We start from the raw sequence: 72,089 nt of genomic DNA on the forward strand, positions 1-72,089 counted from the left end.
ACTTTTGGAGACTGGTGTTTTTAATACATAGTGGGAAACAGTACTAGTGATCTGACCCTAATTAGGCCAGCATGGCCATTAAAAATATGGTATATATAGTTCTTACTGACTGGTCGCTAGTAAGACTAAGAAGGACATATGGGGGACAGGGAAGGCTACACAAATGAGACAGAGAGACAAGGTATCACAGGGTCAGAAGGCGTTTTCCATTCAAAGGGGGGAAGGGCAGTCCAGATGCAGGAACTGTGTGTACAAAGGCATTTTAGTAAGAATTGTCCCATGTGCTGAGTGCATTTCATTGAGTTTGGCCTGGTCTAAGCTCAAAGTGGATGAGGTGTGGCTGGAGAGAAGCTCAATGGTTAGAGCACTTACCGCTTCTGCTGGGATCAGAGTTTGGTTCCCAGCATCCATGTACCAGGGCTTACAACTGCTAGTAACTCCAGCTTCAGGAGATCCAATATCTTGCTCTGGGCCTCCACAGGTCTGTGTATGTGTCTGTGTGTATGTATGTGCCTGAGTGTGTGTTTCTGTGTGTTTGTCTGTGTGTCTGTGTATGTGCCTGTGTGTGTCAGTGTGGGTGTCTGTGTCTGTTTGTGTGTGTCTCTGTGTGTCTGTCTGTGTGTATATGTGTCTATGTGTACATGTCTGTGTGTGTGTGTCTTGTGTGTCTGTGTGTGTATGTGTGTCTCTGTGTGTGTGTGTGTGTGTCTGTGTGTGTTTGTCTGTGTGTGTGTGTCTGTGTGTGTGTGTCTGTGTGTCTGTGGGTGTGTTTGACACATTGATCGTTTGACTGGTACTATATTATGTCAAGGAAAAACACTGCTTTCTTTTAACGTCCCAAGGCATCACAGAGACCAGGTTTCCAAAAATAAAACCTTGAGAAGTTACAGGGAATATTCTTCAATTTCAGAGAAGAACAAAAGGACTTATAGGTGGGAAGAGAGGCAGAGGGATCAGAAAATTCCCTTGTGAAGGAGAGCCTGTACTATAACACAATACCCTCGAGTTATACATGCTGAGATAGGTGTGTCCCTGAGACACTAAATGGAAGGATGTTCACAACGGTGGAAAGTGGCAGAGAGTTGCAGAGTTTTGGGTTTTACAGTTTATTGCCTAATGCAGGAATAAAAGCTACCCAGTGACACAGCTATTTTTGAAGGCTGAACTTATTCACAGGCAGTGCTGGTAAAATACCAGAAGCCATACATAATGTCTGACCCCAGCTGCCACCTCATACAGCAGATTTGTACATGGGAGCCTTAAAAAGATTGACTGGTCTACTGTCCTATGGCAGCAGGAGACCACTTTTATTTCCCATGTTGGGTTTACAATGTCCCTCACATTCCCTCCTTTTCAGACACACAAAAGGTTTTTGTAAAGTTTCTCTAGGCTGTGTTGTTGGTAGTAGCAGCAACCATGCCTCTTGCCTCGGGGAGTTAGAGGGTGTGATTTTTGACTAGTGTCTTCAGAACCTCTGGGTTTTTAAAATACAGCTGAGAATTTCTGAATGAGATATAGATGAAAATGTCCTAATTCAGATGATTTATTGGCCCAGTTTTGTCTGTGATCAGTCAGCTGTGGGTTGGAGTACTCTCTGAGAACCATCAGGTACAATACCCCCCCCCCCATGCTCTACCTCTGGTTCTCTTTGGGTATCCCCCACTTCGCACAGCACATCAGTGCATTCTATGATTTTCTCAGGGTGAAGCCTGCCCTACCACCCTAAAACTGTCTTCAAGTAACTGGGAGTGTCCCTAATTGTAGAAGCTTAGGGAACACGATGCTTACTAGGGGTTGGAGTATTCTTCCAAGTCGAAGGTCATGGGTTTGAATTCCCAGGCTGCTTGTACCATGGTCAACTCCCTATGCAAAATACCTGCCTTTACCCCTGGCTCCTTAAGGCTGTGAGAAGGTGCACACACAGAACATGGGTAATATCGCTAGAGGTCATGGCGGGTGCGAGGTGGAAGTCCGGCACTGCAGCCCAGGAGAGGGCGCGCCCTCAAACCACAGCATGTAGATAAGGGAGACACAATGCGGCGGCCCACAGGCATGGACGGTCCCGGAGCACACTTCGACCTCTGTCCTGCGGGCTCCGCTTCTGGACTGCGAGGTCGCGGCGAGCGCCCCGATTGGCGGCCAGGCCTTTGCCCCGCCCCGCCTGGCCGGCGCAGTTCCAGCTGGCTGTGCGCGGTAGCGTCAGAGCTCGATCGTAGAGGATGCGGCAGCCTCAGCTCCCGGAGAACAGCAGGCAGAGCTGCGGGCTGCACGCGCCCCTGCAGCCACCGGGCGTCCCGCGGAGGCTCCCGCGCCCTGCGGCGACTTCTGCGCCCGCGCTCCCCTTTGTCCGAGTCCCCAAGCGGCGGCGGCGGCGGCGGCGGCGGCGGGGTCGGAGCCCGCACCGTGGGCGACCTAGGCGGCGGCAGTCCGCGCCCTGGCGCCCCGGCGATGCCGGACCAGATCTCCGTGTCGGAATTCGTGGCCGAGACCCATGAGGACTACAAGGCGCCCACCGCCTCTAGCATGACCACGCGCACGGCCCAGTGCCGGAACACCGTGGCGGCCATCGAGGAGGTGAGCGGTAGCTTCGCCGGCGCGGGGCGGGAGGCTAGGGCCGCAGGGATCGCGCTGCGCCCTGGGGACCCGCTAGGCTTCCGCGCCTGGTGCCAGATACCCAGTGCCCTCCGCCTGCGCCTTCACCCGGGAAAAGTTTCTGGTCCCCCAAAGCCGGACGCAGCCGGACCAGCAGTGCCCGACACAGAAGCCCTTTGTTCCCTGCTCTAAGGAGAGGCTGCTTGGCCACCTTGGGGCTTTTTTGGGAACGCTCCTGTCTGTTCCCATTTCCCTCGCAGGGTTTCAGGTTCTTTGCTCCCATCCTCGGAGAGGTCAACTTCGGCTGCAGAATCCGTGGCGGATGCGAGCCGGGGACCCCTGCGAGATCCGCGGTCCCGGAGTGATGGGTCTCCCTGCGCGGACCTCTCTGACTTGTTCCAGAAGTAGCCTGGCGGGGGCAGCTATGCTTTCTGAGCCAACATGCAGAGCAGATCCAGGGGACCCCAAGCTGCTTAGGCAGGGGTGCCCATCCCATCTTGGGAGGCCTGGCAGTTCCCACTACATGCAGCAGAGGAGGACCGGCCCATTGAGGTCCAAAAGGTCTTTGGTGGCCACTTTTGGACTACCTGTGTGGTGCCTGTTGACAGTATGGTCAGCTCCTTTGCACGGTGCATGGTCATTGTATTGAGTGGCTAAGCAGCGAGTTCGCCAGATCCTGGGGAAGAGGGACTGCGAGAAGGAAGGAGTTTGGGTTGAAAATTGAAGCAGGCTTGGAAGAGGCTGTGTGAGTCCAGAGACCGCGGCTGTCCATAGCTTGGGAAAGCCTCACTTACATCATTTTCTTTACCTCCCCAACAGAATTTAGAGTTTCGTGTTTTCGCTCTGTGGGCTTTGTGCGTCCAGCCGGACTCACAATAGGTAGCTGGAGAACGGCACACACACGTGTAGCAGTAGTGAACCGATTACTACATTTCCTTTGCTCAGAATTTTAAGATGTGGTAGATATTTTAAAATACTTCTGCCGGAGGTTGGTATTCAGAGAGCTTTTAAATTAAGCTATGTCATTACATCCTTTCCCCTTGCTTGAACAAAGCATTCGCTATTAGGTTTCGCCTGGAAAAAAAAAAAGACTATTTTTCGTTCGTGTAAAATATTTGTCAGTGTAGACTTACACAGTCAGGACTAGACTCAATGAAAAATACTAGGTTCAGCGTCCTGCTCTTGGAAGTGAGCTAGGGTATCCGTTCTTCTCCTTCATTCCCCCCCCCCTTTCTTTTCTCTCACCTCTCTTCCAAAAGATCTTGTAAATCTTTTGTAGTGAGTTCAGTGAGAGCAGATTGCTTTAGTCCACTTTTCTCAGCCTGGCCTTTAGGTGTCACTGATGCCTTTAATGAGGCCGGTGGGGGATGAGGGGGATGAGAGCCCCTCCCCCATGAGGGCCCTTGAAAAGCACTAGGAAGATAGTCACAGTGTTTCTAAAATACATCATTAATGCTTATGAAAATGAATGCATACAAAAGGGTAGGATTCCCTCTGTGGAAAGAACACTTGAGTGTGATGTCCTTAAAAGAAAGCCCATGTTTATAAAGTTAGGATGCTTCTCTCATTGTATTGAATCAGTTAGGTATCAGTAATACTGGCAGATGTTGGAAAGCCTGGCAAATAGGAGTTGCAATTAAAGTAGGCATGGCCTCTCTCTGATTAATTTTAGTTTATTTTGGATGAACCCAAAGCTGCTTTTCCATGCAGTGCAGGAGATTACCCAAGAGCTCAGTTACTGGGTAGATTAAAGAGAGACTGGATTTGGTCATTCTGTTAAATTGCAGGCTGGCTTCACTCAGCCTCCTAAGTAGAAAATGGATTTGAGTTGGAAACAGGGAAAACCTGAAATCTTTGCAGGCTTATCTCATTTTAAGTAAAGCCAGCATCCACTCTAAGATAATAGTGTGTATGAACTAATTTGAAGTGTGAAAGGACTTAGCATGGATTACTTAAAATAATGCTTTCTTTCTCCTCCTACATTATTTAATGTTCACTTCCAATACAAAATGTGGTTCTCTCTTTAGTGTAGTAAGTAACACACCATGTTCACGATACTTGGACTTTAAGCAAATGTCTTTTTATGGTGAAATGAGACATTAGAGTAGATTTTGTGACGTACAAAATGTTATGAATTTCATAGAAATACGACTAAATAAACTAGTCCCTGGTCTTCTACTTAAATGAGTTATGGAATTAGTAAACTTATCTGATTAAGTTTGGCAAACCTGATTGCTCCCAATGGAGGATATGTCTAGCCGTTGTCATTTTTCTGACTGAAATAGGCTTTCTTGGCTTGCACACCTGTAGCTAGAATGTCAGTAGTTCGCCAGTGCGTGGCCTGTATTACAGGTATCAGACTGTTGTGTTTAATATCTATCCCTCATGTGCAGATGAGGAATTTGAGGCTAAGAGATTAGTTCAGGTTATAGACACAGCAAGTGGAGTTTGAACTTGGCTGGATGCTGCATTCACAAACTGCATGACTTTGTCTAATGCTTAGTGATGGTGCATTCTCAAAACTGCCCGTAGTTAGATCAGCCACCTCCAAGTCAGGCTCCATCACTTTCCAGTTGTATGAATTGGGATGAGACCCTCCCTGCCCACACACACTTTTACCGTTTTCAGTCCAGTTCACAATCTCGATAATCATGTCTATTTCTGAAGCTTCTGGTACAGTACCCAGTACACTTAATAAATGGTAGCTGCTTTACCAGATTTCACTGTAGTTAATATATAGATCTTGGAATGAGAATGGAGCAGGGGAGAAGGAAATGGATGAATGGATAAAGGTGTGTATATAAATGGAAATTGTCCCTTCCCCTAGATGTGCCTGTGTGTGTGTGTGTGTGTGTGTGTGTGTGTGTGTGTGTGTGTGTTGTCTCCTGTGCTGACTGAGCACAGAGGTTGATCTTGCAATGCTTTGCTGAGTAAGTTCCCCACTGCCTGTCTCTGCTTCCCCTGAATCCTGGGGATCCCCATGCAGGTTCACAAGCTTGTGTAGCAAGCACCAGACCTCCTAAGCTGCCTTCCCAGCCCCCATGCAATCTCTCTAAGGAGCTTATTGTCTTGGTAACAGGTGAGAGTGTAGCTGGTTTGAAACTTTTCACTTCCTGATGACTTTCTCTGGGTGACTTACTTTGCACAGTTTGCAAAGTGCAGAAGCGCAACTGGTATCAGCTTTGTGCTTTGGAAATAAGGGAGAAAATAAGTAGTTGTGGCATAAATCTGAAAACTGAGCTGCGCCACCCTCCACTTCCCAGCTTTGATTTTTGTATCTTAGTTTATTTAAGCCTCTGGTTACTTCAAAATACTCTGGAAATAGAGAAACATTGTATGCATTCTTGGGACACTCCTGCTGTTAGGGCTTCTTCATAGCTCCATTCATTCCTACCCTGCTTATTTGGCATTGATGTAGTTTTAAAAATAAAATTGACATTGACTCTTAAGTATTAAAATTTAACCTTTTCCTTCCATGGCCATGAGTCTCTTATTCTGTTGTCCTTGGTTACCTTGGAAATCGCTTTGCTGTTCTAACTGCAAAAGGAGAATGAACTTCTGGACTGTACAGACTCCCAGGGGGATGCTGTTCATGGGGCCAGGTTCTGCCCAGCATTTCCAGTGGGAACTGGCCTTGCATTTGATTCTGAGTTGTAGTCCTTTGTGACTTGTTTGTAAACCAGCTCCTTCAGAATCCCAGGCTAACAGATTTTGAACCTATGGTCAGAAGGATGCCCCCTTTTTCTCAGTGTATCCTTGGAAGGGAGTAGGTTAACAGGTCATCATTTTATGCTGCCCTGAAATCTGAATTGGTGTCTCTGGAACGTCTTGAATCAGTTAGGGTGGAATTGGTTTCCCTCCAGCTGAATTCAATTTCTCTTTTATGATTAGTAGTGCAGTTACTATGATACCACTCTTTGTGCATCCCAGCTCTTGCTGTGGTTCATTTGGGACCTGCTGCTGTGTGTTAGGTGAAGGGATTAGACATCTCTTCTCTTTGAAAGAATCTGTGGTTCCGTGGGGAGAAACCAATTCTCCAGGCAGATCAGTGACATGAGGTCATGTCTGCAAGTGCATCTATGGTGATGATATAGAGAACAGGAAGACTGGGACTGCTTACATGTGGTCAGAGCATCTATGGTGATGATATAGAGAACAGGAAGACCGGGACTGCTTACATGTGGTCAGGGATGTGGATCAAAGGGTCTTGAATGGAAGCCTGGTGTAAGAGGTTCCAAGGTGGTTTAATCCAGTCTTCCATATCTGTGTCCCTACCTTAGGGAAATATTTATCCACTCTTGGGCTGGTGATCAACTAGGCCTTTGGTGGAATTTTCCTATCCATCCAGGCTGTAGAAGGCTGCTTAGGCCAAGAATTTACAGAGGCCTTTCATGGTGGGGGACTGCGCTTTTGGCTTTTGGTCAGAGTTGTAGCCCAAGAATGAAGTCAGCTCTTTGCTAACATTACTATGTCTCAGATGCTTGGTGGCCACATGGGTTGGTGTCCACTCTGTTGCATGATGTTGATTCAGGACTTTATTCTACATACTTGTAGGAAGTCCTGTTGATGTGCACAGTTTTAGGCCCTTGCAACTGCAAAATGCTTCACCTGACAGCACCAGTCAGTGTGGTGTGGAACTTGCAGAGCCTCGGGTTCCATGGCAGAGCTGTGGAAATAGAGTGTGCATTTTAACAGCACTCTCACGAGTAGTGTGTGCACCAGGGTTTGAAAGTACTGTTGTAGGCTGCCCTGAGTCCTGGCTGTGTTTAGAGTTGTCTGGTGGGGGAGGGGGTGTCTGTGAACTGGAAGAACCTGGTTCTGCTCTCCTGAATTCTGGATTTGGGTGAGGTCTGGAGCTTTTATATTTGTAAAAGGCTCCTCCCTAGTTGATAATCACTGATAGACAGGTGATTATGTCATGTTGTGTGCCAGGTAGTGATAAGTCAAGGTTATGCATAACTTGGGGATAGGATGTGGTTTTGGTAGGGAGGAAACTGAAGTCAAGACAGGCATCTCTGCAGAGGTGACCTTTGAGCAGTCTGGAATGTCGAGGCTGCCTGCTTGCAAAGACGTAGGCATAGAGGATGTGATGGTTTGTATATCCTTGGACCAGGGAGTGGCACCATCTGAAGGTGTGGCCTTGTTGGAATAGGTGTGATCTGGTTGGAATGGGTGTGTCACTGTGGGTGTGGGTATAAGATCCTCACCCTAGTTGCCTGGAAGTCAGTCTTCCACTAGCAGCCTTTGGATGAAGACATAGAACTCTCAGCTCCTCCTGTGCCATGCCTGCCTGGATACTGCCATGCTTCCACCTTGATGATAATGGACTGAACCTCTGAACCTGTAAGCCAGCCCCAATTAAATGTTGTTTTTTATAAGACTTGCCTTGGTCATGGTGTCTGTTCACAGCAGTAAAACCCTAAGACAGAAGTTGGTACCAGGAGTGGGGTATTGCTGTGATAGGCCTGACCATGCTTTTATTTGAAAGAATGTGGATTTTGGGACTTTGGATTTGGAAAGCAGTGGGATGCTTTAAATGGGGCTTAATGGGTCATCTTAGTAGGAATATGGAAGACTTAGTTGCTGGGAGTAATTTGAACTGTGTTGACCTTGCCCAAGTGATTTCAAAGGAAAAGAATTTCAGAATGTGGCATAAAGACTGGTTTTGTGGTATTTTGGTGAAGAATGTGGCTACTTTTTGCCCTTGTCTGAAACGTTTGCCTGAGGCTAAGATGAAGAGACTTGGATTAATTGCATTGACAAAAGAAGTTTCAAAAAAGCCCAGCAGAGACTTTGTTCTCTGGTTAAGTCTTATGAAGAGAAGTTTGAACAAGCATAGCAAGCTTAGAAAGGAAAAATATAAAATATATGGTTTGAGTATTAAAGGAGTACCAGGAAGTGAAATGGAGCAAAATCTTGTGTTCTAGGAGATAAAGATTAAGGGAGTGGGACCTTGGGGCAAGATCCTACCCAGCTAAATTAGATCCAGGAATGGTGGTACACACCTTTAATCCCATGAGACAAGCATGCTGATCTCTACATTCAAGGTCAATCTACAGAGCAAGAACCAGGATAGCCAAGCTTAGGCAGTGAAGGATTTAGAAAACATAAAGCTAGTGATAATGTAATAATACAAGGGGATCATGTTCTAGTTCCTGTAAGCAGCAGAACTCGGCAGCTTCAGCCATGTGCCTCTGGCTCTAGAGTTAAGAATGGAAGGAACTACTGGGAAAATTGATGCTGGTTAGCTGGAGCTAAGGAATTAGCAGTGATTAAGAAGAGACCAGCATCACTGAGGTGAAATCTTCTGGAAATTGTTTTCTGGGAACACAAAGAAGCTGTGTTCCAGAGATAACCAAGGTTGCACCTCATGCTGCGGCTGGACTTGGTAATGTGTAAGAGTCACTCAGGTGGTACTGCTTGTGAAGGAATGAAGGGATAATGGAGAGAAGCTGAGGCTTAGCACTGTGAGAGGCCAGGGAAGGCCATTGGAGAAGGTGAAGCCTCAGCTATAGTTGATGGCCCAGGACTGAAGGGGTCATGCAAAAGATTTGAGGCTTGGCACCCTGAAGAGAGCCTATGAGAGGCTATTGGTGAAGCCTAGTTGGAGTGGAATACCCCAGTGTATTGGAGATGTCAGTACCATGGAGTGATCACCAAGAACTGCAGCTGTAGTGGAGTGGATCAACCTGAGCTTAGAGTGTTACAGAGGGCAGAGCTGGAAAAGTGGTGAAAGCCCTTAGGAGGAGTCCAAAAGATCAAGTGGAATCACAGACACTGAAACAAGAAGCTGTAACATTGAAATTGCCTTGGAGACTCAAAGATGTTAAAGATGCCAGAGCCATGGGATACATGCTGAGGAAAGGTGCTCACAGGGAGTGGAACCAGCCCAGGAGAAAGCAGTTTGTTGCAGTCAACAAAGATGAAAAAGGAGTGGAGATCTGAAGACCACTTTGACATCAGCCATGGAGATGCAGAGTTTGGAGTTTGCCCAGCTGGTTTCCTGCCTTGCTTTGTGGATTACAGTTAATTAAGTTGAATGAATCTCAGAAGAGACCTTGAACTTTGGACTTTTAACATTGTTGCAACTGCTATAGACTATGAGGACTTTGAAAGTTGCACTAAATGCATTTTGCATTATGCTAAGTATGGCCCCCATAGACTCACGTTTTTGAACAAGTCTATGGGGACCAGGGAGTGGAATGTGATGGTTTGTATATCCTTGGACCAGGGAGTGGCACCATCTGAAGGTGTGGCCTTGTTGGAATAGGTGTGACCTGGTTGGAATGGGTGTGTCACTGTGGGTGTGGGTATAAGATCCTCACCCTAGTTGCCTGGAAGTCAGTCTTCCACTAGCAGCCTTTGGATGAAGACATAGAACTCTCAGCTCCTCCTGTGCCATGCCTGCCTGGATACTGCCATGCTCCCACCTTGATGATAATGGACTGAACCTCTGAACCTGTAAGCCAGCCCCAATTAAATGTTGTTTTTTATAAGACTTGCCTTGGTCATGGTGTCTGTTCACAGCAGTAAAACCCTAACTAAGACAGAGGAGTCCTGGAAATGGGCTGAGATGTGAGTATCAGGGCAGACAAAAGGCCTGTGATCAGAGGTGAGGGAGAGCAATGGGGCCTGTGTGGAGGGGTGGCTTAGGTCCAGATAGCACTGGGCTTTACCTTGGGGAGAGAATTTGCCCATTGGCTGTGGAGTGGCGCAGAGCTGTTAGAGGGTTTGGGGCTCAGACTCCCATGGTCTGATTTCCTCTTTAGGATTTACTTTTTATTGATTTGTATCTGTGTGTGATACTTGGAGTGCAGATGCCCTCAGAGCTTATGCAGCTGGAGTTGTAGGCAGCTGTGAATTGCTTGGTTGTGGGTGCTGGGAATGAAACTTGGAACCTCCAGAAGAGCAGGAAGTTCTCTTACAATAAACCATTTCTCCAGCCACTGCTTCACAGTTTAAAGACATTTCAGTGCTTGTTCCTAGGCCTAGGAGAAAAGTGGGGAGACCAGCAAAGGAGTAGGGGTTCATTTGGGTGCTTCGGTGGTGGCAGTGCAGAAGTGTTCTTTGAACTGGGGGTCATTCCCTGATACTTGACGCATGGGTCTCCTATCATCCCCAAGTTAAAAGTGGCACTGTCCAGCATGTCTTATTGGTAGAGACCAGGTTAAGATTGGCTGGAGGACTTATATTGCAAGCAGTCTTTTTTTTTGTTTGTTTTTGTTTGTTTGTTTCCAGACAGGGTTTCTCCGTATAGCCCTGCTGTCCTGGAACTCACTTTGTAGACCAGGCTGGCCTCGAACCCAGAAATCTGCCTGCCTCTGCCTCCCAAGTGCTGGTATTAAAGGCGTGCACCACCACCCTGCTGAAAGCAGTCTAATTGCAGACTCTGAGCAAGGTATGGATGGCCTTTTCTGCTGCTGTCCTTTTGGGTAGATGTTAACTGGTGATACTTGTTCCTTGGCGCATGCTCTTCTTTACAGCTCCCCAAACTCTCCTCTCTGTACTGAAATGAGATGAGCTCATATAGACAGGATTCCCTAATTTGATTCCTTGACTGGGGCTTCAAAGTAGACGGCTTGCTGCTTTTCTGCCTGTGTGGTTTTAGCGTGTCTGTGATGCTGCGGGATAAAGGGATCACCGCTCTGAACTGGAATGCTGAGCCAGTGTCTTTATGATGGTGCTTGTTCTTCCAAAAGAATTTGGGTGACTCTTTCTCTTCATATATATATTTAGGTACCTGTCATGTAGTATCCCTGTCAAGTGCCTGGGCTGTGAAAGAGGACAGGCCTGCTGAAGACTGACCCGCAGGTTGTGTATGAGTTTTAACTTTTTCTATTCTGTGCATGGACCTCTTTGACAACATACCTCTTTTTAGAAGGACTGTGTACTTCTCTTGTTCTTTCCGTCAGCTTGCCATGTAGCCCAGGCTGGCCTTTGGTGCTCCCTTTCCCTCTGAGTGCTGGGAGTATTATTCCAGGTACCCTGCAGAAAGAGGTTGACATGTAGAATAAAGATTTCAAATGGAACCAATTATGCTGAATTCAGTTTGTAAAACATTAAAAGGAGATATGCATACTGACATGTGAGTTTTTAAAAATGATGCCAGGATTTATTATTGGGTTGGATAGGTACTTCAGTTGTGGAGTACTATGAGTGTAAATAATACGGTGTGACATTGCTAATAATTACAATGTAGGGCTGTGGCACCTTTTATCTGAGGCCCGGGTAACAGTAAAACTAATTGGGATGTGCTGCTTTCATTCCCAGTTGAAGAAAGGCTGGATTTCAGTTAGATGCTAATGATGTGTCCACACATCCATTTCCCCCCTCATCCAAGTAGTATATGGACCTCCTAAATTCACGCTAAAGATTCCAGGTTTGATGGGATGATGTCTCGAATTTGGATGGCTAGTTCTTTGCAAACTCCATAAACCAGACCGTATAACTATCGTCACTGTCATGAACTGGTTCTAGGAGTCTAGCTGGGAACAGTCACAGGCTGAGCCAGTGTTACCTGGTGACATAGTAGAGGTGTTTAGAAGAGCTCTAGGGGAGTGGGGCACTGCCTAACTTTGATGTCACCAGGAACTCACTTTGTAGATCAGGCTGGCCTAGAACTCAGAAATCCATCTGCCTCTGCCTCCCAAGTGCTGGGATTAAAGGCGTGCACCACCACGCCCAGCTATAACCAGTATTTTTGTGAGGTTTAATTCTATGTTAAGAAAATGTGCTTTTGCCAGTTGGTTGCCTAATACCAAATGGTCAGCACCGAAGCCAGACATATAAATAATTTTTTACAGATTGTGCAGGCTGTGTTTATATGTTTAGGGAATATACATATATGTATAAAATAACAAATTAAAAGAGAGGTTATGAATTTGAAAGAGAGGAAGCAGGGATATGTGGGTTGGTTTGGAGGATAGAAACAATGAGATTATATTACAATTTCAAAAAATAAAGAAAAGTAATTGTAAAGTAAGAAAGCATTAAATGGGCTTATTTAAGATTATTCCTTTTTGAGAGAGGTCATATAGGCACCATGGAGTCATGTGACTCTGGGTTTCAGCAGTTGACAAAACAGGAGTTCTGACCACTCTGGTTGGTTCTTTAATGTCCTTTCACTGTACTGGGGTGCGTTTACTTAGTGCAAGCTGGTGTCCATTGAGTCTTTGCAGGCCAGCTTCCATTGTTGTCAACTTAGAGGAGCCAAGACTGACAACTCCATTGATATCAAGTGCTAATCCCTGGGGAGACAGGTAGCATTAGAGGCCCTTTTAAAGAGGCTTTTCTTTTCTTGTTTTACTTTTGAGTCAGGGCCTCAGGGTGGCCTTTAACTCTATGTACCAAATATAACTTTGGATTTCAGATCCTCCTGCCTCTGCCTCCACCTTTGAAGGCTGAAATTACAGCATGGTAACACATGCTTATTTTATGTGGTGCCAGGGATCAAACCCTGGGCCTCTTGAATGCCAGGCAAACATTCTACCAACTGAGCTGCCTCCGTAACCTCTAGAGGCGTTTACTGAGAGGCCTTCACTGCCACAGAGTGAGTTGTCTAATAATATACCTGGTCCCTTAGGGCTGTGGGTTCCAGAAAACCATCTGGGTTGTGTACATAAAGGCCTCATAGTGAACGGACTCAGGGTGTGTCTTCGAGGCCAGGAGATCTGTGTGTGGTGGCTGCTGCTTCTTAGAGGGGCACAAGCTAAACCATGCCAATTAAGGTAACTGTTAGGGACAGACCTTCCACCTAGGGCTGTCCTAATCATCAGGATACATTCTTCTCAGATCAAAGAAAAAGTCTCCAAAACTAATGCCCACCAGAACATGGCAGAAGAGGGGGTACAAAGAGCATCAAGGGACACATTTGGTAAAACACTTGCTTTCTGGATATAATGTGACCATTGCACCCTGGGCAGTGCCATTCCATTTATATGCACAAGATCCAGCCTAACAGATATTGAGTAATATTCCATCAGGCAGCACTAAGTGACCTTAGTAATGATGGTGATGGTGATGAAGAAGGAGAAGGAGGAGGAGGAAGAGGGGGAGGAGCGATGGAGGGAGAGGAGAAATGTGGAAACTAGGAGGAAAAAGAAGACAAAATGAAGACACGAATGTGGAAGTGTGAGAAAGCATGTAGGTAGGGGGAGGAACGAGAGATAGAAACAATCAAGATATTGTGTATGCACATATGAAATTGTCAAAGAATAAATTAATGACAAATAAATAATAAACCTTCCAGTTCAGCTCACCCCCACTTCCTGACCATTGCCTTGCCTCTAACAACCCTAACACTAAGAACCCTAATCTTAACCATAACCCTCTAATAGCCTAACCCTAAGTCTAACCCTGCTTACTGTGAGGGAAATGTGTTCATTATACCTTTTGAAGTGAGAAACCATTTCTTAATCTTGATCTTTTGAGATCGTCAGATCCACCTTTAATCTAGGCAGTAGATTCTTTTGGCATCCCACATACATAAAAGACAATGAACAGGGTTATATTTTCATTTTTTTATACTTGCCCTATTTTTGTATTTTAGAAAAGGCGATTTGCTTGTTTGAGTTTTAAAATTGGCATTGGAAAGTACTTATTTCTTCAGAATTCTGGTACATACTGAATATCAGCTGCAATATCCTGCAACATGAGATAACCCATTCTTGATTTTTCTAAGTTCCCTTGGCCGAGAGCCTTTCTATATTAGACATTAGAGAGACATTCTATTAAATTTCCTTTCTGTATCCCCAGAGAAATTCATTCTGATTTGAGATATGTTTACCTAGAGAACCTGTCCTAATACAACTGTGGCTTTTCTCTACTTTGCCACTGATGGCGATGTGCTGGCTACCAAGAGGGCTCAACAGTGTTTCCCTTACATTTCTGGCTTTCCTCCCAGGGTTGTTTGGTATCATCTGGTGAAAGGGAGCTGCAGTCTCCCTGAGCCCAGCACTGAGCCCCAAACAAAACTCTTGTTTCCTAAATCCCTCTTTAATGTTCATTGCCTGGGCTCCCTCCCACTCAGATTGATAACCCCACTGCACCTTGGGTAATGGGCTATGCAAGCTCTTCCCCTGGATTTCAGGAAGAAGAAGGCAAGTGCTGTGAGGCAAGCTCAGGCAAGGTCTGAAGTCAGGTCCTGGTAATGCAGGATCATTGCTCACAGAGGGCAGGAGCAGGCAGTTGACGCCTGAGCTGGAATGTGTTGGGAACTAAAACGGGGCCCTGGGGAAGAAAGGAAAGGGGGGAAGGCCCACGCCCTGCCAGAGTTCCACCTATGATCTGGACAGAGATGTGGGAGAACTGCCATACACTCCCCTCTCAGCCCCAGGTGTGCATCTAAGCCTTTGACCCACTCTTCGGGTCTGAACAAGGGGCAGCCCAACCTGGGAGCCCCGGGGCTACTTTCCTAAAGCCCTGGGGCTATGGGAGAGAGGGATGAGGGATGAGAGGTTCCCACACCTGTGAGAGTGAGCACAGTGGATCTTGACTGGCGCACATGAAGGCCTTCCATGGGGAGATTAGAAAGGGCTCATTAGGAGAAAGCCTATCCCATCCTCCAAGCTCAGTGGGCCTTGATGAGCAGAGACATTCTATGGTTTTAGAGCTTTATTATAGAAAGGCAGGGAGAAAGAGAGAAGGTAGAAGAGAGAGAGAGAGAGCCCCCCCACCCCAGAAGGCTAGAAGGGGGAAGGCTAGATAGAAAGAGAGTAAGAGGGACAGAGGAGAGGAGAGGAGAGGAGAGGAGAGGAGAGGAGAGGAGAGGAGAGGAGAGGAGAGGAGAGGAGAGGAGAGGAGAGAGAAGACAAAGAGAAAGGAGAGGAGTGAGAGATGTGAGAGGTAAGATATCCAAGGAGCAAGACCAAGAGAGATAGGTGGGGCTGAACAGCCCTTTTTATGGTCTTTACTGTTGCTAGGTAACTGGGGAGGAGTTTAGCCTGAAGGTCAGAAGCTTGGGACATTGCCTACCTGACTTTTAGCCATGCTTCTCTTGTGGTGGCTGTGGGGTGGGGGTGGGGGTGGGGTGGGTGTGGGGTGTTAACTTAGGCAGGGGCCAGAGTTCCAGAAGCATGGGGGAATTGATGCCTTCCTTGTCACACAGGTGAATTATCACCCTCCTGGGGTTCAGACCTCAGCTCAACTGGAGACCAACCTGTCTGTGCATAGCCCAGTGCCCCACTTGAATGGTGAGTTCTCCCCCAGAGCTGGGAGGGGTGAGAGTCCTCTTGGGGACTGGCTCAAATGCTAATGTAGTGCAAACCACACCTGAGATCTGGAAAAGGTGTGGCCCTGGACATGAAGCACACTTTAACCTTGAGGAAGGGTGAGACCCACTGGCCAATCAAAGTCTACAGGCAGAACTGCCAGTCAGACAAGGAGGCGGGATCTTCCAGGTGCCTTTCCCCAAGTTCACTGTGGCTGTGCAGGCTTGAATGGTTCTCTGTGTCCTGCTCTGAGCTCTGCTGTTGGGTGCTGTGAGAGGACCTCAGGAAGCTCTGATTTCCAGGCATGGTGAGCACAGGGTTACTGCCCACAGAGGATAGGGGCAGGGTGGTGCTGAGCAGTGGAAGCTGGGGTGGTGAGTCCTCTCTGGGGCTGGATGGGAAGTATAAGCCATATGTGAGCACCTGCGAGGTCTCTCTCCTCACTTGCTCCATCGGTGGTGTCCTCTAATAACTTCCCCATCATTGCCCAAATCGTTGGACCTTAGTTAGGCTGGCTTGTGAAAACAAGGGTGGTTTCTTTGAGTCTGTAGCACACATGTCCAAACCCCTTTGTCTTTTAGTATACATTAAGAAGACAGGTAAAAATCTAATAGGTCTGATTTCATACATTATACTTGTTTTTGTTTTGTTTAGGTTTTGTTAATTTTTTTCTGTTGCAGTTTTTTCATTTTTTTTTTTTTTTTTTTTTTTTTTGGTTTTTCGAGACACGGTTTCTGTACTGGCTATTTTTGTGTCAACTTGACACAGCTGGAGTTATCACAGAGAAAGGAGCTTCAGTTGAGGAAATGCCTCTATGAGATCCAACTGTAAGGCATTTTCTCAATTAGTGATCAAGGGGGAAAGGCCCCTTGTGGGTGGGATCATCCCTGGGCTGGTAGTCTTGGGTTCTATAAGAGAGTAGGCTGAGCAAGCCAGAGGAGGCAAGCCAGTAAATAACATCCCTCCATGGCCTCTGCATCAGCTCCTGCTTTCTGACCTGCTTGAGTTCCAGTCCTGACTTCCTTGGGTGATGAACAGCAGTATGGAAGTGTAAGCCGAATAAACCCTTTCCTCCCCAACTTGCTTCTTGGTCATAATGTTTGTGCAGGAATAGAAACCCTGACTAAGACAGTTTCTCTGTATAGCCCTGGCTGTCCTGGAACTCACTTTGTAGACCAGGCTGGCCTCGAACTCAGAAATCCACCTGCCTCTGCCTCCCAAGTGCTGGGATTAAAGGCGTGCGCCACCACCGCCTGGCTAGTTTTTTCATATTTTTTACTTCATATGTTTAGTGATTTGGTTATTATTTGGCAAAGCGACTTTAATAATTTCAGAAATTTTTTATGGTTTTATTGAAAAATGATAGACCTCTGAGAGGATATTCTTCTATTCCAATCGTTTGTAATTTTCGCCTGCACCTATTTTGCCGAAGTCCCGGTTGTTTATTGCCATGAACCTTTTAGAATCCACATTTTTTGACTGAGATATCAATTTTTTCTCTTATCTTGAATCCCTGAGATTCTGTCTTCCTTTCCTGTTCTGTGGGTGAACCTTGCCTCTGTAGTTGTGAGTGTACAGGTCCTGCTCTTAGGGACTTAACAACTGCTTATGTCATTTCCTGCCTCCATCCCCTGTGTCTGTTGTCAGGGGTGCTTTATATACATGGACCACCAGCTATAGCAGCTCTCTATTTTTGTTCCCTGTCTCTGTTCTCTGCACATGCACACTCTCTGTCATCTCTCCCCTCATGGCTCTCTTTCTCCTCCCTGTCTGTGTGCCTGTCTGCAGGTCCTCTTGTTTACTTCTATCCCTTCCCCAGGTTCTCACTCCTCTCCCTTCCCCCAAACAACCTCTTTTGCACTTTATCTGTTGCATGCTTTAATTTCTCAGACCTGTTGTGATGGGATAGCTTGGATTTCTTGGTTGCAATTGTTCCTAGCTGTTATTCTCTATGTTGCTATGCTGGTGTGTAGCCATCTCTGTTTGGGTGATTATTGACCTAGGTACTGGCCTCTGGGTTTGTCTTTTCGGGTGGGAGTTTTGTTCCTGGGTTACTGTTTGATGCATGGATTTGAAGATAGTGTTCACTGACAGTTTCCTATTTTACTGACCTGTTTGGTGGGTATGGTTAACATGGGATGCTTTGTGATATAAAAGCTGTTAGAAGAGACTGGCAGGAACAGAAGATCTTAGTAATCCACAAAGAGACATAGTTAGGAGAGAGGTCAAGCAGCCCATGGTGTTTAATACAATGTTGGAACAACTGGGATAATTGAATCTGGGGTAAGAAATCAATCATGAAGTTGATCTATGGAAGCTTACCTTGTGTCCTTTCAGGCATGGAATGTGGTTGAACAGGGAGTATCTGCCCAAGTGGGGGCTGAAACACAGGGATGAGTCAGGAATGGATGGGCAGGTGGGGATTGTCTATGGTGTCTATAGGAGGCTTGCACAGGAGGAGAGGATATTTCCACTGCTACTCTTTACCAGTGTTAAGGGCAGCTGATATTAGTGTCTGCAATAACAGATAGTGAGGTAGGTCTTTGTACAAAGTCTAGTCTACAGACAGGCATGGTTGTGGTTAACCAGGAGTTTCTGTCGATAATCAGGGGCTCAGGAACAGAGATGAGTTTGTAAAGCCCAAACAGTTTGCTTTTTAAGAATGTACATTTGTACATTCCATCCAAAATCCCATGACAAAATCCCCTTATCAACAGCCAGTTAAGGTACATCAGCAGGGTCAAGCTACATAGAGATAACTAAGACCTCCTATAGAAAACAAAAACAGAAACAGCTTACCCATCATGGTTGTCAGATTTTTTTTTTTTTGCCCCCCTTGCTTGGTTTCTGCACATTATGCCAGATATACAGTTTTTAGAATATTACAATGCAGATTTCTTTGCAAGGTAATTTCATGTCCTGCTCTTTGGGACTTAGCAACTGCTTATGTCATTTCCTGCCTCCATCCCCTGTCTGTTGTCAGGTGTGCTTTATATACATGGACCACCAGCTATAGCAGCTGTCTATTTTTGTAAACCTCCCAATGTTGGTGTAACTACAATAAATACTCAAAACCTCTAGACTTGATCTCTCAGTTTGTACCTAATGGGAGTTTGACTGCTGAAAGTCCATGTTACTGAGCTCATAAAAAAAGGCCTCTGTGTGTTTGCATTGCAATAGGCTCTGTGCTGGTCATTGCAGTTTCTGTGAGTTGGGCATAAAACCTTGCTGCTTTGACTGGAACCCCAAGACCCTCAGGACTCCCATCTGAAGGGTTGAAAGACCGCTGTTAGGATGTGTCATTGCTGTTCTTTGTGTCAGTGACCTGTCTGTCAGAAATGTGTCTGTGTACCTTGGTTTTTTGATTTTTCTTGAGTACTTATGGAGGGAGATGAACAAAGCAAATGTGGAACTCCATTAAAGTGGAAATGCTGGAGAGTCATGGCAAGAAAGGGCTAGGAAGATGTTCCAGGGCCTGGAACAGGGGTCGTGTGCCCCTGGTCTTAATTTGTGGGAAGTTACAGCAGTCTTGGAACCCTGCTCCATGACTCACAGCAGCCATCCTGATTTCATTTTCTCCCCTGTACAAGTGGAAGGAACTGCTGGGTAGCCTTCACCGCCCCTTCGTGGCCCTCTATTATGTGTGTGGCACTTTAGTATTCTGTGACTGAGAGATGAAATGAGACTGTTTCCATCCCAATTGATATAGTTAGTCACCCTCCACCTTGGGTTAAATCCCTCTTATGAAGAGGACCTGTACCCATTAAATTGCCCCTGACAGAGAGCTCTTTATGACCACATTCAGGGTAAAATCAGACTCTGCAAAACAGGGTGGAAAGGTCAAAGACCTCATTTTGCCCCCTTCTAAACAACCCTGTTCTCAGTCTATATGTGACTCTGCAGTTTTAAACTTGGAGCTGTCAGTATATGGGAGGTTGTTTTTCATCCCTTCCAGCAAATTTAGCATATCTTCCTTTGACCAGCAGTCTTATTTCTAGGTCTGTGGGGCAATCTGCTCCTCCATTCACCTTCCAGCTGTTTGGCCACCTCTTTGGCCTCCCTGGTCTGGGAATCCAGGGTTAAGGACACCTCACCTCAGGGCAGTGCAGCCTCTCTTCTCCCCATTCCACTGTATCTTCCCATTCTCTGAGCCAGGAGCCCTTCCCATTTTATCCTGGCTCAGACACTACTCCAACTCCCTGATGTGGTGGCAGGGGTCCTGTAATGAGATGGTTAGATCATTGGTTTTGGAATTTTACAACTCTCTCATTTATTATTGTCTCTGTGTCATAGTTGCTTTAACTCAACATTTCAGACTACAGTCATCTGAAGGAGCCTCAGTTGCAGGTGTGCCCTCATCAGAATGGCTGGTTTCTATGTCTCTGAGAGAAAGTGTTGATAATTGATATAGGAAGACTCTTCCAGGAAGGGTGGAAATATTGGGAAGCAAGTGGACATGGGTTGGATGAGAGAGCTAGGTGAGCATTGTAGCCTCCTGAGGCCATGTGAACTGGGTTCCCCTGAAAGGCAGCCCGGGGCTGAAAGAGATCAGAGGGCAACAAAAGAATGAGGCCAAGACAAACCTTTCTGTTCAAAGCCTCTGAAGTTTACTGAGTGTCCATGCTTATAAAGAGGGTAGGCCCATTCCCCAACAGCCCATTCTTGGTGCCTGGAGCCAGTCTGTAGGCGATCTACAGGGCTTGTCTCCAGATAGTCTCCAGGACCTTTCAGCAGGAAGCAGAGTATTGGAGAAGAGCAAATAGAGCCATCAAGGTCAGAAGGCTCTACCCTAGGTGTACTGTCTGGTTTTATGTGTCAACTTGACACAGCTGGAGTTATCACAGAGAAAGGACCTTCAGATGAGGAATTGCCTCCATGAGATCCAACTGTAAGGCATTTTCTCAATTAATGATCAAGGAGGAAAGGCCCCTTGTGGGTGGGACCATCTCTGGGCTGGTAGTCTTGATTCTATAAGAGAGCAGGCTGAGCAAGGCAGGGGAGGCAAGCCAGTAATGAACATCCCTCCATGGCCTCTGCATCAGCTCCTGCTTTCTGACCTGCTTGAGTTCTAGTCCTGACTTCCTTGGTGATAAACAGCAGTATGGAAGTGTAAGCCGAATAAACCCTTTCCTCCCAACTTTCTTCTTGGTCACGATGTTTGTTTAGGAATAGAAACCCTAACAAAGACACTAGGTAATCTCCTTCTTAGTGGCAGCAAGGTCAAAGTCTGGATCAGCCTGCGTCAAGGCTGAGGGAGGCTACAGAGCATGAGAGAGTGACCAAGCAAGAAAGCAAGGCAGGGAGTAGTGTTTGTCAAATGTTTTTGCCTTCATTTTCTAGCTTCAGTTTCTAGTCTGAACTCCAAGTAGGATGGGCTGTGATCTGACAGAACCCTGTAAAACAAACATTTATTACCTGAGATGCTTCTGCTCAGAGGAAACCATCACAGCAGCAGAGTTGCAAGGTAGAACAACAACAACAACAACAGCAATTGTTTCAAAAGCTGATTTTGCTGCTGGACAGAATGTATGGTCTCTATTGAAGGAATATGGAAATATCAGAAATTGAGATGGCAAAAGTCATAGAAAGCTGTAGATGGAGCTTAATCGGTTGTTCCCGTAGGGTCTGGAAGATTGGAGTGTTGACAGTAATGCAGCCACACGAAGTTGAGGTCATACTATTTCAGTGGGAAATAGACTGAAAAACTTCAGGAAGAGGTCATTTGTGTGATATTTTGGCCACAAAAAAAAAATCTTTTGTACTTGGCCTATGCCCTGAGATATTGAGTATTGATTAAAAATTATTGCCTTATTTGTATACTTTTATTCTATTGTTCAATCTTTATTTCTTTATTCAAGTTACATTCTAATCGGTACACCCATCCCATTCCACCTTCCACAGTCCTTCATCACTGACTCCCTTTTATCTCTCCAGGGAGGCTGGGAACCACTGGAGTAACCCCCAACTATGGCATGCCAAGTCTCTGCAGGGTTAGGCACATCCTTTCCCACTGAGGTCAGACAAGGCAGCCCAGTTAGGGAAACAGTTTGCACAGACAGAAACAGCTTAAGGGACATGTCCCGCTCTGGATGTTGGGGACCCCATGAAGGCTGAGCAGCACATCCACTACATGTATGGTGTGGGCCTCCGTCCTGCCACGCACACTCCGGTGAAGTCTGCTTGGCAGGCCGAGAGGCCTGGAAGCACTCACAAGGGTTAGGGTTAGGGTTAGGGTTAGGGTTAGGGTTAGGGAAGCTCACCTCCTGGAGTTTTGGCGTTCTCATTAATCCATATACTCATACCCTATTCCCGAGTTAGTCTGGTGTATGGATCCACGTGCTCTCTTTTAGTATTATCTTATTATAAGTGCCTTTTAAGATTGAATTCTGACATAGCTAAGCCTTCACCAGTGTTCCAACGTCCTAGAAAGTCCTTGAGCTGACCATGGGCTTGGAATTCAGTAAGAATGTTGCCTATTCAGTGACATTCAGAATTACCTCTGGTATTACACTATCACTAGAATAAAAGCCAAGTCGCTCCCATATACAGGAATTTACAATGGTTTAGGAAGTAGATCAGGCTGTGGTTTTAGAGTATTGCATTATTCATGATATGGTTAGCTAGAACGGAACTCCCTAATTAGAACCATGACTTGGGTGTGAAAGCCCTTGCCCCTGATCTCACACCTGGCTTCTAAGACTATAGCTGACCTTAGATAGGGCTGACTTTGTCTGTTATTTTATTGCCCAGTTCCTGCCAGTATTTGTGTTTACATTCCTCTGTTTTGTGTAAGAGTCATTAAGCATCCAGTAACCTCATTTGCACCTTGCAGATGTGTCACCTAACTTCCCTATTTTCTTCTGTATAAAAAGTTTGATACTCAGCCGGGCGTGGTGGCGCACGCCTTTAATCCCAGCACTCCGGAGGCAGAGGCAGGCGGATTTCTGAGTTCGAGGCCAGCCTGGTCTACAAAGTGAGTTCCAGGACAGCCAGAGCTACACAGAGAAACCCTGTCTCGAAAAACCACAAAAAAAAAAAAAAGAGAGAAAAAAAAGTTTGATACTCAATTTGACAAATTACATTCAGATTCTCACAACCTTTCCTGTGTGAATCTGTCTGTCATTCAATTCCTGCCAACTCCTTGCCCACCTGTGACCAGAGACCCGTTCCACGCAGACAAAGGGACCCAGAGGGTCTGCAGGTGGCTCCATCTCTGAGAATCTCCTAGGTTCTGGGTTAGTTGACTCTGAGGGTCTTCTCATGGACTTCCTATTCCTTCAGAGGCTGTCAATTATTTCCCCAACTCTTTTAAAATACTCCCTGAGCCCTGTCCAATGTTAGGCTGTGGGTCTCTGCATATGTTTCAGTCAGATGCTGGATGGAGACGCTCAGAGGACAATGATGCTAAGCTACTATCTGCAAGTATAACAAATTATCCTCAGTAATGCCAGCCTTGGTGTTTGCCCATGGGATGGGTTACCAGTTGGGCAGGGTATAGTTTGGCCATTCCTTCATTCTCTGTTTCTGCCTGCCTTACTTGCAGACAGAACAAATTTTGGGAGGAAAGGTTTTTGGTTTTTTTGGTGTACTGAACACTTCACTGCTGGTTCTGCCTGACTGCAAGATGTCACCTCTTCATGGTCCATAACTCAATGCTATCTATCTCACTTAAGATCACCTCCCTAGCCACATTTGTGCCCTCCCATTCATAGTCTCAGGCACATTCTACAGATGCTCCCACCCTAACCCCACTCTCTCCCAGCATCTGCTGATTTCATTTCATTTTCCTGGCTCTCTGGCCTTCTCTTGTCTCTTACCACACCTGTTCCTAACACTCCCCTTCTTCTTTCTTAACGACTATCCCATCCAGTTCTCTCCCTTCCATCTGCCTCTTCTGTGTCTTTCATACCCCCTTCTGAGTGAGATTCAACCATGCTCATTTGTGCCTTGTCTTTTTTAGTGTCTTTCGGTCTATGAAGTGCACTGTGGATATTCTGTACTTTATGGTTATTATTCACTTGTAAGTGAGTACATACATGCATGTCCTTTTGGGCCTGAGTTACGTCTTTCCAGATATTAGTTTCTAATTGTACCCATTTCTCTGCAAAATTCATGATGTCCTTGCTTTTTATACCTGAATAGCATCCCATTTTGTAAATGAAACATGGTTTTTGTGTCCACATTTCAGTTGAGGAACATCTGCATTCTTTCCTGTTTCTAACTGTTATAAATAAAGTGGCTATGAACTTAGTGGAGCAAATGCCCTTGTGGGTATGTGCCTACAAAGGTACCCTAAGTAATTCCTTCCGCTTGTATGTTTTAAATTAATGGAAGGAGTATTAAAAGTGTTTTCTCATCCCAAGATGGAACCTTAAACAAAACCTGCTGCAAATGTGGTCCAAGCGAGGCAGGGTCCATTAATTTAGAAGCCAAACTTCACAGGATCATCCACATTGTGCCACTTCTGGAAACTGAAAGATGAAAATACCATGGTCATAGATTCTTTCTCTATGGTTTAAGTTTAGCACCACTCCAGCCATCTTTTGACAAAGTCAGGATCCCAGGGAAGATTCTGTGAGAGTTCCTTGCCTTTAAGTGGTGAGGTTGATCCCTGAGTTGCATTTTGTGACCACAGATTGTGGAGAAAACTAACGCATTGAGAAATCTGCCTTGGAGAGATGCTACAGGGAGATGAAGTACCCAAACTGAGAGATGTATGAGATGTTACAGGAAGAGCACCATCTATGCCTTTAGGAATAGAAGTCCAATGTGTTTGAGACAAAACTAGGATTTGTTGTTTGCCCTGCTGTTTTTCTTGCCTTTGTCCAAATTCTCTCCCTACGTGCACATTCCTATCGATTGGAATGGGAAGGCGTATTCAGTGCCATTTTATGTTGGAAAGATATAACTTGCTTTCTGATTTTGCAAGATTTGTCTGTCAAGATATTGTCTGGAGTGTCAGCAGAGACTTTAGACATTTGAACTGTGCAGGAGCCTTTCTAGATTCATCTTGGGGAAGATGAAAGTGTATATTCACTCAAAAGTTTCCTTTTTCTTTCTTTCCTTTTTTTTTGTTTATCTTATATTTTAGATATTCATTATCACCCTAATCACTGTCTCTACTCTAGGTCCCTGCCCTACAGACTCCCTCCTCCCAATCTCTTCTGTTTCTCCTTTGAGCAGGGTTGGGGCCCTCTGTCTACCCCCTGGGCACATAGGTTATAGTCTATTTTTTAGGATGGCATATGCTCATGACATCAATACTGCCTGAGGCTTCAGAGTCATTGGATTCTGGGTGTTGATGTTTCCCCAAACTCTTGTGTTTGTTTTGAAATTTTTGAATAAATAGGAGTGTTTTGCCTGTGTGTGTGAATATGAATATCATGTGTGCCTCATCATTAGTGTTGTTGGAGGGTGAACTCAGAACTCCTGTTCATAAAGCCATGGGTCACATAAATGCTAGTAATTGACCACTGTTATCTGGAAGTCCAGCAAGAGCTTTCCACAGCTGAGTTATCGCTCTCTCATGCTTTATGTTGATTTTTATGTTCAACACTTATATTACTAATATTTTCATCTGTCCATTGGTCCATTAAATGTGCCTTGATTGCTAGTAAAGTTTTACTAATGGTGCAGTTTATAGCGGTACACTTCTTGTTTCTGCTAGATGAGTACAGAAGTGCAGGCAATGTATACTTCTTTGTAGGAACTGTAGTAAACAACTGAGTTCTTTCTATCATTTTTGTCTCCGTGGTTGATTTTTGCAGTGGAGTAAGGGTCTTAATATGTAACCTTTGCTGCCCTGGAATGTGTTACATAGAACAGACTAGGATCCAGCTCAATGACGTATACCTGCCCGTGACTCTGGGATTAAAGACATGAACACATACACCCTGCTTGTCCATGATTTTTCTCGTTAGTGATTCTTCTTACAATTTCTGGGATGTGTCCTCAGAACTGTTGATCTGTTTCACCCTACATCTCCCTCTCATTGGAATTCCGATCCAAAGACTTTACACTATTTATTTAAAATTTTCATAAGCAACACAAATGAACCTTCAACTCAATTTCCTTTAAAATGTTATGGTACTTAGATTATAACTTCTGTGCCAGGAAGTCAGTGGAGGAAGCACCAGAATTACATAAATATATGATCAAGGAAGCATACATTTACTTTACAGTGATTTCAGTACCATGCTTTGTGATGTACGCATGTATGGGATATTTTAGGATGCAGTGACTTATGATGATGTGCACGTGAACTTCACTGGGGAAGAGTGGAATTTGCTGGATCCTTCCCAGAAGAGTCTCTACAAAGATGTGATGCTGGAGACCTACTGGAACCTCACTGTTATAGGTATGACTGTGAATTTTCTTTTGCTTTTCAAAATAGTGGGAAGACATGTCTCTTGGTGAGTGATGGTGCTCTGTTATTACAATTGAGAACAAGGAAGACTGAGCTGAATAAATAGTGTCCAGTGATGTGAAAATTCACAGTACCTTGAATTTTGCCTAATTTCCAATACTGTATCATTCATTTTTCTGGTACTGTCTTTTAGGCTACACTTGGGAAAATCATCATATTGAAAGACATTGTCAAAGTTCAAGAAGAAATGAAAGGTAATTTTCATGTGCAAGCTGATGCAATTATGCCTCTGAAGAAATTTTACTATGTTATGGAAGCTCTAAAGAAAAGCAGGAGTGTAAAATGTCAATGCTTCAAGTGTAACTATAATTACAATATTCTTTTTTAAAAGATTTATCTATTTATTATATGTAAGTACACTCTAGCTGTCCTCAGATTCTCCAGAAGAGGGCATCAGATTTTGTTATGGATGGTTGTGAGCCACCATGTGGTTGACAGGATTTGAACTCAGGACCTTCGGAACAGCATTCTCTGCTCTTAACCACTGAACCATTTTGCTGGCCCTAATTATAATATTCTTAAAAAAATGTTCTGCCTCGATGTAGTTATCTGATTTATCTATCAAAGCATTCCTCAAGATGAGGAAACATTGCCTTAAGAGATACCTTTATTCAATTTGTAGCTCTATTAGAGCTATACTGATCTGACAATGTGTATAGACTTACAAGACTTAGATATTGCACATCGAATAGTGATAAATATATATCCCAAACCTTCAGATTAGCAAATAATCCATGGGAAAGTTGGTGATACTCATATTCTTATAGTGAAATTGATCATTTGTTTAGGGTACAGTTTATGAGAGTCAAGAGTATTGTCATAGGAGAAACCTTAATTCATATATTACATGTCTATGAGGAACAAAAAGTCAAACAGTGTGAATGCAATGTGGAAACCTTTCATCTGTTATTTTTCTTTTAATGTATATACCATGTGTCACAATGGATGAAAGCCATGTGAGCATAGGGATATTGAAAGAAGCAATGTACTGCTTTCTATCCCAGAACAGTGAGAAAATATGTCAGATTCTGCCTTTGATAGACATTCTGAATATGATAAACGTTTGCAATCAATTGTTTTTCTAATTTTACTGGGAACTTCTCCAAGCTCACACTGTACAAAATCTTTATGGGTACTAGGAATTTGGAAATTCTTTTGTTTGTCCTGGTTCACAGTCAAATGTGGTATAATTACGCTACAGGAAAAATTATGAAAGCAATTAGTGTTATAAAGCTTTGAGTTGTTCCATTTTCCTCATATAGATGAAATACATCATGTAAATATCCCATATAAAAAGGATGTTATAAATATCAGCCATGTAATAATCATCACAGATATCTCGAAAGATGCAAAACAACCCATAATGAGGGAGAACACCATGAACATATGAAGTGATAAAACCAGATGATCTGGTCCATCTTTATCCTTAGACCAATTTGTAAACTTTATTCATCTTGATGAAATGATTGAACAGGGAAATTAATGTAGTAAACATATCACATGTGCCAATTTTCATTGCAGGTATGTAAGTAAGCATAGTGGAGAGAAACTCTATGAATGTAATGAACATTCTAAAGCCTTTTCATGTCCCAGTCATCTCCAATGTCATAAAAGAAGACAAATTGGAGAGAAAACACATGAACATAACCAATGTGGTAAAGCCTTTCCAACACTCAGTCATCTTCAATATCATAAAAGAACCCATACTGGAGAGAAACCATATGAATGCCATCAATGTGGTCAAGCCTTTAAAAAATGCAGTCATCTCCAATGTCATAAAAGAACACATACTCGAGAGAAACCTCATGAATGTCATCAATGTGGTCAAGCCTTTAAAAAATGCAGTCATCTCCAACATTATAAAAAAACACGTACTGGAGAGAATTCTTATGAATGTCATCAATGTGGTAAAGCGTTTTCAAAACACAGTCTTCTCCAACATCATAAAAGAACACATACTGGAGAGAAACCCTATGAATGTAATCAATGTGGTAAAGCCTTTTCAAAACACAGTCATCTCCAATATCATAAAAGAACACATACTGGGGAGAAACCCTATGAATGTAATCAATGTGGTAAAGCGTTTTCACAACCCAGTACTCTCCAACGTCATAAAAGAACACATACTGGAGAGAAACCCTATGAATGTAATCAATGTGGTAAAGCGTTTTCACAACACAGTATTCTCCAACGTCATCACAGAACACATACTGGAGAGAAACCCTATGAATGTAATCAATGTGGTAAAGCTTTTGCACTACTCAGTAGTCTCCAATATCATAAAAGAACACATACTGGAGAGAAACCCTATGAATGTAATCAAAGTGGTAAAGCCTTTGCACGTCACAGTTATCTCCAGTGTCATCAAAGAACACATACTGGAGAGAAACCCTATGAATGTAATCAATGTGGTAAAGCCTTTGCAAATTACAATGGTCTCCAATATCATAAAAGAACACATACTGGAGAGAAACCCTATGAATGTAATCAATGTGGTAAAGCCTTTGCAAGAACCAGTTATCTCCAGTGTCATGAGAGAACACATACTGGAGAGAAATCCTAAGAATGTAATTTGTAAATCCTTTACATGTCATAGTCCTCTCCAACGTCATAAAACTAAACGTACTGGAGAGAAACCATATGAATGTAATCAATGTGGTAAAGCCTTTCCAGGTCACAGTCATCTCCAATATCATAAAAGAACACATACTTTCCTGATATAGCTGTCTCTTGTTAGGCTATTCCAATACCTGGCAAACACAGAAGTGGATGCTCACAGTCATCCATTGGATGGAACACAGGGCCCTCAATGGAGGAGCCTGAGAAAGTACCCAAGGAGCTGAAGGTGTCTACAACACTGTAGGCAGAACAACAATAGAAACTAACCAGTACCCCCCAGAGCTCATGTCTCTAGGTGCATATGTAGCAGAAGATGGCCTAGTCTGCCATCATTGGGAAGAGAGGCCCCTTGGTCTTGCAAACTCTATAAGCCCCAGTACAGGGGAATGCCAGGGCTCAGAAGTGGGAGTGGGTGGGTAGTGGATCAGTGCTGGGGGAGTATATACGGGGACTTTCGGGATATGAAAGAAATGAATGGAAATGAAGAAAATATCTAATAAATTTAAATGTAAAAAAAAAACCATAGTGGAGAGAAACTCTATGAATTTAATCAATGTGGTAAAGCCTTTTCACAATTCAGTCATCTCCTATGTCATAAAAGTACACATACTGGAGAGAAACCCTATGAGTGTAATCAATGTGGTAAAACCTTTTCACAAAGTTATTGTCTCTGTAATCATAAAGGTGGCACATGCCTTTAATCCCAGCACTCGGGAGGCAGAGGCAGGCGGATTTCTGAGTTCGAGGCCAGCCTGGTCTATAGAGTGAGTTCCAGGACAGCCTGGGCTACAGAGAAACCCTGTCTCGGGAAAAAAAAAAAAAAAGTACCCATATTCGATAGAAACCTCATGAATGTAGTCAGTGTGCTAAAGCCTGTGCATATCCCACTCTTCTTCAAAACCTAAAAGATTCCACACTGGAAAGAAACCTCATAAAAGCAATCAATGTGGTAAAGACTCTTTACAACTCTATAGTCTCCATTATTTTTAAAGAACACATAGAAGACAGAAACCTTAGGAAGGTAATCAGTTTTGTAAAGCATTTGATGTCATGGTCCTCTACAATGACATAAAAGATCACATACAAGTGAGAACCCATGTGAATGTTATGAATGTAGTAAAGCCTTTGTATGTCATAGTTCTTTAGGCATACACAAGACAAACCGCATGACAGAGAAACCCCAATTTAAATGTTTGCTTTTCTCAGAGTTTGTTCGGTCATGAGATCTGTTCCTAGCCATGGAAAGGCTGAGGGAGAAACCCTCTGAGTATATTTAATATGGGAAAGCCTTTGCACAATTTTTTAGTCATCTTCATCATGGAAGAATTTGACCTGGGTCGAAACATTGTGAATCTATTTAGTATGGTAAAGCTTTTTAATTGAGCTTCTTTTTATGTATATTTTCTTTTTATGAGACTATTCATACTGGAGACAGATGCTATGAATGTCAGCAGTGTGGTAAAGCTTTTAAGTTGTTGGGAACACTGAGGTTCAACACAACTCACACACCAGGACAATGCAAAGGATAAGAATTATTGGGCTGGGTGGTGGTGGTGCACTCCTTTAATCCTAGCACTCGGGAGGCGGATGCAGGCAGATTTCTGAGTTAGATGCCCAACTAGTCTACAGTGTGTTCGAGGACAGCCAGGGCTACACAGAGAAACCTTGTCTGGGGAAAAAAAAAGGAAAAAAAAAAGAATTTATTGGAATTAAGTCACTACTGATCAGTGAGAATCACAAAAGTATACTCAGAAGTTTATCTTCAAACCCTCACCGCCCACACCCAACCTGAGACAGAAAGTTTTATAGTTTTCAAACACAAAAACCTCAAAGTCCTGGGCCAACTTACAGCTACATTTTCTCCCAAATCAAAACTTATTTTTATTGAATGAGTCAATAAATGGTGATTGCTAACTCCTTGTATTTTGTTGTTGTTGTTGCAGCTGCGGGTGGTGTTGGTGTTGGGCTGTGTGTGTGCTTTCCATTCTTTTGTAGACAGTAGGAGATTATTTACTACCCATGTTTTCATGTGTATCCTTAACTTCCTCGGGTTAGATTCTACCTCTATCTCTTTGTGTAGGTCTGTATGTTTGCTTAAATTTGAGTTTATCGTGGACTATCTTAATTTTTTCCATTTACGGTGTAGTCATTTTATTACATATTAAAATCCAGACATCTGTTGTTTCTGCGGCATATGTGTACAAACCCTTCTGGCGTCTACAGACTCCAAGGAGAAGACATCTGTGATCTTAATAGATCTTCCTTTATGTTTTTCCTGGCTTTTTACCTTTGCAGCTCTTAGTATTCTTTCCTTGAACTGTATGTTTTGATTATTACACAGGGAAGAGACTTTATTCTTTTGATCCCTTCTGTTTGATGTTTTGATGATTCTTGTGTTTTCTTTTTGTTAGGAAGCTTTTCTTCTAGGATTTGGTTGTCAATACTTTCTGAGACTTTGAGGAGGATTTTCCTTCCTCTCTTCCTAAGTATTCTTATGTTTAGTCCTTTTACAGTGTCCTAGATTTCCATAATATTTTATATCAGGAAGATTTAGACTTAACATTTTCACTGTCTGATTTACCCATTCCTTCCATTGCTTATTCAATGATTGAGATATTTCTTCCATGTCTGTGTTCTGTGGGTGAACCTTGCCTCTGTAGTTCCTTTTTGCAGTCCTAAATTTTTATTTCCACTATTTCCTAAGATTGAGTTTTCTTTTTTGCTTCTATTTCCACTTTTATGTATTGAATAGTTTTGTTTACTTCACCCGTTGGTGTGTTCTTTCTTGGCTTTATTTATAGGAATTTTGGCTTCCTCTACATTTTGGTTTGTGTTATCCTGGCCTTCTTTTTGGCATTCATTGATTTTTCTACATTTTTTTTTGTGTGTTTTCCTGGATTTCTCTAAGTGATTTGGTCATTTCCTCTTTAAGGAACTCTGTCATCTCCATACATTTGGGGTTAGAGTGTTTTTCTTGTAATGTAGCTTTGTTGGAATATTTAAGACCTTCTTTGACAATATAAATGAGCTCAGAGTCATTAACCAGAGAGTGATAAATGCTGGTCCTTATTACATTATCGAGTACCAACGTCATGGAATGGAATGGCGCTATATAAGCTAAGTATTCAGCTTAGATTTAACCCGATGTGTGATTGATTCCAAGGTTGTTCTTTCTCCTTACACTGGACTGGTAGCCAAGTGAGGCACCTTTTGTGAGACACCTGGGTTTTTTTTTTGTTTTGTTTTTGTTTTTTTTTGTTTTTCGAGACAGGGTTTCTCTGTGTAGCTCTGGCTGTCCTGGAACTCACTTTGTAGACCAGGCTGGCCTCGAACTCAGAGATCCGCCTGCCTCTGCCTCCCAAGTGCTGGGATTAAAGGCATGCGCCACCACGCCCGGCTGAGACACCTGTTATCACTAACCTTGGAGTCACCATTAAAAAAAAAGACCTGATGGTGATAGGGTAAGCGACTTTGTAATTTTCCAGCATGTATTTATTCATGTCTTGTGAATGAAGACAGACCAGATTGATAGATATGTAAATTGGGGACTTTAGCTTGGCCCAAGCAATATTGAATTTCTTACTTTGGAGATATGTCCAATGCTCTTTCAGGGTTTAGTCAGCTCAGATGATTGTGACACAGGCCATTGGCTGTAGTTGTGTGTCATGTTACAGATCACAGCAACTGATATTGCACACAGGAGCAAGGTCAAAGAGTATTGAATTAATGCCATTTTTTTCTGCCAGATAACATATATATATATATGTATGTATATTCAATTACGTTTCATTTTTCCTTCTTTAATTAATTTTTTTATTTATTTAAGTACATTCTGCTTCTGTCCCATTGTGGACAGAGAGACAAGGCAGTCCTCTGCTACATATGTGCCTGGGGCAATGAGCCAGACTCTGGATGCTCCTTGGTTTTTGGCTGGGAGGTCTGACGTGTCCAGGTTAGCTCACAGTTTTGTTCTTATTGAGTTGCCATCTTCCTCACTCCCTTAAGTCAGTACAGTGACCTGTCCTTATGTAACATTTCAACCTACAACAATATATTGATATATATCGATCTACATATTTTTATATCTATTCATCTATATATGTATATACCATCTATATATCTTAATCAGTACAGTCAATACAGTGACCTGTCCTTATGTAACATTTCAACCTACAACAATATATCGATATAGCGATCTACATATTTCTATATCTATCTATTCATCTATATATCCATATAACATCTATATATCTTCAATCTATACATCTATATATCTCTATATCACCTATTAATCTACATAAGTACATATCTATATGTATATATCTATACACCTATACATCTATCTATATATCAATAAATATATATATCAATATATTATCTATAAATCTATAAATCTTTATATAAAATGTATATTTCTAAAATTTATATATATATACATAGTATTATTATTTCATTTTATTTCTTATTATTAGATTATTATCATTTATTTTTCTCTTATTCATATTATTATTATTATTTCATACATCTATAATTTATGTGGTGGTAAGAAATCCACAAGTAATATTTACCACAACAAGTTGGCTGTAAAAACAGCTTGTGCCCAATGACTGAAATGCAATTGAAAGTAAGATGTGGTTTTACACACTTGTAACCTCAGAACCCAACAGACAAAACAGAAACATGGCCAACAGTCATTTTCTTGGGATACAGGAAGAACGTCCTCTTGGGTCTCTGCTAATAAGGTCACACATACTACATACGTACATTAACACATACACACACACCACACGTATAAACATACATGTACCACACATACACCAAGCACACACACATAAACACAATATACACACCATACACATGCCCCCACAAAAACACGCACACGCACATAATACCATATACTTATATTCACACACATACACCACACATACACATGCACACACACCATGTACAGTAACACACATACACACACCACACATACCCCCACACAGTCACATACATACCACATAGATACATTCACACATATACACATACACCACACATACACATGCACACATACCACATACTTACAATCACAACATACACACACACATACACCACACAGCACATGCACACACACACCATATACATACATTCACAGGCATACATACAAACACACCACACATACCTCCCTTTTTTATTCTGCTTCATTTTGCTTAACAATGATTTCTAGTTCCTTCTGTTTCTGTGCAAGTATCATGATTTCACTTTTCTTCCTGACTGCATGAAATCATGTCATGTGTACTCTGTAATCAATTTGGTTAACAAGGGTTAACACATAAAGCAGGGCCTGGGCTGAGGAATTTGCATTGTGGGTGTTCCACTTAGCCAAGAGTGACATGGCATGTCCCAGAGTCTCTTCTCCCTCAGTGAGCCCCTTGGAGCATGGCTCTTGACCAAGGTTGTGGGGAAGGCAGGATGAGGAAATCAGTAGCTGACATTGTTTGTATACCTACTTGTCTGGTGATTTCTGCTGCAACCACCAGGTTGTGTGTCTGATGACCTTCCACAGGTTCCACCATCTGCCTGCACTTTGACCCCATGAATGTCAAATCAAAACTCCTGGAACCTATTGAATCTGGGGGCTTTGAAACACTTTGAGAAAATATGGACAAGGTGGAGCACGGGGTATCTGAGGTCAGTGAAGCTGGTCTGTATACATTGTAGAAGACATGCATCTGTGAACCCAGAACATGCAGCTCAAAGCATGAATGCTGTGTAGGCTGTAGACCGAGTGAGGACAATGATTGTCCATGCTACAGATGCCCCATTCTGGTGGAGGGTGTTGACCAGATGGGCCCAGGGAATGTCTCTGTGCCTGTCTCTCAATGTTTCTATGAACCTAAAACTGCTCTAAAATAAAGTCAGTTAAAAATACATATGGGACCCAAGGAGCTGAAGGGGTTTGAAGCCCCATAGGAGAAACACCAATATGAACCAACCAGTACCCCCCAGAGCTCCCTGGGACTAAACCACCAACCAAAAAGAATCCCATGGCTCCAGTTGCATATGTAGCAGAGGATGGCCTAGTCAGTCATCAATGGGAGGAGAGGCCCTTGGTCCTGTGATGGTGCTATGCCCTAGTATAGGGGAATGCCTGGAAGCTGGAGTGTGTAGGTTGGGGAGCATAGGGAGTAGGGGAAGTGATAGGTGATTTTCAAAGGGGAAACGTGAAAGGTGATAATATTTGAAATGTAAATAGTGAAAATATCTAATAAAAAATACATATGGGGACTGGTGTGGTGGCTCCGTGCTTAAGTGTTCTTACTGTTCTTTGAGCAGACCCTAGTTCAGTTCCTCCCATGTTGAGAGGCTCACAATCACTGATAACTCCAGCTCTGGGGGATCGGGTGCCCTCTTCAGGCCTCCACGGGTACCTGTACTAACGTGCATATTCCCACCCTAATGTGCACATATCTGTTAGGGAAGTGCATGGCTTTTCTAGTCTAGATCTTGGATTTTTGGTCTGAGTCTGAATTCAGGGGTAGTCCTTTGTAAAGCACTGAGTATTGAGTGCCTGCTTTGTTTATAGCTCCTGGCTACGCATTGATGCGAGGTAATGAATGAAGTGATGCCCTCTTGACTTCATGGTGTCCAGTCAACCTGGCTGGGTGGGAGGAGGGCAGACACACAGTCCCCACCCCTACCCCCAGTCTGCAGAGCAAGGGAAGTCCTAGGTCCTCCTGCTCTTTAGAACAGGCTCTGGGGCAAACCAGTGCTTGGTTCAGTAAGAACATTGCAAGTATGATCATTGCTGTGAATGGAGAGACTCTGCACCATAAGGGGAAACTGAGACAGTGCTGTAGCCTAGGAAGAGAAGTTGTGCTCGGGTGACAGGACTTTCAGGTCCCATACTGACTTCCACTTAGCTCTTGAGTCAATTACTAGCCTCCCTGTGAGCCCCATTTTCCCTCTCAAGGAAATGGAGGTAACAGAGGGCCTCCCTCCTTGGTCTGTCCTCAGGATCTCAGGGGACAATAACAGTTCTGAGTAAGGTACAAGACTATTTAGGAACAGTCCCATAATACTGTTCACTGGGAAGAGGCCTCCAGTCCCCATGTGGGCAAGCAGACAGGGATGTAAGAGATGGCCTTCAGAGCTGGCTCTACAGGGGGCTATGTTATATTCATGATGCTGACTGTGTGTATCTTTGCCCAGATTGGTGATGGCTTGTGTGCTGTCTGTGTTGGGATATATTTTTACTCCATGTGTACATTTTCTATGTGCCATTTTCTGAGCCAGGGAAGCATGTCTGGACAATATGGGCTTTGAGAAAAAGGTCTGGCTGGGATCAGCCCCAGTAAGGTCCAGAGCAGGACCTTGGATGCTCCTTTGAGCCTTCCCAAGCCCAACCAGGATGCTCCACCAAGTTTCCTAATGACCAGAAGGGAAAAAGGTCCAGGAGTCACACACAGCTGCATCTGGATAGCCCAGTCACCAGTTGAGTTATAATTAATGTTATGAGTCCAGAGAGCCATGGCTATGACCGTCACCCACACTGGCTTTGTGACAATGTTATTGCAGCTGAGGGTGACCAGTATCTCACCAGTCTTCTGTTAATGGGGGATCATAGCAATTATATACACACACACACACATAGAACATGCATACACAAATGCACACATGGTACACACGTGCATACACATGTAAACACACACACAATCAGCTTTGTTTGGGTACTTGGGACAAGTGAAGGGATGTTGTGAGCTCATCCAGGTGCCAGTGCCCTATGTGACCTGTGGTCTTCTTTTCCACGGGCATGGTCTAACAGCTTGTCGAGCCTGTGCATCATCCCCCAGTGGTTCTGATCCCTGTTCTGCCTTGGCCTCCACTTGACCCTAGATAAGTCACCTCAAAGCCAATAGGCCTGCAGAGCATTAGAGCTATGGATTAAAGGGATTCCATTTGTAGATACTGTGGGGACAGCCTCTTCAGTGATCTCAGAGGAGGTCTGGAAACTGAGGCTGAGAGGTAAGAAGAACCCTGTAAGTACCAGGATGAACCATGAGGCCAACATCACCACCATTGTTTCAGAGATTGTGCATGTGTCATGGTTCTTTCTAATCCCAATGGCTACTACCTCAAGAGGTCTGCAAGATGCAGAGGCAAATGCCAAGCAGTACTTCTCTCCCTGGCTTCTGGTAAATGCAGCTAATTCCCTAGAGACTTAGACCAGCAGTTCCCAGCAGACTGGGAGTGGCTGGGTCTCCCTCACCCCTACCCCCAGCCCAAGACACCCAAGCTCCTACAGCATTCATAGAGGGAATTTCATGGCACAGGGTGTCCTCAGGACTGCCTGTGGGTGGAGTTCCTTTCTGGCCTTCATCTCCTGGAGGGAGAGGATATCTCCTGCTGCCTTTTTCTTCACTCCCCTACATTCCATAGATACTCTGTCCAGGTTGTCAGGGAGTCTGAAGGAGATACCCAGAAAGAGGCCCTTGTCCTTGGAAAGAGGGTCTTTGGGTCTCCTCAATCAAAAATACAAACAATGGAATATCGTGTGCAGTGCTGGGGATAAAGAGAGCAGTTCCTGAGTCTATATGACTGAATGTCACCTGCATACATGCCTCCAGGCCCCAGGGTCCTCGACTCCAGATGCCATCCATGCACAAGTGCATGGTAGGGTCCATTCAAGCCTGGAAACTGATGTCTGGAAGCTGGAGCAGACAAAGAGGTCAGAGGAGTACAAGGTCTAGCCTATAGTGTCTCTTCTCATCCTGAGGCCCTTGGATGCTTTGGTGTACACAAAGTGACTCCTCTGTAGCCACACACACCTGGGCACTGAATGAGGAGAGTCTGGGTCAGACAGTTCTTAATCTTATGTCAGAACTTTGCTATGCGGTCAGAAGTCAGAGGATGATCAGTAGAAAGATCTCTCTGATGATGGGCACCTCCTCCATTCCCACCCACCTGCCTGTGCATGAAAGCATGTATAAGTCTGGGGCACAGCCTGTTGCCAGCTGTCCACTTTGGCAGGCCATATGGCTGTGCTCAGCATGTATTGAGAATATGCTCTGTCCCCAGTGAGCTTGAGGGCTCTGGCTTCTAATGGCAAAGAAAAGCAAAGTAAAGCCTGGGCCTTGAACTCATTATAATATTGGGAAAAGTAAAGCTGGAGAGAGGTTAGGCTTAGAAGGTTGTGTGTAGAGGCTTCCCTTTTTGACAAAGTATTCCAGGAGGTAAGAGATGTGAGCTCGGAGAGAGCCTGAAGAAGGTGTGGGAGCAAAGGCCCAGTGGCAGCCATGGAAACAGAAGCAGTGGAGATATTCGTAGCCAGAGAAGATGGGAAGATGGGTCAGACTGATGGGGTTGCAATGAGTCACAGCCTATAGCTCACAGCTCAGCATATACTGAGTGACAACTCAGTGGTTGTAGGTAATGACCTGTTCCCTCCCTCCCTAATTTCCCCACATGTTCCTGCTCTCTCTGTGTCATAGTGACTCACCTCTGAGCACACTGAGGCTTCCTCTGAGCATCCATCTTTCCTGTCCACCAGTCAGCATCTTCTCCATCTGCCCAAGGTTAGGGTCATTCGCTCAGCACATCTTCAAGCCAAGTCCATGCATATATGGTAAAGGTGGCTGGATGAATGAATGAGCAAAGGACTCATATTCCTGTGTGTAAGAATAGCGAGCTCCCAGTGGGGATATCTACTGGAGTCCTATGTGGTACTCTAAGGAGTCCTCCTTCTAACAGCTTTTCCTCCTGGGCTCTCACTGGAGCCAGGAGGGATGGGAGCCTCTGAGTAGTCAGTGAGGTAACACATCTCTGTGTTGGGGGAGGGTTCTTGGTGTGTGTGTGTCTGTAAACTTTGCAATATGTATGGTATGAAGTGTGAGCCACTGCCTGAGGGTCCCTAACCCTCACACTCCTATTCCCAAACAGTAGGCATGGACTTCCCAGGATACCTGCTGCCATGAGAGAAGGGGCCTTCCTCCTCCTGAAACCCAACCCCTGTGTCTGGCAAGCCCTTGGTTTTTGGACCCCTGTACTAGACCTGCCCCTCAGAAACAGGAGCCTCTGTGCTCCCTGCCCTGATGTTTGCCTGGCTACATCCTTCCTTCCCTCCCCTCATTTCCTCTTTGAAGTATAGGAGTAAGACATCACTGGTCCTACCCAGGGATGCTTCCAGATCACAGTGACCCTAGGCTCTTTACCAGCGCAGAACACGGTTTTTAATGCCACTGCGCTAGGTGTGACCTGCAAAAGAAGCCTTTCAGGTCATTGGCTTCCCTCCTCACAGGGTGCTGTACTCAGATGTAGCTCATTGAGGAAGCCTGTGGTCTTTCACAGTAAAAGTCCTCCAATGTCCCCACTGAGCATTTGCCTGGTGGTTCAGTTTGTCTCTGTCTCCTCATAGCTTCTGTTTCCCTTCCTTTCATAGAAATAGGCTGTAAACGCCACACACAGGGATCTTCACTCTTGGTTTACAGCTAAGGAGACAGGACTCAAAGAAATCAAGGTAGCAAGAACATATGGCTAGAAGGGAAGGCTGTAGGCAGGGATTGACCCAGGGACCACCAAATCTGCATGTCCCATTGAAGCCTGACCAGTAAACTACAGCTCCTTTTAGAGAGGGACACACATAGGCTCAGTCAGGAGCAATGAGAGATATTCTACCCTGTTCTATGCTAGGCCTGGCTCAGCACCCTTGGGTTACTGCTGGGACCTCCAAGGAGTGTTTGGTGCTGGCCACTGGCCAGGGCAGCCTGAGTCATTGACCACGCAGAACCAGTCCTAGAGGCCCCATGCCATTCCCCTGGCTACTGGGGGAAAGGCCATTCCTGGCTTCTTGGCCTGCAGCATCAGAACACAGTTGATATGACCTGTCATCCCAGCCAATCAGGAGTCCATGTGTGAGTCATTTCATAGCTGTCTCAGGGATCCCAAAAAACCTGCTGCATCAAGCCTGGGGCCAATGTGCTAACCTGAGCCTGGGTGCTGAGCAACAAGGCAGAGAAGCCTATTCTGACTCCATTCCACCAGGACTGACTGCACAAGACGTCCATCTGTAGAGGAACTTGGGGAACGAATTGGAGGCCTCTGCCCTCTCCTGCTTGTAGCAATGTCTTACATATCCTTCAAAAGAGCACTTAAGGCATGCTGTGCTCCAGTAATTTCAGCAGACTGAGGAGTGTCTTGAGTTCAAGGCTGGCCTGGGCTGAATAGAAAGACTCTATCATAGCCAGATGGTGGTGAGGCTCTCCTTTAATCCCAGTACTCATGAGGCAGAGGTAGATGGATCTGTGTGAGTTCCAAGCCAGCCTGGTCTACAGAGCAAGTTTCAGGACAGCCAGGGCTACACAGAGAAACCTTGTTTCAAAAAAAAAAAAAAGACTCTGTCACACGAAAACGGGAGGGGGAGGGAGAGGAGGGAAGATAGGCTGGAGTTGGCTACAACTGTTGGTAGAATGCTTGCCAAAGATTCACTGAAGTCTAAAGTCTATCCCTAAGTGCACCACAAAATGCATGCAGTGGTGCATGGCTCTAACCCCAGCCCTTGGGAAACCGAGGCAGGAGGATCAGGAGTTCAAGTCATCGTCCTTTACATAATGAGTTCAGTGTCCAGCCTGGGATACATGAGACCTGTCTCAAAACCACAGGGTGTGGACTCAGCCCACAGGAAGAAGACTATTTGTATAACACAGGTGTCTGTTCCTCTGGCTCAGCCTTGAGCTTCTACTGTGAAGTCGAGCATCGATTGTGTCCTGAGATTTTTGACTTGCTAATTCCCCAAGATTTCCGTAAAGCTGGACATTAGGTGAGGACCGTGAGGGCCTGGATCTGCCCTGCCTTTCATGTCTTTCCAGCTATCCCCATTGCCACTTCCTAGTCTGCTTGGGTTGGTCATCTTGGTTGTGCTCCATGTTAGCTGGCCCACCTCTGTCCCTGTGGGGATACTATCACTTCGTCATTGGGCAGCTGTTGTGTGCTGCAGGGCAGTGAGTTCTCCTTAGCTCTGGCCCTGGCACAAACCCACACATTGCTTTTTGTTTTCCCCTCCTCCACCACAGGGAACTAGCTGCACAGATGTCCTGCTGGTCCCATACAGATGCAGAGGCCTGTAAAAGGTCTGGTCTGGTGATGAGCATCTTTGATGATAATGACCTCTTGGGAAGGAACAAGAAGCCTTACTTGGGACCCCATAGCTGGTTTGTTGTCCAAAAGGAGGGACATCAGCATCTGGGAAGTGAACAGCCCCTAGTGTGACACATTCCTGCGTGTCCATTCTACTGTCACTATTGTGCCAGAATGGAGCTTTCTAGAAGACTAATTCACCCATATCCATCACATTCCTTCCTGAGTCCCTAACCCTGGAGGTCACAAAGTGTTTGAATCTTCAGGATAGGAAGAGTCTCTTGGGCCTCATGCTGAGCCTCTGAAATGTCATGCAGCCCTGACTCACAGTTATAAACAGTGTGTGTACCCTGCCTTGTTTGGGGGCACTGTGGGGGTTCATGGTGGCAAAGTATTAAATATAGAAATGCAGTGCCCAACAGTCTGAGAGGTGGAGTGTTCCCTGTGTGTAAGTATGAGGACCTGGGTTCAGATCCCCAGCATCCAAGTAAAGAGACACATATGTCCTTGTTTGCTGTGACCCTGGCACTGTGGGATAGAGACAACAGGAACCAATTCTAGGGTAGTTCTGGCTGGCTAGTCTACACAAAATGGTGAATAGTACTCTCTGGGTTCATTGAGAGGCCCTGACTCAAAAACAGGGGCAGGACTCTGAGGCCTGTAGACCTGGCTCTGCGCTTACAAACAAGTAGTACTGTGAATTCACTTCACAGCGCCCACATCTGGTTCTGTGAGTCACCAGTAACTTCAGTTGCAGAGCCCTGACTTCTTCCCACCTCTCTAAGCATACATACACACAGACATACAAGTGAATAGAAATTTAAAAATCTTTTTTAAAACGAAAATATAGCTGGGCAGTGGCAGCACACAATTTCAATCACAGCATTCATGAAGCAGAGGCAGGTGGGTCTCTGTGAGTTTGAGGCCAGCCTTGTCTACAGAGTGAGTTCCAGGATAGCCAGGGCTACACAGAGAAACCCTGTCTTGGGAGAAGTGCAGAGTAAAGAGAAGCAAAAAGAAGGAAAAAACATTCTCTTGTCAACCTCTGTATCCTGCATGGGAAAGCATGCATGTGTGTATGTGTATAAGGGTGCATGTGTATGTGTATAAAGGTGCATATGTGTGTGTGCATGAGGGTGCATGTGTGTGTGCATGAGGGTGTGTGTGATGGTTTGTATATGCTCAGCCCAGGGATTGGCACTATTAGAAGGTGTGGCACTTTTGGAGTAAGTGTGGCCTTGTGGGAGTAGGCATGTCACTGTGGGTGTGGGCTTTAAGACCCTCGTCCTAGCTGCCTGGAAGTCAGTATTCTGCTAGCAGCTTTCAGATGAAGATGTAGAACTCTCAGTTCCTCCTGCGCCATGCCTGCCTGGATGATGCCATGTTCCCTCCTTGATGATAATGGACTGAACCTCTGAACCTGTAAGCTAGCCCCAATGAAATGCTGTTCTTTGTAAGAGTTGCCGTGCTCATGGTGTCTGTTCATAGCAGGAAAAATCTAACTAATATAGTTTGTAACATACACACACACATGCCTGCACACACACACACACACACACACACACACAAGAGAAGAGAAGAGAAGAGAAGAAAAGAAAAGAGAAGAAAAGAGAAAAAAAGAGAAAAAAAGAGAAGAAAAGAGAAGAGGAGAAGGGAATTCAGTACCTGGTCTGAGAAAGTGCTCTAAACAAAACAGGACCAGAGTCTGAAGGTAGATGAGAATTGATGCTAATCCTAGAGGCCTCTTCCAAGAGAAGCACATACACCCAAGGACTGACCCTCTCTGAAACAGACAGCAAGAAGGGCTGAGAGGTGGAGGATCTGCAGATGCAGAGACCCTGGGGCTGAAACATATTTACCAGGGCCCAAAGAGGGGAAAAACACAGTAATGATGTCCCAAAAGTGTAAGTCTTAAGAGAAGGTCAGAAATTCCATTCGGGATGTTGGGGAGAGTGACCATGGAGTCTGGGAAATCCACCCCCAAGGAGTGGTGGGATGTTTGTGTCTGAGTAGCCTGCAGGGTGTGAGTAGGAGCTTCCTGGGTGACTGGAGTTGGTGTGACCCAGATGAGCCTAGCTTGGTGAGGAGAGTCACCCACATGGCTCCCATCCTGTTACAGTAGCTTTTTCTGTTAATAAAAAGTTCTTGGGGATTTCCTGTTCTTTTCTCCACCTTCTCTGGTTCCCCAACTCTTGTGGGGCCTCTCGTGCTTGGGAAAGAGCAGAGGGAGAGAGGTCTGTCAGTGTAGGGTGAGGCTTTCCATGCAGCCTTGCCAGCTGCCCCTCTTTCTCCTTTTACATTGCACTTTTACCTTGTTGCTTAAGTTTTATGCATATGGATTAGTTTGTGTGTGGTGGGCAAGTGATCCAGTGAATGTAGGTCAGAGGACACAACCTCTGGGATTCAGTTCTCTCCTCCTACCACGTGAGTTCTCAGGCTTAAACTCAAGTCATCAGGCTTGGTGCCTGGTGCCTTTTCCCAGGGAGTTATTTCAATGGCTCTGCTGCCTTTTTTTTTAAACAGTCATTTAGGCTCTGGGGAATTGGGAGTGTGCGCTCCTGGAATGTGGCTTGGGAGTCAGGATGGTTTTGCAGTGACTAGTACTGTGACATGGGATCTATGGTTCAGATGGCAGGCTGAGGTTGCAGTAACACTCTAGTCTCCCTCCCATAGATCTCACTGGGTGGCTGGCTGTTGTCCCACTCAGAAGAGGAGAGTACCTCTCTCACTGTAGCCTCTGCCTCCCTGGCTGGACTCAGGCTTCTGGTCCCTTATAGCTGGCTTCTCCAGAGAGGTCCAAGGTAGCCCTTGCAGGATAGGTCTGTGGACCTGAGGAGGACTGTGGGATGGGAACACATTATCTCTTTCTCCTGGTATCAGTGAGTAAAGTGATGTCATAGGATGCTAATTGCTGTGAATAGGATCCCTGTGTGGTGGCATCAGCTCCAGAGTCCTTGGTATTGCCCAGCGCTGTCCAAGAAATATGATGACAGTCATATATAATATGAGATTTTCCTACAACCACATGGAAAGAGATAAGAGAAACGGGGTGAACAATGTCCACAGCCTTTGAATTTAACCCATTGTATTCCAAGCAGGCCCAATAACTGTGTATTTTACCCTAAGGACTTACTTAGTTTGGACTAGTGGTTCTCAAACTTCTAATGCTGTGACCCTTTAATGCAGTTCCTCATGTCATGGTCACCCCACCCAAAAAATTATTTTTATTGCTACTTCATAACTGTAAATTTTGTTATTGTTACAAATTGTAATATAGATATGTGCTTTCTGATAGTTTTAGGCAACCCCTATGAAGAGTCCTGCAATCCCCAAGGAGTTGGGACCCACCCATTGAGAAGCTCTGGTTTAGACCTACTATGGTTTCTTGCCTAGTTTAGAAATTGAAAGGGGTGTGTGCAGAGGGCTAGGGAATCTGCCAGCCTTTGCCCTCTAGTGTCTGTCCAGCCTCAGTGCAGCTTGTGTGGCTCCAGGTGCATCTCCTTCAGGTGATGGCCTTCTGCAGAGGGCTGCACTGAAGTGGAGGCTAAGGCTGTTTGAGTTTCACCTACAGCAGGGTGGAGGAGGACGAGGACAAGGAAGACGAAAATGAGGATGAGGAGGACGAGGAAGAGGAACAATATTCTGCCGGTCACTGTAAGGAAGAGCACAGTTGAGGCTGATTTTCCCCTGCCACCTTCCGTTCCACCTGACATGGAACAGGCTCTCCATCAGCCAAGTCCAGATGGTCTGTTGAAGTTCAACTTCAGAGAGGATGCGCCCAGTCTCTCCTGAGTCCAGGACTTCATAGGGTTTTGGTACCCACGTCTCCCATCACCTTCCCTCCAGGGTCTATGTCTAGCAGTCCTTGCAGTTTGGCAGTCTGACTGATGAGATTGCTGTGTGGTGGGATGAACTGTACCATGCGTGTTTCTAGCCAGCACTGAGCTGTCGTTAATGGGACATTGGAGCTCCCAAGAGCCTTTCCCAGCGACAGAACAACTGTGCTGTTAGCAAAGCTTTTTACTAGCAGTACAATGCTCAGGTTAAATATTTTCACAGAGTTTCCCAGGTACTTGTTTGCTCTTTCCTTAATTTACAATTCAGTGTGTTAAGGACAATAAGAGCATAACAGACCCTGGGAGAAGGGGTAGGAGCTGTTAGCTCCCTTCCCCAATTCCCATTACTGTGAAATAACATGTCCTTGATGCTCCAAGGCTGTTGTATGTCAGATGTAATCCCTGCTAGAATGTGAAGTGCTTTAAACAAGTGGGAGGTAGCTGTGTGATCCATGGACCCTCATTCCTCCCCCATAAAAAGATGAAAGTAGGGCTGTCTGATCAATGAAGCCTGGGTTAGTTTCATGGCCAGGGCTAGGTAGGTATTTCTTCAGGGGAGCTGGCACAGTGATTTTTCTGTAACTGCATTCCTTTTTTTGGTCAGGTTTTTTTTTTCCCCCAGACAAATAAACATCACTAAGGCTGGCTCAGTTGCTTAATGAATGACAGAGGGATAATGGGGTGTGTACCACTGAGTCCATCACACATCTTTGCTGCTGTCTCAGTGCCTCCAGGAGAGCTAAAATGAGGTCCCTCATATTAAATATTTTATCCAGGTCTCTGTTAGGCATCTATGGCCAAGTGCCAGGAAGCATCTATGAGGCCGCCAGCATTTGTGGGCTCCACTTAGCAGGTTCATGAAAGTGAGCATTAAGAGATCATGGCTTTGACAGCCACAGTATTGGCCAGGAGCTTCTTTGGGTACCAGATAAACGTACCTTGGAAACTCATTGCCTCTCAGGATGTTAGCAGGGAAGGGGCCCAGGATAGATCAAAACCCAAAGGACAGAGCCCAGCTCTAACCTAGGTCTTTTCTTTCTCGATGAGACTCATTCTGCTAACTCCTAGCTGAACCACGTGAGACCGCTTACCACTCCCTGGAGTCTCTGTCTTCTTCCAACATCCCCTCCGGGCCTACAGTTTTGACTCTAAATTCCATCTATTGGCCAGAGCACCTAGTTCTCCTGCCTAGAAATGTGCCATTGTAGTGCAGGGCATTTGAGAGTAGGGACCACAATCCAGCATGACTCAAGCATCTATACTTCAAGAACCCAAGAGACTGGAAAACACTGGAGCAGGTCCTGACTGCCTGCTCAAGTATGGGCTTCTCTGGTGATCTATTCTCCCAGGTGACGGAGTGTATCTGTCAAGAAGGAGGCTAAGGTGGGGGTGGGGGGCTTTCTGCTGCTGGGAGCCTGCTTTCTTGTCCACCCTGGGGGTTCTTTGGCTAGATTGCTCTATGACTGTTGGTTCTCTGTCCCAAGCATCTGTACTGAATCCTTGTCCCCTTTGGAGAGGAAGGGGGTTCACTGTCACTGACTGCACTGTCTGAGAGTTCCTATGGCTCAGGGATAGCTGCTGGATATTCAAGAGTCTCAGCAGCACTTAGCATTGTATAGGTGTGTTTTCCCATCTGGGTGTAGTGGAACGTGGCAGGGCAGGAGGACTATGCTCCATGGAGTCCCTCCAGGACTGAGGCTTCTTTACATAGAGCCCTTCTTTTTTTTTTTTTTTTTTTTGAGACAGGGTTTCTCTGTATAGTCCTGGCTGTCCTGGAACTCACTTTGTAGACCAGGCTGGCCTCGAACTCAGAAATCCGCCTGCCTCTGCCTCCCGAGTGCTGGGATTAAAGGTGTGCGCCACCACGTCCGGCCATAGAGCCCTTCTTTACTGGAGTTTCAGAAAAGGGTCAATCCTACTCTCTCTTCCTCCTTATCTCATACTTCTTATGCCATTGGTCCCAGGTGCTTAAGATGGCCAGACACATTCCTATTGTCACCACCCTTTGTTTGAATGACATTGCATGCAGGAACAGATCTTCAAGCCATTGCTCCTCAGAACCAGGTCCTGAGGCTCAGACCCTTCCTTTTCCCTTTTCTACATCCCATGAACCCCCACACCTCGGGGGTAGCCGTGAAACATGGATTGAAGGTTCCCGGGTGGTCTCCATCCTCCTGATGCTTACGCCTTGTTCTTTGCATCCACAGAGAGTCACTCGGGATCTGCTTGGATGCTAGCTATGTCAAAGTTCTTCCTGCCTCCAAATTAGTATTAGTACATCCTGAGAACAAGGCCATCTGTGTGTGTGTGTGTGTGTGTGTGTGTGTGTGTGTGTGTACTATAACCACAACAGCAAGAATGCCATAAACAGATGCAAAGCATGCATTCTAATTAGCAGCCTGATACCAGGGAGGAGGCAAAGGCTGGGCAGAGGCACAGCCCTGTGTTCTGTAGCTCCCTCCTTTGAAATATTTGGTAAGGAGCAGATCTTCAAGCCATTGGAAAGGGAATGGGAAATAAGGGAAATGAAGCCTCTCCTCCAACACCTGCAAGGCTGTCTGCACTGCAGCCTCCTCCTGGCAGATATCTGCAGAGCAGGTACAAGGAGTTTGGCATTCTAGTAGCATCCGTTAGATGATAAATCACAGACACAGCAGTGATGTGTGTTCAATGAGGTGAGTGGATGCTGCATGTGTGAGCTGGAAACCAAGGGTCTGTGGCAAGGCTGTCGGGTGCAGGGCTGTTGATCATGAAGAGGAGCTACAAGCACAGGGCTAGCTATGGTGGCAATGCAGCTGTTTCCACATTGCCCTCTCTGGGACTGTCATACCAGCACAATCCCATAGCCGGGTAACCTGGAGTCAGGTCCTGGCTCACTTAGGAGAGGTTCTGCAGCACTCTGATGGTCAGTTCTCTGGTTAGCAAGATATATCTGATGGGTGACATTTCTAAGTGAACTACAGGCCAGAGACATGTTGTAAGTTTGCCTGTGTGAATGGTTCAGTGGTGAGGGCCTTGGAGCTACATGGCTTCACCGGGTCTAGGTCTTTTCTCTCCAATACTACCACCCCAAATTCTGCCCTCTTTTCTGGGGTTTCTTGCTCACCTTGTTTCACAGTTTTTTCTCCTGCCTGAGGGCCTCCTGAGGGCCTGTCTCTGACAGTAACATCCTAGTAGCCACATCCTGGGCGCAGCTCATTGTCCCTTCCTCTAGGTTCTCCAGTTCCCTTCTCCTTCCCCTGGCCTCCTTTTCCCTCTCCCTCATTTCTTCCTTCCTTCCTTCCTTCCTTCCTTCCTTCCTTCCTTCCTTCCTTCCTTCCTTCCTTCCTTCCTTCCTTCCATCCTCCCTCCCTCCCTCCCTCCCTCCCTCCCTCCCTCCCTCCCTCCCTCCCTCCCTCCCTCCCTCCTTCCCTCCCTTCCTCCTTCCTTCTTCATTCCTTCCTTCCTCCTCCCCTCCTTTCTCCCTTCCTTCTCCATCAATATTACTGGATTGTCCCCAGACATCTCTTTTTGCATCTCATGTCCTTCTCTACTAAGGGATTCTTTGGACCAAACATGACCAGGTGTACCACCTTCCCACTGTTGGCTACCCTATTCTTACCTCCACTTCCGTGTTCCCAGTGGGGCTTCAATTTTAAATGTGTCTTGTTAATTGAGTTTCCAAAATGAATTACCTACAATAAAACTAGGGTATTTATATCCCTTCCCAAAGAGTCATGATATGCTCCTACGCTGTGTTGGGGTGTGAATTAGAGCCCTGGGTAGTGGGCTCCATGGAGAGCAGCTAGCTCTTCATCTGTGTGCTTATCCTAGGCCTGTGGTGACCCCTCAGCCACCAGCAGTCGCATTTGTCCTCTTAGGGCAGACTCTGTGGCTGGAGAAGTTTTCAAGACACTAAACCTTGGTAGAAGCAAGGCTGTGAGGTAGGAAGTGCGTGTAGCAAGAAAAGAGAGGATCTGGCAGTCCGTCATCACTGGGGGGGGGGGCGGTCTTGAGAGGGCCTGCATCCCTCTATGCAGGCCCTCCAGGACCGTAGTTCTGCCTTTTCAGTTTTGTTTCTTGTTTTTGAGGCAGGGTACTCTTTCTGTAGACAGGGCTGGCCTGGAGCTCAAAGTTATTTGGTTGCCAATGCCTTCTGACTGCTGGGATGAGAGCTATGTGCCAGGGCCAAGGCTTGTTTCCATTTCTTGTTCCTGAAGCCCCTCCCAGACAGGGCTTAGCCTATAGTGTTCTATCAACTCAGAGGTTCTTAGACATGCCACCAGTCAAGAGATTGAGGCTGGACCACTGTGAATTGGGGATGCTTCTTCTTTGAGTAGAAAATAAAATCTAAGGGGACTGGGATCCTGGAGAGAGGGCTCTTGCTGTTCTTGCAGAGGACCTCAGTTCAGTCCTGTTCCCTACACCCACATGGTGGCTCACAACTTCTGTAACTCCAGTTCCAGGGATCTGACATACTATTCAGGACTCTGCAGGTACCAGGCAATCTCACAATGTATTATATAAGAAGAAAAACATTTGTTACATACTATATAAATAAATATTCTTAAAGCTTTGAAAGAGAAAAAAGGAAAAGAACACATGGACAATTTTTGACATTTTAAAACTGCAAATGACCTTTAATCCCAGCACTGGGGAGGAAGACTCAGGAGAATTTCTGAGTTCGAGGCCAGCCTGGTCTACAAAGTGAGTTCCAGGACAGCCAGGGCTACACAGAGAAACCCTGTCTCTAAAACAACAACAACAACAACAACAAAAAGCCTGCAGATGAGCCAGGCTTTGTGGCTCACACCTGTGACTGCTAGACAGGGGAGGCAGGAAGGTAAGGGTGCAGGTCGTCCTCAGCTACATAGTAAGTTTGAAGCCAGCCTGAGCTACATGAGACCCTATCTCAGAAAACAAATAAACAAATAAAATTACAAAGGAAAACAAGACAAAAGGTCCTACAAGGTACCTGTCAATCCAGCCAATTCCCCACTTCAGTCAACTTTACCTTTCCAGTAAGTTCTTCCACAGGAGGCCTCCACTCACAAACCCATCTGACCTGCTCTAACAGATGGCAGCAATCACCACATGCCCTTGTGCATAATCTTCTATCATTTGTAGATCTCTCTGTGTCTCTCTCTGTCTCTATCTCTCTCAGTCTCTGTGTGTGTGTGTGTGTGTGTGTGTCTGTGTGTCTGTGTGTCTGTGTGTATGTCTATTAGAGAGAGACAGGGTTTCTATGTGTAGTCCTGGCTATCCTACAACTTGCTCTGTAGCCCAGGGTAGCCTTCCTTGAACTCCTATCTGTCTTCACTGTCACTGAGTGCTGGGGTTAAAGGCATGCACCACTACTGGCCTTCCTGCTCTCTCTTTTGATATAACTTTTTTAGACAGGGTCTCATGTAGCTCAGGCTGGCCATGAACTTGCTATATAGTCATAGATGACCTTGAACTCCTGATAATCCTGCCTCCACCCTCCGGTTCTGGAATTACAGATGTGTGGCACCCAGCTACCTGAGTTGATGATTATTTCTGATCAAGACACTGTGGACATTTGAGTTGGTTGTTTGTACAGGGGAGGACGTGTTTAGATAAGTAAATGTGTGCATTGAAAGGCAATATCAAGCTGCCATATGTCTGTGTTGGACAAGGAACTTTAAATATCTCCTAGTCGTGTAGATAAGTAAATAAAATCTGTACATAGAAAGCTAACAGCCTGGAAAAGAGGTGAAGAAGACAGGGGCGGTAGCAGGTAATACTGAGTGCATATCTCATCTTCCTTAACAGGACCTAGCACCTAGTGCATAGAATTCATAAGCCTCTGAGAAGTTCAGAGTGATTTCCTTTGGGACTTGGGTAGAGGAGAATCACCCACACTAGTTCTTCTACACATTTCAAAAATAACTGAGCTATGCAGGTGTGTTACTGTGAAAGAAAGAAACCAAATTGAGGTAGCGAAGTGAACGAGTACTAATGTCCAGTGGCCAATCACTGCAGGATCCCACACTTGGGCCTTGTAGGAGACTGCAGTGGGGTGTGCTGGCCAATGAAGCACAGTCCTGAATTTCCATGGGGGCTGTTTCGGCTGTTAACATTCACATGGACATTCACCAACCAATTGATGCCAATTCTAGATCTCCCTGGCAGAACAATATCTCATAGGCATAATAAAGAGTGGGGACTCTCATAATGTTCTCAGGTGTCTCTTCTAGGGTTAAAACAGCATGGCACGTGCTGGTAACTTGTCCCAGTATTATATGGAGGGGGACAGGGAGGTCTTGGGGGGGGGTCTAAAAGCCTACTGTCAACATGCTTCAAAGCTTTAATACCTGGGTCCCCATGAAACCCTACTTACCCAGATTAACCCAGAAATCTTGGTAAGAATGGGGTTTTTAAATGTCATTTATAAAATTAGGGTTGCATGAAGTAGAACTTTGAAGGGCCAAAGCCATGTTTCTGTTTTCTGGTATCATCCCTGAGTCCACTCAGGATGGGTGTCAACCTAGTTCTAAATTTACCCTAGCTGTGTTAGGTAGGAATGTGAACCACTAACATCTGTCTATGCAGGCAGGATTTATTTACTATGCAGCATCAGCAAATGTATCTGTGTAAAGGAAACAAACGCACCGGGTCCCCCACGAGAAAAAGAACGAGCTGTTCAAAGTGAAGAGTCAGGATTGGGTCCATGAGACCCCTTTGCCCCAAGCTTATGAGCTCAGGGTTTGTCTCAATCCTGCCTCTTGTTTAACCCTTACAGGACATTTGACAAAGCTTCCTTCCACTGATTTTAGCTTGCCTCTTCCTGTCCCCTTATACTATGATTCTGCATGCATGCTCCAAGTAGACTGTATTTAGCCATAAAAAGATATCCTTTCTGTCTTTCCTAGAGTGTTCTGGGCTTTGCCCTGTTATATAGAACCATTTTGTACCTCCTGAGGAGAGCCATCCTGGAAATGCTAAAAGTCAGAACTTGCACTATCATGGTCTTGAGTTCTTCTGGCCCAGAAGATCTCAACCTGTGTTATCATAACACCTTTGAGGATCGAATGGCACTTTCACAGGGAGTCACCTAAGACCCTCTGGCATATCAGATATTTACATTATAATTCATAACTATAGCAAAATTACATTTTTGAATTAGCAACGAAAATCACTTTATAACTTGGGTTTCACCACAACATGAGGAACTATATTAAGGGGTTGCAGCTTTAGGAAGGCTGAGAACCACTGCTGTAATGGAAGTCACTGGACATACAGAGGATATTGCTTAGCCAGCATGGTCGTAGGGTGTGATAGGAAGCCAGACTTGGGTTTCAGGTACTCACAGCTCACCTTGTGTCTTGACCTTGCAGGTTTTGTCTCCACTGCCAGCTGCCATGGGCAAGCAGAACAGCAAGCTGGGTCCTGAGGTGCTGCAGGACCTGCGGAAACACAGGGAGTTCACCGACCATGAGCCTCAAGAGTGGTACAAGGACTTCCTCAATGACTGTCCCACTGGCCACCTGACCGTGGACAATTTCAAGATCTAGGCCAACTTCTTCCCCTACAGAGAAGCCTCCAAGTTCGCTGAACATGTCTTCCACACCTGTGACACCAACAGTGACAGCTCCATCGACTTCCGAGTATTCATCATTGCTCTGAGCATGACCTCTCGGGGCAAGCTGGAACAGAAGCTCAAGTGGGCCTTCAGCATGTACGACCTAGACAGCAATGACTACATCAGCTGCAGTGAAATGCTGGAGATAGTGCAGGTACCTGCACTTGACAGGGCCTGACGCATGGGGAGTACAGGGATCCAGAACCCCTATCCATGGCCCCATACACCAGGTCATTCCTCTGCCCACTTGCTACCTGGTGTACTAAAAAACTGCATCTTTGCAGAGAGTAACAATAAAAACCAAGCATCTATTGATTGCTTGCTGGACATCAGGCCCCAGCTGAGCTTATCCATCAGGTTTATTCACACAATTCTATAAAACGGGTCTTTTTTATTTTCAACCTCTAATGAGATCTGAGGCTCAGATAGGTGATTAAGAATTGTCAAAGCAAGAACTGGGAAAATGGCTCAATGGAGAAGAACACTTGATACCCAGCATGAGGACATGAGTTCTGATCCCAATACCCATGGAAAAGTCAGGAGTGGCTGAGCATGCCTGAATCCCTAGAACTAGGGGACAAGTAAGTCCCAGAAGCTTGCTGAGCAGGCAGCCTAGCTACAATGGTAAGCCCTGGCCGGGTTCAGTGAGAGAGAAAAGGGAATCTTGTGAACACCGGTATTCCTGTTTGGCCTTTGCACGGGTGGGTGTTCATCTGCACACACATGTATAACATACACACACATTAGCTGTCTATAGGGCTTCCTATAGAAATCAGAATGACACACTAAAGGATGAGTCAGCAGTCAATTCTTTACAGGAGTGATGCTTATGTGCACCCTGCATCAGTCCTGCTCCATGCTCTAAACCATCTCTGTATTTGGTCCAGTGAGCTGACTCTGTGGGTAAAGGTGCTTGCTACCAAGCCTGGCAGCCTGGGTTTGATCCCTAAGACCCACATGGTAGGAAAAGAGAACCAGCTTCCACAAGTTGTCCACTGGATTCCACATGAGATCACCTCCCCCAAATAAATAATTACATACATCCATAAAATAAGTAAAGTAGTTATATACAGTGCCTAATACAATGGCTATAGATGTTAATAATAATTTGTATTATTTGGAAAATAACAAGAAACTGTCTGTGTACCTCCAGTTTCATTTTCTAGACTATTTCTCACCTGTAGTTTTTTGAATCTGCAAATTCAGGACCCATGGGTGGGCAGGGCTCAATGTATTTCCCCTTTGACCTTCCCTCCAGGATTTCCCAGATCCCCACCAAAGATCCTCCTTTCAGACAGATGCTTTGCCACACAACCTCCCCTCTACTCTGAACCAAGGAGCCCTCCATTCTTCCACGCCCCAGCTGTATCCTGTGCTCTTGAAAGTCACTTAAACTTTCCTGGCTCCCTTTGCCTAGCACCTTGTCTGTGAGACTTGTTCTGATGAGAGAAGGGTCCTGACTCTGCCCTGTCCATGCTCCTTGGTTAGCTGAGCGAGGACCATAACCCACCTTCCATCCTCCAGAGCACAGTCACAGATGCCCCTTTGCAGGCCATCTACAAGATGGTGTCCTCCGTGATGAAGATGCCTGAGGACGAGTTCACGACAGAGAAGCAAACAGACAAGATACTCAGGCAGATGGACACAAACTATGAAGGTAGGAAACATGGCAGAAGTTAGAGTGTGGGGTGGGAGGAGGGGATTAGGAGAGGGGGTCGTGGTGGGGAGAGGGGAGTAGATGAGCCTGTGAAACTGTTGATGGCACAGAGGTGTTTGGGATATACCCTCAACCCTATTCAGTCCTGCCCTTTTCTAGCCCACTTCATTCAGCTTTGATTGAGGGAGGGAGAATAGAATTCAGGGTCAGGTAAACCTAGCCTGCATCCTGCACCCTTCCTAGGGTTCTATAACCATGGGCATGTCAGTAGACCCTCTGAGCTGTAGGCTTCATCCCTGTTGTCTGAGTTAGGGTTTCCATTGCTCTGATGACACACCATGGCCAAAAGCAACTTGGGGAGGAAAGGGTTTATTCACTCATAGTTTCCACATAACAGTTCATCATCAAAAGCAGTGAGGGCAGGACTCAAACAGGGCAGGAACCTGAAGGCAGGAGCTGATACAGAGACGATGAAAGGGTTGCTACCTCCTGGCTTGCTCCCCATGGCTTGCTTGGCCTACTTTCTTATAGAACTCAGGATCACTAGCCCAGAGTTGTACCACCTACAATGGGCTGGACTCTGCTCCATCAATCACTAGTTAAGAAAATACCCTCTGGTCAGGCATGGTGGCACATGTCTTTAATCGGAGCTCATAGGAGACAGGAGGCTCTCTGTGAGTTCAAGGCTAACTTGGTCTAAAAAATGAGTTCTAGGACAGCCAGGGCTGTTACACAGAGAAACCTTGTTTCAATAAACAAAACAAAACAAAAGGGAGGAAAGGAGGGAGAGAGGGAGAGATGTAGTAAGACAGAGAGAGAGACAGAGAGAGAGAGAGAGAGAGAGAGAGAGAGAGAGAGAGAGAGAGAGAGAGAGAGAGAGAGAGAAACGCCCTACAGGTTTTCCAGCAGACACGTTCGCAACTGCGGCTCCCTCTTTCCTGATAACTATAACTTGTATCAAGCTGACATAAAATTAGCTAGCACACATGTTGACAGAAACAGTGGTCTTACTACTTCCACAAGTATATATGCGGAGGGGATGAAGGTCATACTGGTGGCTGAGAGGTGAGACACTGAATCAAGTGGCATTGAGTCTTGGGATTCTGAGAGGCCGTCCAGGCCATCATCCTGGGATGTGAGGCACCCTGGATACTCATGGGGCTCATCAAACATAGAAGCCACTGAGCCTCATCTTACCTAGGACTCTGAGGTCTCAGGAGGAGGTGAGGTGGTGAGAGGTCCTGCTGTGCCTGGGCTGAGTTTCTCACAGGACCTCAGCAAGGGTGAGGTAGCTGCATGGTGAGTTGATTCTGCCCCTCTGTGGCTTTGTAGAGCCAAGACTGGTTGGGTTTTGTTCCAACAGGAAATGCAGCATTAAGGCAGGAAAGGCTCCCCAGGTCGCCCTGAGATTGAATGTAAGCTAATGCACAGGAAAGAGCAGTGAACAGCCTCCAGTGCTCTGTGCAGGTGAGCTGAGGACCAGGCTCAGCGGGACTCAAGGCTCCCGAGGAACTGTAGACAGCAAAAAGCTTTCCAGACATCAAGGAAATGCTTTTCAAAACATGTCCTCACACAAAGTAATGCAGCCTCTTGCCTGGTGCTGCCTTTCAGCCATTTTCTAAAGTGTTCTTACTCTCTGTGTACTCTGACGCGGAGGCTTGTGTTCCAACAGACCAAACTGGGGCTTGCCCACTTCCCAGGCTTAGTTTTCTTCTCCATGAAATGGGGATAAGCCCACTGGTGTGGGTGTGAGGCTGAAGTAGCTCTATGTTGGTGGCACACGTAACATGGAGGGCCATTGTTTCTGATTGTCAAAGTCAGGACCTTCACCAGTTTCAGAGTGGAGACCGTGTCCCCACTGTGCACTTGTCCAATTGTTTGTGTCTCTCGATGGAGGCCACTGAGTGGATACTCTGCCCTGTAAGCCAGGGGCCACTTGCTAGCACTGAAGAGATGAGAAGTCTGGGCTGTCAGAGAAACTGGTACAGAATAGGACAAGAATAGGACAGCAAAGGGGGATAGCTCTCAACACCCGAAGCTGACAAGAGTCTACACTAGGGGGCGCTGTGATAGTTTTAACTGTCAACTTGACTCAGTTTAGAATCACCTTAGAAATCTTTCTTTTAATTTTTATTTTTTTATTTTAGATTTAGTATTTATTTTCTACATGATCATTTAGCTGAATGTATGTTTGTGTAATATGTTAGAGGCCAGAAAAGGGCACTGGGTCGCCCTGGAACTGGAGTTACAAATGATTGGGAACCGCCCTATGGATGCTGTGGACTTTATCCAGGACCCTCTGCAAAAGCAGCAACTGCTCATAACTACTGAGCCATCTCCCAGCGCTAGAGGAGTCTTTTTTTGCTTGTCGATTTGTTTTTTAGAGTCAGGGTTTCTCTGCGTAGCCCTGGCTGTGATGGAACTTGCTGTTTAGACCATGTTGGATTTGAACCCAGAGATCCACTGGCCTCTGCCACCTGAGTACTGGGATTAAAGATGTGTGCCACCACTGCTCAGCTCAGAAGATTCTTTTTTTTTTTTTTTTTTGATATCTCTTTTTTTTCTTATTACGTATTTTCCTCAATTACATTTCCAATGCTATCCCAAAAGTCCCCCATACCCCCCCCCCTACTTCCCTACCCACCCATTCCCATTCTTTTGGCCCTGGCATTCCCCTGTATTGGGGCATATAAAGTTTGCAAGTCCAATGGGCCTTTCATTCCAGTGATGGCCGACTAGGCCATCTTTCGATACATATGCATCTAGAGACAAGAGCTCCGGGGTACTGGTTAGTTCATCATGTTGTTCCCCCTATAGGGTTGCATATCCCTTTAACTCCTTGGGTAATTTCTCTAGCTTCTCCATTGGGAGCCCTGTGATCCATCCAATAGCTGACAGTGAGCATCCACTTCTGTGTTTGTTTGGCCCCAGCATAGTTTCCAGAAGATTCTTAATGAATTATCTAAATCAGTGATTCTCAACCTACGGGTTCCAACCCCTTTGGGGGATCAAATGAACTTTCCCCAGAGGTGGCCTAAGACCAACAGAAAACACAAATTTTCCTATTCAGATTCATAACAATAGTGTAATCACAGTTATGAAGTAGCAGTGAAAATAATCTTATGGTTGAGGGTCACTACAACACAAGGAACTGCATTAAAGGGTCACAGCATTAGGAAGGCTGAGAACCACTCATCTAGATCATGGCAGTCTATGAGCATGCCTGTTGGGGGTTGTGCTGGTAGTTAATTGATGCGGGAAACCCCATTACTATTCTCTAGACAGGGGCCCTGAACAGTGTAATAAAGGGAAAAGAAGAGTATCAGAAAAGAAGTGCAGAGTCTCATTATGAGCCAGGTGCTCATACCTCTATTCTTTCTGCCCCGTGAGGTTTTAAAGCCTTGACTGCCTGAAGTGATGAATTGTAACCTAGAAGTAAACCAAGGAAAACTTCCTCCCTTAAGTTGCTTTTAGTCAGGGGATTTTTATCACAGTAACAGAAATGTAATTTGACCTGCAGCCATAATTTGTCCTGTCTCCCAGTTGCCCCAGATCGTGGTGGCTCTCCAGGCCTCTAGGTGGGGCTATCAGCTTACATCAGGCCCCAGAGTTCATTACCAAACCTAACCTCATGACTAGTGCTCAGTCCCCACTACCTATACCTTGAAAGGAGACCCAGCTCTTACAAGTTGTCCTCTGACCACATGTGTGCCTGAAAATGACATATGTCCCCATATGTGTGTGTGTGTGTGGCGGTGGTTGTGGAGACTAGACATTGTCCATTTTCCAGAGGGTTCCAGACTTTAACCAGAGCACTGGCTAATCCTAAGTCTCCCTCTTCCATTCCTCAGGCAAAATGTCCCTGGAAGAATTCGACAAAGGTGCCAAGAGCTACCATCCATTGTCCAGTTGCTGCAGTGTGATCCCAGCAGTGCTAGCCAGTTCTGAGGGGAATGGGCTTTACACAGTTATGAGAAACACAGGCTTGACCTGCCATCTTCAGCTTTGCTTGCAAAAGTGGATTTCTCCGTGATTTCTCCTGCTCTCTCGGGACCTGGGTCCAGGCAGCACATCACACTCACCTGGTCTGGCTGGATGCAGCTCCCTCCTCTATCAGATTTGATAGATGTCTCTCCCCATCCAGTCCAGGCTGGTTCCTTCCAAGGTTTCAAGTGTTCTCGGCTGTAGGGCTCCTTTCCTGCCCACAGAGGGCCTGGAGGCCCTTAAGGACACCAGACAGGATGTTTCAGTATCTTACCGAGACCAGCTGATTTATTCGATGATCCCAGCTGATTTTGTGAGGATGAAGAACATGGAGAGCAGACAGGCAAGCCCTTCCTGTGCATGGCTCCACCTCCCTTGTTTATTTTCTCTGACCAAAGCTGCTTGCATGTATATACCGTGGTATCCTTACTTTTAATATATACGTTTTGTATAAAGTGAGAAGGTTCAGCCCCTGTATTTAAAGCCTCTGACTGACCTAAAAGCATGGTCCCCTGTGACCTGTGATTCTCCCCACCCCCAAGTCTGGCTGTGCTGTGGTATTTATGTATTCATTTGCCTAATTACACAGGAGATGCATGCATGCCCAAGACTGTGGACATCTGCCCTCCGTCCTACAAATACAGGTGTTCCTGTGTGCTCCGTCCTTCCTTTAGATTGGTCTGACATATTAAAATAATCTAATAAACCAAGGTCTGTTAGTGTCCTGTGTTGCTGCAAGCACCCTGTTCATGGTTCTCTCTCCAGTGAGTGTGGGGATAATGCAGAAAAGTGGTAGACATGGGGAAAGTCCTTAAATGTCTGGAACAGCGAGAATTTAAGTCAGAGAGGAGTCCATGCCAGCCTTTCTCCACTCAGTGGGCTCCACACACAGCAAGGCCATTGGCCCTCCTGCTTAAAGCCACAGAACCTGTAGACTTAGCCCCAGACCGTCTGATGATGTTCAGGAAGCACCCACTGAGCACCTGTCCTGGGTGAGCACTGGAGACTCTGAGATTGGCCAGACATTGTCTTTGCTCCCACCTCACTTCAAGGAGATAGGTGCTGTTGGCTATAAGGTGTTTTAGATATTAGACAGAAACAGTCCCTCAGGGCAAAAAAGGGCATGTGCCTTGGCTAATGTCACCCAGCAATCTTGCAAGCCATCCAGCGGCTCACATGGACGGGGTACACCTGAGTGGCAGGCCGGCAATTAAGGAAAGGGAAACTAGGCGGATGAGAGAGAAATGGAGCCAAGACAGTGTTCTGATCAAGGCTCAAATATTTAATTGCGAATGCACTTATAAAGGTGGAGTGGGGGAGGCCCATTCCTGCCATTTCATCCTTGGAGGCTGGAACCAGCTGCAGGTGATTATGTGCAGGATAGGGCATAGTCTCCAGAATAGCTCTGGGGTCTCCCAGCAAGTAGCAGTATCTTTTTAAAACGTTTTTATTAGGTATTTTCCCTAATTACATTTTCAATGCTACCCCAAAAGTACCCCATACCCTCCCCTCCACTCCCCTAACCACCTACTCCCACGTTTTGGCCCTGGTGTTCCCCTGTACTGGGGCATATAAAGTTTGCATGTCCAATGGGCCTCTCTGTCCAGTTATGGCCGATTAGGCCATTTTTTGATACATATGCTGCTAGAGTCAAGAGCTCCGGGGTACTGGTTAGTTCATAATGTTGTTGCACCTATAGGGTTGCAGATCCCTTTAGCTCCTTGGATACTTTCTCTAGCTCCTCCATTGGGGGCCCTGTGATCCATCCAATGGCTGACTGTGAGCATCCATTTAAGTGTTTGCTAGGCCCCGGCATAGTCTCACAAGAGACAGCTATATCAGGGTCCTTTCAGCAAAATCTTGCTAGTGTATGCAGTGGTGTCATCGTTTGGAGGCTGATTATGGGATGGATCCCTGGATATGGCAGTCTCTAGATGGTCCATCCTTTTGTCTCAGCTCCAAACTTTGTCTCTGTAATGCCTTCCATGGGTGTTTTGTTCCCAATTCTAAGAAGGGGCCAAACTTTGTCTCTGTAATGCCTTCCATGGGTGTTTTGTTCCCAATTCTAAGAAGGGGCAAAGTGTCCACACTTTGGTCTTCGTTCTTCAGTTTCATGTGTTTTGCAAATTGTATCTTTTATCTCAGGCATACTAACTTTCTGGGCTAATATCCACTTATCAGTGAATACATATCATTTGAGTTCTTTTGTTATTGTGTTACCTCACTCAGGATGGTGCCCTCCAGGTCCAACCATTTGCTTAGGAATTTCATAAATTCATTGTTTTTAATAGCTGAGTAGTATTCCATTGTGTAAATGTACCACATTTTCTGTATCCATTTCTCTGTTGAGGGGCATCTGGGCTCTTTCCAGCTTCTGGCTATTATAAACAAGACTGCTATGAACATAGTAGATCATGTGTCCTTCTTACCTGTTGGAACATCTTCTGGATATATGCCCAGGAGAGGTATTGCGGGATGCTCTGGTAGTACTATGTCTAATTTTCTGAGGAACCGCCAGATTGATTTCCACAGTGGTTGTACAAGCTTGCAATTCCACCAACAATGGAGGAGTGTTCCTCTTTCTCCACATCCTCTCCAGCATCTGCTGTCACCTGAATTTTTGATCTTAGCCATTCTGACTGGTGTGAGATGGAATCTCAGGGTTGTTTTTATTTGCATTTCCCTGATGATTAAGGATGCTGAACATTTTTTCAGGTGCTTCTCAGCCATTCAGTATTCCTCAGGTGAGAATTCTTTGTTCAGCTCTGAGCCCCATTTTTTAATGGGGTTATTTGATTTTCTGGAGTCCATATTCTTGTGTTCTTTATATATATTGGATATTAGTCCCCTACCTGATTTAGGATAGGTAAAGATCCTTTCCCAATCTGTTGGTGGCCTTTTTGTCTTATTGACGGTATCTTTTGCCTTACAGAAGCTTTACAGTCTCATGAGGTCCCATTTGTCAATTCTCGATCTTACAGCACAAGCCATTGCTGTTCTATTCAGGAATTTCCCCCCCTGTGCCCATATCTTTGAGGCTTTTCCCCACTTTCTCCTCTATAAGTTTCAGTGTCTCTTGTTTAATGTGGAGTTCATTGATCCATTTAGATTTGACTTAGTACAAGGAGATAGGAATGGATCAATTCGATTTCTTCTACATGATAACCACCAGTTGTGCCAGCACCATTTGTTGAAAATGCTGTCTTTTTTCCACTGGATGTTTTTAGCTCCCTTGTCGAAGATCAAGTGACCATAGGTGTGTGGGTTCATTTCTGGGTCTTCAATTCTATTCCATTGGTCTACTTGTCTGTCACTATACCAGTACCATGCAGTTTTTATCACAATTGCTCTGTAGTAAAGCTTTAGGTCAGGCATGGTGATTCCACCAGAGGTTCTTTTATCCTTGAGAAGAGTTTTTGCTATCCTAGGGTTTTTGTTATTCCAGATGAATTTGCAAAAGGTCACAGCAAGAGTGAGGATCATCTCTACATGACAGGAGAGCCAGAAGGAGAGCAAACACTGAGCCTCCCCTCAGTTCCCTGGAGAGGGCACAAGCCAGGCTGTTGAAGGAGCCAAATACACTTGTGTGAGCACGGCATAGGTATGCAAGTTTGTGGGCCTCAGAGCCATGGAGATTCAGCATGGAAGAGCCTAGAACTGCAGAATCATTCAGAGACATATTCCCAGTCAGTGCTCCTTAAATCATGGCCAGTGTCACAGTAAGAGCATCACTGTGTGTGCCACACCAGAGCAGGTTGAAACATGAAACACACACCAGGCAGGGGTCCCCACTGGTTGGGAGCCAAGCTGTCCACATAGATTCATTCTGACTGTCTTCAACACATCATGGATGTTTCTATGGTTTGCAGCCTCTAGCCAGGCCCTTACTGCTACAGTTCTGTTATACCCAATCTTCATCTCTGGACCATAGTCATGGCCACATCTACCAGGATGCAAGGGCCGAGCCCAGGTGGGAACTGTAAGCCTCACTGCCAGGGTAAAAATGGGGGTAGGATATATGTAACTCCTGCTTCTGTAAGGGGGACTAGGCAGGCCTTGCAGACAAAGGGGCCAATAATAAGAAATAGGACTTTTGCTAGTACTGGAATCTGGCTTTATTTATTCTGATGAGATCACACCTTAGTGCTGTCTCTCAAAGGAGGAAAGGGTTTCCAGGCAACATAGCTGTTAAGAGACAGGCCTCAGTAACTCAAATGAGATCCCTGGCTTCTTGCTTTATACCATCTCTGACCCTTTCTCCTGTTTGTCCTCTGAGCTCAGCCATAGGAAGAAGGATGTCACAGGGAGAGATGGCCTTCTCAGACTGCATCTTAAGTGTCACCAAAGAGTCAACCAAGTAAATGTAGTCATTCCAGATGGGAGGGAGTGACCAGTGAATAGGCCTGATGTTTAGTGTCTATGGTGGTTTGAATAAAATCAATCCCCATGGAGATTTTTGAATACTTAGTCACTAGACAGTGGCACTATTTGAAGGGATTAGAAGATTAATAGGTGTTGGAGGAAGTATGTCACTGGGGTTGGCTTTGAGGTTTCAAAACTCATGGCAAGCCAAGGATATCTCTCTAGACCAGTGGATCAGGATGGCCAGTGGTAAGCTGGGTGTGGTGGCGCACTCCTTTAATCCCAGCACTTGGGAGGCAGAGGCAGGCAGATTTCTGAGTTTGAGGTCAGCCTGATCTACAAAGTGAGTTCCAGGACAGCCAGGAGCCAGGGCTATACAGAAAAACCCTGTCTTGAAAAACCCAAAAAAAAAAAAAAAAAAAAAAAAAAAAAAAGAAAGAAAAGAAAAAGAAGCTTTTACCCTAGGTAACTTGGTGATTTTGTTGTTGTTTGTTTTGTGGTTGTTATTTTTGTTGTTTTAACTTGGTCTTTATTTTGTTGTAGCCTCCTCCTCACCCAGCCTGGAACCTGTTTGCTCAGGGGTGGAGCTTCCTGCTCATTCGTCCTGCCTCGCCTACTGCTGGACCATGCGCTTTTTTGTTTGGAGCGACACACATGCTCACTCTGCTACTGTACCCTGAGATTGCTTGGCGGGAATCGGGTCCCCTCACCCTTCCTTTATAACTGAATGTCTGAACAAGTAAAATAGAGCTTTGATCAGAACCTGTCTTGGCTCCGTTTCTTCTTTCTCCCTGTCTAGTTTCCTCTCTTTTCAGCTCGAGCTGCCATCTCAGTTGAACCGTTCATGTTGTGGGCTGCTGGCTGGCCCCCAACATTTTGTCAGGACAGATTTTCTTTATTTGTAGTCCTGGGTGTCCTGGAACTTAAGCTGTAGACCAGGCTAGCCTTGAACTCACAGAGATCTGTCTACCTCTGCCTCCTGAGGGCTAGGAATTAAAGACATGTGCCACCATCACCCGGCTCTAACTTGTCTTTTAATCGGCTTCTTGAGGATGGATATCTGACCCTGACTTGGAGCACTGATTGTGACCCTCAAGTTCAATAACACTGTCTCGAAAACAAACAAACAAACAAACAATTTTTAAAAATGTTTTTAAACAGCAGACTCCTCCTCGTGCAGCCCTCATGGAATATAAAAAGAGAAGTGTACAGGAGAACATGGAAATCCTGTTTCAGGACACATTTCCTTTGGGATTTAAATAAGCAGTATGTAGAGGAAGGGAACCAGCCCTGTATGCTAGACCTCAAAGCCAAAGCTGCCTTGCTTTCTACACAGGCACATGCATTTTTGGCAATAAAGGATGTGATAGGCCCCAGGGAGGCAGTGTTCCTGTTGATAGCTGTTTCCATGGTAACAACAGGCCTGGCTACAAATAGGTAGAAAAGGCTGATGTTACTAACCTTGGAACTCACCGGGAAGCTGATTATGTTCCCTCAGACTTGCAGGCTAGAGGGAGAAGCTAATTATTCTCCTGACACAATTGACCTTCAAAGCTGCTCTGTTGGACTAGAGACTTAAGGTCTGGCTCTCCTGGCTGCACTGACATTATCGTGGTCCTCCTCAGGGATATCGAAAGAGGTTTCCCAGCTGCAATTGGAAGGGTTCATGGGAATCATGGGAAAGCCTTTCCAGGGCATCATATCGTGTCGTTCAGAGGGCTACTTGAGTATTCAGTTTACTTTGAGCCTTTTTCCCCCCAAAGGTGTTTGTGTGTGTGGGACTTTCATTTGGTGGGGTGCTTGCCTGGCATGCAGGAAGCCATGTGTTCCATCCCTAGTACTGCATAAATGCAGCTGAGTGTGGGGCACAGTACTTGTTAGGTGAGATCAGGAGGGTCAGATACTCAAGGTCATTACTTCTGCATGTAGAGACTGAGGACAGCTTGGGCTGAGTCAGCAGACAGAAGGCATGAAAGTGTGGTGATCTCAGTTTGACCCCCAGAGCCCATGTAAAGGTGGAAGGAGAGAGCTAGCTCCACAGGGGTTGTCCTCTGACCTCTATCTACACAGGCTCTGTGGCCTGTGCAACCAACCACATATGCGGGCGCACGCTCAAGGGTGCTCTCTCTCTCTCTCTCTCTCTCTCTCTCACACACACACACACACGTAAAATAAAGAGAAACCCATTACTTTGTATTTAATTAAAAAAAAACAGTAATACTGTTCTCTGTGTATCCCTGGATGTCCTGGAACTTACTCTGTAGACCAGGTTGGAATCTTTTTTTTTTTTTTTTTTTAAGTAAAAATATCATCTTGGTAAACACTAGCAAAATTCCTTCTGGTAAAGCGAAGGACAGCCTTTGTTTGAGAAAAGCCCCTGACTGCTGGTATGAGTGGCAGGCCAAGGCACCTAGGCACTTAGAGGGCTTTAAGAGGGACCTGGAAGTTACTCTTTGCTCAAAGGGGGCACTTATTATTTTATTCCTAATCAGAGGAGGGGAAAGGCAGCCTGATAAGCTTGGGGGCAGGGCAGAGTGAAAGGCTCTGGGCAGGGAATTCAAGAAAGTCAATGGAGGCAGCCGAATGGAAGACTGGAAACCCCCTTGATGCTGGGGGTGGCTGTGTCCACTCTCTGCTGTGCCAGGTCCATGCTACCCCAGGGAGTTTGCTTACTAGAGAGTTCCACACAGCAGCACATATTTGCACAGGGGTGGAATTCCCCAGGGCATGGGATCCCAGAAGTCTTGCAAACACAGATCTTAGATAAACCCTTCAGCTTCCCCAGGTCTTGGAGCAAAGCAGCCTGGTAAAGATGCCACCAAGGCTTTGAGAACATGGAAGGTCATCTGGCATCTGAGTCACACCTGAAACTGGTGCTGTCCCAGTGTCTGGGCTTGCCAAAGGATCATCCTTTCACAGAAGTTGCAGGAGGGACACTTTAGCCTGCTTTCAGGATATGTGGGGCATGGGGGAGCTGTTGTTTTGTCCCACAAAGGGAAATCTGGCCCTCACCTGGGCACCTCCAGAGTGGAGGAGCAGGCCCACCTTCCACCAGGGGATTTCCTAGCTCTTCTGAGCCAGAGACTTAATTGATCATCTAGACTAGTGATTCTCAACCTTCTAAGGCAGTTCCTGATATTGTGGTGACCCCGAATCATAAAATTATTTTTTGTGGCTACTTCATTACTGTAACCTTGCCACTGTTATGAGTCATAATATAAAAATCTGTGTTTTCCTGATAGTTTTAGGTGACCCCTGTGGAAGGGTTGTTTGACCCCCAGAGGGGTCATGACCTACAGCTTGAGAACCAGAACAGCACAAGTGTACTGAACTCAAAATAAACTTGCTGAAGGATGGTCAGAGCCTCCTCAGCTAAAAATAACCAGAACAGAGCAACAGGGGACCTGGGGCCACTCATCCCACTCTGGGATAATACCTTAGAAGAGGTGGCAGTGGCTCAGAGAGGTTGACCAGCCAGCCCACAGCAAGGAGCAGCCGAGCTCAGGCTCCATCCTGAGAAGTCTGGCCCACTCCACGGTCCCAGATGACACCTGTTCTACTGGGAAAGTAGTGAGAGCTAAGCCCTTTGCCCCCAAGAAAGATCATAGCTGAAATGGCAGGGTTATATAAGAATGAGAAGCTGAGGGAAGGGAAGCCCATGAGCTGGAGAAGCTTAGGATGGGGGCAGGGCAAGAAGAGCTGAGAGGAGCCAGGATACTAGCATGGGCTCTGTGACAGATACCTGTGATACTGAGAGAGCCTTGGGGGCAAGCATGGGCTTTGGAATACTGTTTCCTTGGGACCTGACATGCAGGTTCTCATGTGCATGCCGGTGGAGGACAGAGGTCAGCCTCATGTGTCTTTCCTCAGGAGCCATCCATCTTGCTTTGTGGGATAGGCCTCTCACTGGTTGGAGCTCACTAAGTAGGTTAGGCTAGATGGCCAGTGAGCCCCAGGGGTTTGCCTGTCTCTGCCTCACAGGAATTACAAGTGTGCACTCCCATGACCAGCTTTTTTCCACACACATTTGGGGCATTGAACTCAAGTCCTCACATTCCTGTGGCAAGCACTTTACCAAACTGAGCAATCTCCCCATTTCCGCATTTGCTTTTCTTGAAGTTCTTAGATCCCAGACCTCCTCATTCTAGGCCCACACAGAGTCAGTCTCCTGATAAATGCAGGCAAATAAACATTTCTACAAGATTTCCCCGCGTAGACAGGGATGGAGCCCAGGACAATGAGGAATGACCTTCCAAGATGGAGCTGCCTCAGGATGCCTTCCTGTCTAATTGCAGCTATGATGACCAAGAACAAGTTTGGAGGAGATAGCCTTGGTCCAGCCCATCAGGTGGACCTCTAGTGGCCAGCCAAGAAAAAGGTTAAAACTCTGCTTTTTAGCTTCTGAGTAAAACGATCTATAATAATCAAAACAGCCACAATCATCTACAGCTATTTAAAAATTACCACCCCATTGTAGTCAATCCTGTGATTTTTGTGGATTAGAAACTCAGGTGGGAATCAGTTGAGAAGCTTCAAGTAACTCAGCCTGTGGCCAGGCCAGCAGGAGGATCCCAGACAGCTTCCTTCACAGCTAGCACCCTGCAGGGCGCCAATGTCACCAGACCCTTCTCCTCTTCATGGGCTCTTGTTGCCTTTCCACACTTGGTGGTTGGACTTGGCTTGGCCTTGGACTGATGTCTCTGGTTTTCATCAAATCTAACCCCAGGACTGGCACAGTGACTTTTGCCATCTGGATAAATCACAGCAACCCAGGCAACCCCCCCCCACAAAACAAAAAACAAAAAAAAACTAGACCCCCCACCTCCTAAGGCATATGTCACCCCCTTTGGACAGCTCAGAGACATGGGCCTTAGAAAAGATGAGACAGAACCAAGATTGGCCAGGACTACAGCTTGGAGTCCGAGTGTAAAGCCAGCACTCTCCCCACCCCTAACCCACCCCACCTCAGCTGCTTCAGTACAAGTGGTAGCAGAGAGGACAAGGCAGGAACAGATGAGCCAGCCTCAACCTAGATCCCAGCTGAGGTGCATATTCCTTTGTGTAGCTGTGGCCCACAGTGCTTCCACTCCCTGCTTGCAGGGGGCAACTTTCCTCGTTCATTAGACTCTGTTATTTTTAGGAGTTTGTAGGTGATTTTTTACTGTAGCCACAAGCCAGGACCCCTGATTTCAACCCAAAAGCAACAGTTCCCTTGCTTGTTCCTGCCTACTCCCTTATTGGCTGAGAGCATCTCACTCTGGGCCTTCCCTTACCCCCTTCCTCAGTCACTTAGGAGGGAGCACTGACCCCATCATGGGGGTTTCCCAGGCTGAGATAGAACACAGGGTGCTGGAGACAGATATTTCCTTTCTAGCTCCACCACTTATGGCCTGAGGACCCTTACGCTCCAGTTTTCTGATCCATAAAGCATGGCTTATAACCACCATGATACTCCACAGATGGTTTTTAGGACTTACAGAGGGAAAATGTATAAAATGCAAAGCTTTCGGGGTGGGGGTGGGGAGAATTGCTCAGTCAGTTAACACACTTGGAAGATGAGCACAAGGACCTGCTTCTGATGCCCAGTACCCACATAAAGAGCCAGGCACAGTGGCACACATTTGTAACCCCAGTGCAGACGTAGAGACAGGAGTGTTCTTGGCATTCACTAACCAGCCAACCTCGCCAGTCTGCCAAGTGCCAGATCCTATGAGAGACCCTGACTCAGAAGTCAAGGTGAACAGCTCCTGAAGGATGATACTTGAAGCTGATATGTGGCCTCCAAATGTTTGTGCACACACATGTACCTGAGAGTGTGCACACAGACATGTATGCACACACATGTACATGGAAGAGCCAAAAACATCATTGATGGAAATTAAGTAAATACCTAAACAAATAAAAATACATCTTGCTGGGCAGTGGTGGCACACACCTTTAATCCCAGCACTTGGGAGGCAGAGGCAGGCAGATTTCTGAGTTTGAGGCCATCCTGGTCTACAGAGTGAGTTCCAGGACAGCCAGGGATACTCACAGAAACTCTGTCTCGGAAAAAAAAAAAAAGACAACTTTTGTTCATGGATTGGATGATCTAGTACCATGAGGGGTTTATCCGTTTTTTAAAACCAAATTTATTTTATTTATTTAAGTACATAGTAGCTGTTTTCAGCCATACAAGAAGAGGGCATTGGATCCCATTACAGATGGTTGTAAGCCACCATGTGGTTGCAGGGAATTGAACTCAGGAACTCTGGAAGAACAGTGAGTACTCTTTGACCACTGAGCCATCATCTCTTCAGTCTCGGTTTTATCCATTTTTTAAAAGTTCACTCTCTTTTTTTCTTTTCAAGACAGGAGTTCTCTGTGTAGCACTGGCTATCCTGGAACTTGCACTGTAGACCAGGCTAGCCTCAAACTCACAGATATCTGCCTGCCTCTGACTTCCTAGGACTGGCATTAAAGGCATGTGCCATCATTGCACAGCTAAAAAATACTCTTATTTATTATTATTTTTAATGACCATGAGTGTTTTGCTTACATGTATGTCTATGCCACGCAGAAGACTGCAAGCTTGTACTACCACTCTGGAAATTAGTCTGGCGGTTCCTCAGAAAATTGGACATAGTACTATCTGAGGATCCAGCTATACCACTGCTAGACCTATTTCCAATAGATGCTTCAATGTGTAACAAGGACACATGCTCCACTATGTTCATAGAAGCCTTATTTATAATAGCCAGAAGCTGGAAAGAACCCAGATGTCTTTCATCAGAGGAATGGATACAGAGCATGTGGTAAATTTACACAATGGAATAATACTGAGCTAGTAAAAACAATGGCTTGCATGGAGGTCAGAAGATGGGGTGTTGGATCTCCTAGAACTGGACTTGCAGGAGATTGTGAGCCACCATGTGGGTACTGATACTAGGTCCTCTGTGAGCCACCGCATGGGTACTGATACTAGGTCCTCTGCAAGAATTACACATGCTCTTAACTATTGAGTCATCTGTAGCCCCAGGGCTTTAATGTCATCAATACACTCAAATTGTGACAGGGTCTCACTGCTGAGGCTTTCCCACGAGTAGAGGACTGTATTCTCCCAGGATCTCACCCCCTCTCCATTCCCAGGTCTTCCATAGACTTTTCCAAGGGTCTGTCTTCCTGACCTAGGGGCAGCATATATGGAGAATGAGCCAGTATAGCTTGTATACGTGCCTGATGTGCAAAGTGTAGGAGGTGTGTGTGTGTGCGTGCTGCATGTATGTATTATGTATGCACATACATATGTATGCATACATGCATATGTCCTCCTGGTATCTAACAATGTAGAGATGGGAAGAGACAGGGAACACATAGGAGCTGGCCACCCCCCACATCGCTATGGTACAGTGAAGAACATCCAGGAATCCAAATTCTAAACCCTAACCAGGTTCTCCAGTCCCCTTTGAAGATATATTTGTCAAGGAAAAAGATTGGAGCATATTTATTTCATAGTTTGAGTTTGATGTATCACTTTCAAATATTCAGACACACAGCATGTCAGCCTTGAACTATATGATTGCTCCAAACCCTGAGATTGTCTCAGGAAGGATAACTATATTCTCACAAACTTCCTTCTTCCAAGGACACCCCATATGTCTACCTTCCTCAAATTCGGCTGAGATTCCCAATTTCCCTGGACAGATATAGGCCCTATAGTGCCTTCTTAACTCCATTACCCAGCAGGAACCAAGAGCTCCTTGGAGGCTCTGAGCTTCCCAGACTTGCTCCAGTCTCCCTTCAATGCACCGCTATAAGGATGGAACTGGGTTGGCTTACACCCAAGGGTACCCAGTAAAGTACTGGGACCGATGGATACGCACTTCCAGATATGGCCACTAGGGGGCAGGAACACACAGCACCTGGAGTATAGCTACTTTGCAGAAGAAGGTGGGGCTTTGTGGTCACTTGAGCATCTAGTTCCAGTGCATGTGTAGGCCAGGAGGAGAAGAGAAAGGAGTAGAGGACTCTGGTAGCTTCTGCAGGCCCCATGAGGCTCCAACTTGAGCCTGAGAGTACTTCTTTCTTCTTGCCTTTCTATGCCTTTCCCGTCTTCTTCCCTTCCTGCTGTTCAGAGGCTGAGATCTAGGTTCAATCTTGACTTTGCTAGTCTAGGATACCTTTTCTCTCAAACCTTAGATACCCATCTACAAAGTGGGAAGAATAATATATCCAATTTAGTGCACATTCCCTTTACCTTTTCCTTGGGGGTGGGGGGCATTTTATATAGGACAACCCGTTCAGGCTGTCAGAAAGGAGCTCCAGGCTATATCCTGGGCAAAACTAGTCCCTCCCTCTACCCCAGTGAGAGCTGGCTCATCAGGCCTCCGTTCCTGGTAGAGGATGCCATGAGATTCTGTTCAGTGGTGCTGGGCAGGCTGGCTGAACTAGTCAGACTGTAGTGACTTCTACCCCAGGCTGGGAACTTTAGCAATGTTGGAATGTATTCCGAACCTCAGCAGGTCCTGCTGCATGTCAGAAGAAATAAGCAGGTGTACAGGAAGGATGGAGGGGTGGATAGGCGAAGTGGAGGGGGAGAGAGGATGGAAGGAACAAGGGGAGGATGGATGGATGGGAGGGAGGGAGGAAGGGAGGAAAGAATAGATTAGTTCATGCATTACTTCAGAGTACTTGTAGCAAAGAGATTTCCATGCATGGTTCTAGCAGAACCCTAAGGACTTCTTAAGAGAACCAAGGTCTAGGCAGTCAATTGAGGGGTGTCCCATTTTGAGGCTCCCTGCCTCTTAGAGTCAGCACAGATAGTAGCCATAGGGTGCCGCGTCCGCTCTAGACCAGCAAGAACGACATGACCACCAGTCCTTCTAACAGCAGTTTATTCAGTCTTCATCTTTCTTCTTGTTTATATCTACCCCCCCTCCAACCCTGGGCCTCTCATTCTTATATACTCTCAGTTCCCATCCACTCACAGCAGGCGACGTCACCTCACCAGGTACCGCAGCTTCAGCTAATCAGGGCAGCAGGGGCATATCTCCATCAAAATGGATTCACCAGTATCCTGGTACACCTGCGCAGCTCTCATGATGTTTGTGGCTTATATTCAGGTGAGGAAGTCAGGTGCAAGTCATAAGACTTAGCTGCAGTCCCTGGCGCCTTTGGGACTGCCGCCACACCCGCTCCTCACAATAGGGGTTTTGGTCTACATTTTCAGATTCTTCCAGACTGCCGGGCTTGGTTCATGTTTGCATTTCTTTCTTTATTCAGTAAATACTTCCCAGGCCCTTCTCGCTAGGGGTCCCATCGACCGAGGTAGGCACCCCAGGAATGACTGAGCAGGGTGCTCTGAGGAAATGGTTTTAAGCATGAAGCTGCACCCACAGGGGTTCCCAGCCAGAGAAATCACTATCTCAAATCAGAGCCAGAGTCCCAGGGTAAAGTAAAGACACATTTGCATAGAGCTAAGTCCAGACCTGGGATCCTGAGTTCCTGTTATCCCCCATTGCAAAGCTTCCAGGTAAAGGGTTTCTGGGAGAGCCCGGAAGTGGGGAATGTGTCATAAGCGTGGGCGCTCTCTCCCCAGCTGGCCTTGCCTTCTCTCCTGGCACTGGGTCACACCTGCAGGGCCTCACCCACTACTGACCTAGATTTCCTTGCCACTCTGTCAACAGTTCCAGGGTGGAGCAAAGCGCAGCTTCAGGGGCCCAAACAAAGT

At 45.7% G+C, this 72,089-nt stretch overlaps 1 protein-coding gene and 1 pseudogene across 1 annotated transcript; both read left to right on the forward strand.

The window, feature by feature from the left end:
* The first annotated feature begins 2,448 nt into the window (after window positions 1–2,448).
* Window positions 2,449–58,497, forward strand: LOC147001160 (hippocalcin-like protein 1; annotated as a pseudogene).
* LOC147001161 (uncharacterized) lies at window positions 27,168–28,944 on the forward strand. The gene is made up of 3 exons (XM_085830384.1): window positions 27,168–27,211; window positions 27,748–28,772; window positions 28,853–28,944. Exons 1-3 carry the CDS (start codon window positions 27,168–27,170, stop codon window positions 28,942–28,944), a joined length of 1,161 nt encoding a protein of 386 aa, XP_085686510.1.
* Window positions 58,498–72,089: the final 13,592 nt, after the last annotated feature.

The sequence above is a fragment of the Mus caroli genome, unplaced genomic scaffold, assembly GCF_978045245.1.
Source record: "Mus caroli unplaced genomic scaffold, Mus_caroli_1 scaffold_14, whole genome shotgun sequence".
Lineage (NCBI taxonomy): Eukaryota > Metazoa > Chordata > Mammalia > Rodentia > Muridae > Mus > Mus caroli.

Excerpts from the sequence above, each read along its gene's own strand:
- LOC147001161 (XM_085830384.1), top strand. The coding sequence starts at position 27,168 with ATGGATGAAAGCCATGTGAGCATAGGGATATTGAAAGAAGCAAT. Across the intron at positions 27,212-27,747 it reads GGGATATTGAAAGAAGCAAT|GTATGTAAGTAAGCATAGTG; the intron begins GTACTGCTTTCT and ends TTTTCATTGCAG. Across the intron at positions 28,773-28,852 it reads GTGTCATGAGAGAACACATA|TGGAGAGAAACCATATGAAT; the intron begins CTGGAGAGAAAT and ends AACTAAACGTAC.